This window comes from Thalia democratica, chromosome 4, assembly GCF_965202585.1.
Source record: "Thalia democratica chromosome 4, ktThaDemo2.hap1.1, whole genome shotgun sequence".
Classification (NCBI taxonomy): domain Eukaryota; kingdom Metazoa; phylum Chordata; class Thaliacea; order Salpida; family Salpidae; genus Thalia; species Thalia democratica.
In genome coordinates, this window is record NC_139168.1 from 45,077,641 (window position 1) to 45,149,729 (window position 72,089).

Consider the following 72,089-nt stretch of genomic DNA (forward strand, 5'->3'; position numbering starts at 1 on the left):
TCCCGAGCCTCAGTTTAAAATAAAAATTCAAAATAGACCTGAGTCATCCTGAGTAACCAAAGTATGTGGCAACCCTGTATTCATCTTTTTTCCTCAACTTCATATTTATAACTGCATTAATATGATCAAAATTATCCTGGTAATTAATTAATATCTAGCTTTGGTATTAAATGACAAGCTAAACTTTAAGGCACATTTAAAGTGTCTTAAATGTAAACTTTTGATAAGTATTTTTATGATATCAAACTTGAGTTATTATTTTTATGGAATACTTTTGGAATAATGTATTACAGTGTGTTTTATTTGCATATTCAGTAATGTATGTGCTTGGGGTGGTGATGCTAGTTGTCATTTGAAGCCAATTTTTTTTTGCAAAAATAATAATTATTTGAAGACTTTTTTACACAATTTTGCATTAAGTCAGGGGTGGGCAAGCTGGAGTCTGCAAATAATAAAATTGTAACCTGTGAGCCTGTTTGTATTTAAAAAAGTTATGGCCTATATAATATAAAACTGGTATGGAACATGCACATTTGGCGTTTAAAAAAAAACTATTTAAAACTACACTAGATATTTTGAGGTTTGAAATAGAGAGCAAAAAAGGTCCTAGGTTATTTTCACTGTAAAATAAAAAAACTTAAACTAGATATTCCAGGGTCTAGAATTAAAAAAAAAACTTACACTAGTTGTTCTGAAGTTTTATAGATCAGGGGAAAAAAAGACTTGGGTAATATATGAGATATTCAAAGTTTAGGTACAGATGACAAATACACGGAGTCACAAAGCAAAACTATTTATTAAGCTTTACCTTTTCTAATTAAGAGTTTTTATAGTTCAAAGTTTTTTCTTTAAAGCATTGTTTTCCAGTAAATAAATATTTTCTACTTTATTTTAAAATTTAGGTTTTTTACTAAACTGAACTCCAAAAGTGTCTCTTCAGGCAAAGTGACGCTTGTGCATTTCCCATACTAGCCTCAAAACTTAGAATATATATTTCTGGTCTTTTATGAAGATTAAAAAACTACAACTGTGTCCTGAAAATATTTTGTTTTAAAAATTTGGTCCATGACCACCAAATGCTTGCTAACCCTGCATTAAGAGCATATGACTTAAAAAGCAAACCATAGTTATTTTAAAATTTATTGAAACCAACATACTTTTTTGTTATTGGACAAGTCTAATATTACAGACTTTATATAGTTTATTGTATTTTTTATGTTAAATATTCTTTAGTTAATAAGTTTGATACATTCTTTATATTATTTTTGCTTCTAGATAATATATTTAATAAATTTCAAAAAAAATTAGAATCCAGTTAATATATTTAGTATGAAAAAAAATGAATAACTCAAAATCTTTACAATCCAAAAGTTTGAGAATATCAAGTCATCAAAAATCTTCACACTCATTTACGGATCCTAATAAAATGACAGAAACACCAGAATGGGTACATGTCAGACAAAGAGCTCAAAAAGCTAAACATTTTTTTGAGCAGATTGGTCTTACAAATGGTGATTTGCCAAGAAACTCTGATAACAAGTCACTACCATATATTGATGAAAACATACCAAGAGGTATGTCTACAGGAACTAAATGGGGAGCCAGATGGAAAAAACCTCCTTCTAGTCCTGTGGTGTCACCTTCTTCAAATAATAGTTTTACTTATAGTTTTCCACACCAACGTTCCTGTAGCTGGAACGATATGATTTTAAATAATTCTAAACAACCTAATAAAAACCTTTCAGATAGTTGTCAAAATACTTCTACAAGAACTGGTCAACAAACAAGTAGAGAATCTTCTTCTAAATTAGACCAAACAAATGTATCAACACCAAAAATGGTCAACAGAATGGATACAAAAGAAAATGAATCTAAAGAAAAATTAGATTTTCATAAGTCAAAAAATAATGGAATAAATGATCAAATAGCAAAAAAAATATTAAGAGCAACAGAAAAAAGTTCCATAAGCCAAACAAAAACGAGCAAGCCCAAACTAGCAACTAAAAGTAATAGTTATGATTTATTACTAGTTGCAAATCACCAAAAACCTTTTGTAGCAAACACTTCTAGTAGTTCTGACTCTAATATGAATAAAAAAAGTTTATCAATGGACAGACCAAAAACACTAAAAGTCATTGATAAAAATCTAACATCTTTAAGCAATTTAGCTGCCAATAACTCTTACTCATCTTCATATGAAAATGTTACTGCTGCTGAGTATGCTGAAGCTGTAGATAGAAGAAATAAAAAAGATAAGTCCTCTTATAGTTTACCATCAAGCACAAAACACAAAATAAAAGTAAGCTTTATAATTTCATTTGGGTTTAAATAATCTATAATACCAAAAAGCTATATGTATATAACTATTTACAGGGTTGCCACAAATCCTGGAAAAACCTAGAATTTTACGGATTAGCCTAAAAAAACTTGGAAAAACCTAGGATTTTAAATAATTTTTACATGTTAAGTAGTAAGATTTTAATTTGACATTAAAAACCTATCAAATAGATAAAAAAATTGTCATCATCAAATTTTTTTTATTTAAAAACTTATTTAAAGTAAGTTTGCAGTATCTTTTCAGTATTGTTATCATACTTAACACATATTTTAACCCTAAAGTTAATTAACGTTAAACTAAAAATAGACCAAAAAACGTGTACTTTCTAAAACCTTGAAGAAATTTTTCAAACATGAGTGGCAACCCTGTATTTACCTTTACTTAAGAATTTTGTTGACTTTTTATATATGATAAACAATCTAAGTTTTTTTTTTCTGAGATCAAGTGTAAACTTGTATTAAACCAAAGTAAAAATATTTCTCCAAAATTTTTTTATTAGTTTTGTATTATAATTATTTATTATTAAAAAGTAATTCATCAAAATTAGTTAAACAAAATAACTTAATTTTAAATTTTAGTCAAAGTAGCTTTTGTATTATATTTAAAAAATAAGAACACTGTTATAACAATTAGTTTGCAAATAGCATTTTTTAAAATTAAGTAATTAGTTTAGAATGTAAAAAATATTAAACAATTTTAATTAATTATAGCTTTCAAATCTTCTAAAGTACTTATATAAATGAACTTTTATATTAGTTTTTTTATTAAATTTCCAAATCTGTTTGTCAGAAAATGTTTTATACTTGATAAAGTTAACTTTTATGAAAAATATTTAATTTGTGCTAAATTTTTTAAAATCTGTAATATAATGTTTTAAACGTAAATAATCTGCTAATTAATTTAGATACGAATTTTATTTAACTTTGAAGAAAAAGTGATTTAATTACAAATTTATAACTTTTGAAAAATTTCCTTACCACTTATATTTAAAGGTTTAGTTATATTACCTCACAGCATCACAAGTAATCAGTTTAAATATATATTTTTTGGTTTAATTTTTTTTCCGTTCTAATTTTTAACTTGTAAACAGTTATTACAGAAATAAGCTTATTTAGTTTTTTAATAATAAATAATAATAGTAGTGTATATTGCATTTTTAATTTAAAGGATTTTTTTATTGATTTAAGCTTAAAAACAACTTTTAAAAATAGTTTTTTGGAATGGTTTTTGTTGAAATTATTGATTAAAATAAAATGATTTTGAAATTATTTATTTGATAACTTGTTAGATGAACAAATAAAATTTTAAATTTAAAGTGTGTTTCTATAATAACAATAAAGTATTGTTACTTGAATTTTAAATTATGATAGACTTTTTCTTTAATTATTTCAAAATTTCAAGTACATAAGCGCAGATAGTCTGTTTTGTAATTTTATTTGTACAATATTATATCTTGGAATAAAAAAATAATTAATTTTTTTTAAATGATATATATAACTTTTTAAATAGATTAAGTATAAGCAAATTTAGAAAAAAATATTTTATACTTTTTTTTTAATTACTAAAAATGTTTTGAAAATAAGTTTGTATTTTGTTCATCAGAGACAGTGAAATTTTGTTGTATCTAAAACTTATTGCTTGCCTTTAATAGATCAAGTTGGTGTTTTTTTTCAATTTGTCTTATACAAGTGTTGTAATTAACTGATTTAATAATAAAAAAATTAGCCATTTTTGAGAAGTACATTAAGATTTTAATCTAATATGTTCAAGTTTTATTAATTTTATTGAAGTATTTATTATGTGTTTCCATGACTCAAAGTCTACTTTTACAGAAAAAAGAGTATTCGGCCGCCAGTAACTCTCGTTCCATAGATGAAAAAGCTTCTAAAAGACCTGTTGATGCAAGTGAAATAAGAGATCACTTAGAAATAATTAAACAGAGAGAGGAAACAAATGGTATCAGTGAAACTGATGGTATATTAGGTGAATATATTTCTTGTTTGTTTTTAAAACTCAAAATGTATATTTTTTAATATTTAAAATTTCGAGAAGAATTATTCATTGTTCAGTAAGGTCTCAAAGTATAATATTTTAGAATATTTAATTAATATTTATTTTTAATTCTAGTGTGCTGAACTAAATTTATAACATGTAATAAATTGTTTTTTATGTGTAAAACTTTGTTAGATTTAGATAAATAGTTTACTATTTAAACTTTGAATTAATAAAAAAATCTTAAAAAATATTTTTATTTTATCTTCATTGTAAACAAGATTTAAACTAGGCTTGTAAGAGAACATTTAAGATTTAAGTAAAATTGAAACTTACCCAAATTTTGAATATATAAGACTTAATTTTTAATATAAATTAAGAATAAGTTGACAAGAAATTGTATTAAAATGTATACAGTTCTATACATAACTTAGATTTTGATTGACAGGATTCCATCAAGAAAGAAACTTGCAGAATTTTGCTCATTATGACTGTCAAAGTATGACTTTCAATTTTAATCGTGTACTACAAACTATGCAGGATCTAAAAAGAAAAAGTACAGACAGTGGTGCTAGCAAAGCTAATTCAGGTACAAGTAATTACCTGATAACCATAAATCTCTTTTGAAGGTAACATGAAATAACTTTGCACCTAAAACATTACATAAAACTGACAATGTCTAAGACATTGGTTTAAAATAAAAGTTTAGGTTTAGTTTGACTGTTATTTAAAATAAAATTAAAATGTGTAAATATTGGATATCACTTTGTTGCACTGTAGCAACTACTTTCAACTTGGCTACTAGTTCGATTTTAAATAAAGTTAAACTTAGGTCATGGATTTTGTAAAATACTTTTTTAATTATCATATGTTGTATTCATTAAGACAACATTAGAAAAGCTTATGATTTAGCTCATCAATTAGTTGGTTATTTATTCGAAATAAATGTTATACTTTTTAATTTAAAATTGTTATATATAAATTATGTAGAAGTCAACACTCCTTCTGAAAACATCAAAGAAATAGATACTGTAAACGCAAGAAACCAAAGAAATATTGCTAATGATCTTGTAGATTGGTCAGTTTTTTAACTGTATACTGAATTTTGTAGTTTTTTTTCATTGTTCATAGTTTTTTGAAAATAAGTTATTGATTTGTAAAATTTTTTTTTGACAACATATTTTTATTTAAAGTGTTATTTAGCAACAAAATTTAAGATTTTAGATATAACTTTAAATTATAACTTAATATTTTTCTTTTGTATTACCTTACATAATTTTTTTTTTTGACTTCATGTAAAATTTTTATTTATAAAAAATGAACTAAATTTTTCAAATAATTTTTTACTTGACTTTAAAAATAAACAAACAATAGTAAAATATGATTTTCAAAACTTTTTTTTATTGTTGTGTTTATTTTGGTTTAATAATCAATTTTTTATCTAGTTTCGATTTTATATCAAGGTGCTGAGATTTTAAGCTCATATATTATTCAAAAGTCGAAAACCGTCCGTTGCAATGCTTTATATGCGATGCACGACGATCAATTTGAAAAAATTGTTGAAATATTTTCAATTTACTTTCTCTTTTGCTGTAAGCTTATATGGTAACAACGATCTAATTAATTATACAACATGTAAACTCCCGCCGTAAAGCCATATAAAGTTGACTTGTTTAACTTATCATAATTATGTTCGTTTTTTGAAAAAAAAATCAAAATAATTTTGTATATTTGTTATTGAAATGTTTTTGCCTGTTAGTTTAAATCTGTAATTTTTAATTTTTGCCTATTTTTTTAACTAATTTAGTGTAAATTAGGTGTTCTGTGTGTTACTCAAGGTTTTATCATGAGTTAATATAGTCATAATAAAACTTAAATGATTGAATACAAACAGTTGCAAACACTTTGTCAATGAAGTTGGTGGTGAAAGAGAAAGGGAAGTTTTCACGTCAAACGTCGGCACCAACGCGTCCCATTTGTCAGATGTCACTGTTCAGGTGTGTAATTAATATTTAATGAGTAATTAAAGTTTTTGCTACAGCTTAAATATATATTTTACTGGTCAATACTTCTTTTTTTTAATACAATCATAAATTAATTAATTTTCTGTTCAAAACTTATTTATTTTCCACTACGATAGATTTACTGTTTTTAAACTTTAGGTCCATGTAAGTATAGTTTTTCTTTTTTTAACAAACTAATTTTTTTTTATAGAAAATTGTACTATTTATAAAATATTGTTGTTATTTTGGTTTTAGTTTAAATTATAAATTTATTTTTTTTAATAAATAATTTATTGGAAAAAAATTTAATTAAAACGAAAGTTGTATAAAGATCAAGTAAATTAAAAAAAAAAAACTTAGTAATGAAACGGTGACTAAAATACCATATAATAAGTTAAACCACACAGCTATATGTAGTATTTTTTAGTTTTTGTTTTTTATCTTAAAACGGTGCTATACTTTAATGTTTTTTTATTGGAACTACTAAGTTTTATAAAACTGAAATATATTCACGCAACATTTAGACCAAATTTGTTGTTAGTTTAGTACTACATTGTATGCAGAATAAATAAATTGAAATAAATATATATTAGTAAAATTTAATTGTTAAAGTAACCTAACTTTCATGAAATTTTATCATTGTAATAATAACTGGTTTACAGTTTCTATTTTCAATAGTAACTTGTTTTGTTTATATCTTTTAAATGTTAAAAATAAAATAAAATAAACATATTTTTCTGTCTTAAAACTTCAATTGAGATATTTACATTTTTTGTATTTTCTTATAATTTTATATGTAGTTAGTTTATAATATAATTGATTTAAAAAAAACTAAAACATTCTATGCAGACATAACCAATAAACATGTATATATTAAAAGCGCTCAAAATAGTTTGTTCTAGACCTTGTATCAAAAAAAACGAGTCGTAAACAACTTGATACAGTTTAATGTATTGTCTTGGACGCATAGTCGTTTTTTATCATCAAAATTTTAATTATATATTATTAAATCTTTATTTCAGTTGTTTGTTCATGCTTCTATTGATGTTTAATATAAATTTGCATGAACCACCCTTCAAGTGTTTCTGACATGTTGCTAAAATTTATGCTAAAATATATATAATTGAACTATTCTGACGTAGTACAAAATACAGTATCACAAAATATATATATATACGTATTTAAGTATACATTGAAAAAGTAAGCAACTTGCTTCTAAGTGTTATGTTCTTCAAGCATAGAAGGTAAGACAAAATAATTGAAATGTAAATACTCCATATCATGTTCAGGTTGGTACTCACAACGGAGAAACTTCAACAGCACACGCGCGAAACCTTCTGACCAACCACGACTACCTGAATATTGTGGAAGTTGCCAACACCGACATCCCCCTGCCACCAAGACCTCCTACTCAGCTTTCCTATGGTATTGAAAATGTTGATCAGGGTGCTAACTACTATCGAAAGTATTTTGCTGAAAAAGGTAATTTTTGTCCATAAAAGTATGAAATACTATTAAACTTTTATACTTAAAGTACTACAAAAATGAACAGATAAAAAACTTTTATACTATAATTTAGCATTTATGAAATAAATAAATGTTGCTTCTTAGTATTTTTACAATCTTTTTAAACAGCATCATGCTTTTACCAATTATCCATAAACCATCTTCTAACAATTGTGTTTTTTATATAATTTGAAAGTTTTCTCTTTTTGAAACATCATATAAAATAGTTTTTGATATTTTTTTTTCTTTACAATATAAATCTCATATATAAGAGCAATTAGTGTAAATCAACTATAAAATTTAGTACTAAATTTTAATTTTTAACGTAAAAAAAACACTTGAAGTTATAATTTTAATTTTTAACTTATAGTTATAATGGTTTACGTTAGATGTTTTGTTAAATAAATACTAAATTAATGATTTAAAGTCCTTGCCTTTTCTTTTATTGTATAAACTTATTTATTTACAAAATGAACTAAAAAAAGTATAATATTAGATATATACTTTTTTCAAACTTTACTTATTGTATATAATTTGTAATTTAACTAGGAATTACTGTATGGTACAAATTATTAATATACTTCTGTAAATAAAAAGAGCATCAGAATTTTATGATGACTGATGAAAAATATGGACCTATCATTATAAGTTTAAAACGGGAGAAAATAGATGAAAATCAAACCACTATATACCAATACCGTGTCATTGTTAGAACTACTGAGGTTTAAAGAATGTTTTAATAAATAATTTTAAAACTACTAAGGATTTTATATTTCTTAAATTATTTTTAATGGTTGTAGTCTATTTTATGTCTAATTAAAGTTTAAATTTTCAAAAGTAGTTACTCATGGTTTTATAATTTGATGAAACCTTTTTTTTTTGAATAATGTATGCAAAAAGAATATACTGATTAAGTAGTGTTCAGTCTATATTTATATTAGCGTAGTTAGTTTTCTTATTAAGTATATGTTTAATTTAAACAATAAAATCAGTTAGTTGTAAAATTAAAGTGCATTTTAGATAACAACCTTTTTCTGTAATTAAAAAAACTTTATGGGAATTATTTTTTAATGTATTTAATATAACTTTGAAATCTTAATTATTTTTTTTTTTTGGCGCTTAAATTGCTTATTATTGTAATTGTTTTATGTATTGAAATAATTATTGAAAAGTTAGATTTTTGGTAGTATTCATTAATTTGGAAAGATTATTATTAAAATATACACTAAAAATTATAAGCATGAACAGTGAGTTATTTTTTTAGTTTAAAAATTAAAACATTTTTGTATAAATTTAAGGTTATTAGAAATATTGCTTCTTTATCTAATTAAAATAATAAAATCAATTCTTAATAAACAACATATTACAAAATAAATGCTTTCATAATTTAAACAAAATTAGAATTAAATAGATAATATTTTAGTACTATAGTATCGTAAAATTTAAAGCAGGATATAAATATTTGTATCTTATTAGATAATATCATGGAAAACATGAGTTATTTGTACTATTGTTTTAAAAGTTATGAAAGTATGTATTTTGTAAAATACAGGATATACACGCATTAGTAAAAATATTTTCAAGTTTGCATCATACAAAGTATATGCTTAAAAACCGTACATTTCTTGATATGAAACTCTTTAAACTAATAATTATATTTAATTAGTAAAAACTGCCTCAAACGTGTTTGTTATTTCTCTTATGAATAAATTGTTTAATCATATACAAGCTTTTTGACAAATTTATGCATAAAAACAATAAAAGTTTTTCACAAAACTTGTAATTGAGTTAAAATATTTATTTTTACTTAAACATTTTAACAGTTAGTAGTTTTACGGGGTTCAATATTGGAAGAAGCAGTTCAAAGTAAGCGAAGCAATCACTTAAGTGGCAGAAGTTGCACTCATAAGGACGTTCTGCAGCACATTTGTCCCTTCCTCAACTTTTCTGAACTGAGATTGGCTGATCAAAATCAAAAACTAGTTGATGCACTCATTAATATTGACGAGCAGAGAGTGAGTTTTTAGCTTATGTTGTTCATTTACGATTACAACCTTAAAAAACTAGTTTAGTTATTTTGTGTAAGTTCATTATACTTTTGTCTTTTACCGCCTTAAAAAATATTTTTGTTTTGTGTTTTTTTAAAGACGTAAGGTTATATGTATAAGTTCATTAGTCTACATTAAAGATGTTATTTATCTGCTAAACTAGCTGGACATATATCATAAACTTGATTTAAAACTCTACCTAAACTTGTAAGTTTTTTTTTTGAGTTGTTTCAATAATTTTCTTTTATTTTAAATGTTCAAACAAAATTATCAATTTATGCAAGGCACATTGATAGCTGCATTTCCGCCCATATGCTTCATGCATGAGTGGTTACGAGGTGCAGCTAACTGCTACACTGTTTTTGAATAAAAATATTGTGACTATTGCGGTCAATTAATAATATAAAAGCGGTTTATCAGCAATCAGTTTAGTTTTATAAAGTGGTTAATGATTATGCTTAGTCAATTAAAATTCTGACACTTTATATATTTTGTAGTTTTTAAAGAAGTTTTGCTTAATTTATTTCATTAGATAACGTGCTGTAAAAAAGTTAAAAGCGTTTTTAGTATATTTCTTCTAATTTTTTTAGTTCTCTAATTTTATTATTTGTATATAAATGTGTTAAAATTTTCTATATGTTTTATAAACCATTAAAAAAACTTTATAGGTCTATTATTAATAAAAATCAATATTTATTTGCTTAATTCTTATCTTATGCTATGAATGTTTTTTAACATTCTAAACTAATTCAGATAAACAATACACACAAAATTGGCGTGTTGTATAGCAATTCTGGTCAAACGACGGAAGAACAAATGTACAACAATGAATTTGGTAGCCCAGCATTTGATGAGTTTTTAGAAGTTTTAGGCCATAAAGTTAATTTACTTGGATTTGATAAAGAAAATTTTAGGGGAGGACTTGATATCAGAAGTAAATATTTTTATCAAATTTATAAAAAGTTTTCTTTGTTTACAAACATTTTTAATAGAATAGAAACTTATATATAGTTAAAAAATGGAAACATTTATGAAAAATACCCTTTTATTCACAACAAAAACAATGCCTTATATAGAAACAGTTGTTCTTGATACATCTTAATTTCTATATGATTGATGTCAAGGTCACGTTTACTAGTTAGAAAAATTTTTACAAGGTCTATGAAGTGACAGATAAAAGTATTTTATTATATTTTTCAAATAACAAGTTATGTATTATTTTTAATTTATTTAAAATATTTTTAAAATACTATTATAAAGTACATAATTAGGAAAATATATTTTAAATGTGAACTATTTTAAAGTAAAATAAATATAAGGCTTAAGTTACTTGAATTATTGTGACACGTAGTTATAAGCTTTTAAAATGTATTTAAGCTTTTCATGAAATGTTGTTTGGCTGTTAATTTTTCAAAAAAACAGTAAATAGTTATTTAGCTTACTTTAATATTCAGAGTTTTATAGTGAAATAAAGACTTATAGTTTATACTTTCTCTTAAAAGTGAGCGATTATTTTTATTGAGTTATAAGTTATTTTTAAAGTTTTTAGTGTTTACTGAATTTTTACACGCTTAAAAAACATACAGACGTTACTTTTCATGCCAATAGTTGAGTAAAAATAAATATATGTTTAAGAATAGTTAAACTTTGGGATTACTTATTTTGTATAAAAGATGAAAATAATCAAAAAAATATGTACTATTATATAATTTATTAAAAAGTTAGATACTTTTTTAAGTTTTTTTATGTACTACGTGTTTAAAATAAATGTGTGTATTAAATTACTACGTAATCTAATTTGTAAACTTAAAAGCCCAAATCTAGTTTATGCGCACATTAAGCAAATCAAACAGTTCTGAATTATTATTTATTACTTCCTTTAGTAGCTTATTCTACTTTTAGACTTATGTTTGTTTTCAATAAGATTTAATTAAACCTCACTTATTGATACAATATAAATATTAAGTATACTTCATATTCATTTTTTTGTTGTTGTTCCGTTTGTTAGGTAAAATGTATTTATTAAACAAAATATGAGTTTGTAAAGTTCAAATATTTTAAAGCTTTGCTGTATCTTCAAATTCAATAACAAGTGAATACAGCCATTTTTTAATCATTTCCAATATTCACAGCGGGATCGTCAGGAGAACAGTCAGTTTATACTCGTTGGAACAATTATCAGATAATGTACCACGTTTCAACAATGCTACCGTTTGATTCGACTAATCCTCAGCAGGTATAACTGAATAAAGATCTTCTACTTTCATTTTCATTTTAAGTTTTCCTAAACTATTAATAATAAGTTAAGTTTAATTAATTTTTGGGTTTGAGTAAAAATACTTATTGTTTGTAAGATAACAAATTAGTTTCAACTTTGACTAAAATTAAAATTTTATAATCTGACCTTTTTAATGTATTAGTTGCCGAGGAAGCGCCATATTGGAAATGATATAGTGACAATCGTCTTTCAAGAACCTGGCAGTTCTGCGTTCTCACCTGAATCTTTCAGAAGTCAATTCCAGCATATTTTCATTGTTGTTAGAGTTGTAAACCCATGTTCAGATGATACTTGTTACAGGTAATTGATAAATTAGTTTTGTATACCAGTTGTTCTTACGGATTGCACAGAAATTTTAGTAAAGTGCAACAGTGCTTTATAAATGACGTTTATTTAGTTTTTTCTATTGAAATAAGTTTTGACTTAAATTAATAGATTTTGACACGTTGTTTATACATTAGACACTCAAAACATAAAAACAAGTGTGTTTTTCAAAATAGTTTATATATTTTGTAACCTAATGTGCACAGATTTTTTTATTCACCAACTTGCTGTGCAAAGCTTTTGAACATGTTTAGAACCATTTATATATATTTTAGATAGTTTTTTTTTTTATGATTGAGAAATGTTTTTAAATTAAGTTGGTTTTGCTGATAAATTATTAATTCAAAAAAATATGTTGATAGATGTACTTTGATTTATTAAACTATTTATTTGCTATTGTATTTGAATAAAAGAAAAACATAAATAGTGATCAATTATTACAAATATATTTTCTTAAAAGTATCTTATTTACACAATTTTTATAAATTTTATATATTTAGTATTAATTCTTTGAAAAATTAATGTCAACTTTTTTGTATCCAATTCACAAGTTGAAAACTGTTTAACTTTTTGTCTTACTTATTAAAAAAATATATGTATTGTCATATTATAGCTACGTCATATAAATAGTGACTCATGTTCTTACCTAGAATATTTTTTTTTGCGTAATTTATTAAAGGGAGTTTGTTTTATCTAAAAAACTTTAAAAAAACTTGAAAATATTTGGTATTATGCAAGATATATTTCAGTTGATTAAAACAGTGGTCTTCAACCTTTTTACAAGCTGTGCACACTAAACTACTAAAAAATAAATTTTGTACTACTAGACTTAAAAAGTTATTATTATTTTTAAAACACAATATTTTTTTAATATTTTTGGTTTTTTAAATATAAATAAAGCATTTAGAACTGCTTATTTACGTTTAATTTAGCTACTTTAATAGATAAAGACAGAACAACCGTCAATTTAAACTATTTTTTAACTTTAGAACTTTTTTCTATAAACACTTGAATAATTTCTATGCACCCCGTGGAAACCACTGAGTTTGACTACATCTTAATTTAAAGGACTATATGAATAAGATTGTTTTATGAAAATAGTACTTATAAAAATTTTAAAGTCAGTGCATTTAAGTTTTTGACCATGATTGTTTAGTCAATTCTAAAAGTTGAAACGATTAAGGGCAACATAAAAAAATGTTTGACAGGGTCGCAGTAACCCGCGCCCAGAGTATTCCTAGGTTTGGACCTCCAATTCCCCCTGAAAAGTTCATGTTTCGAAAGTCTGCCGCTTTTAGAGAATTTCTTCTTACAAAAGTTGTCAATGCTGAAAACGTGGCTTATGAAAATGGAAAATTTAAGGTTTAGCTGTTAGGTTTTGTTTGGCCAATACTTGAAATATTATTTATTTATTTTTTTGTTATATTTTGTTTATTTTTAATGATAATATGAATAAGAGCAAAAGTAAATCTTCTAAAATATTTTGTTTATTTTTAAGATACGCCCTTAACTTTATTTTTCGTTTATCAAGCTAACTGTGAACATTAAAAAAGATTAAAAAAAGTAACTGATTAACTTAAACAAGAGAAATTTTTTGTTTTGATGATTCATTTATAAATGTATCAGAATAATCTGTTGCGGTTCATTTAATATGATTTTGGTATTTGTTTAATATTTGTGAAAGTTGAACTTGTACATAAATTTCAATTATAAATTCAGCAATTACTAATACTTGATATATTTACAACACTTCTTACTAAAAGTGTCTAGTTTTTGTAACTTATTATATAAGTTTATAACTATTTTTTACATGTGCTTGGTTTGCAATCAGTTCTTAACATAACGTAGTCTAAAACGATGTCGTTTAAGCCTAATGTAAGTTTTTATCAAAACCTTTTTTGAGAAAACAGTGCTTTATTAAGAATTTAAATATTTAAATTTGTTTAGTTTTAGGGTTGTTGGTTGATATGAGATTTGCTAAAAATTCAAAATGGTATAAAACCTAGAAAAATACAAAGCTTTCTTAAACTTTGACTAAAAAAAGTGGTCCGATTTTTTCTTTAAATAGTTTAGAAATAGGTTTAGTTTTTTAGCTTATTAGTAAGCAATAGTGAAATTTAAGTGGATGGCTGCAAGTTAGAAATGTACAATTGTATTCAAATACTTATTGTAAAATAAATCTTTGTTTGAATTATATTTTTTTTGAGCTATTTTTTTGTAACTCATGTTTATTTGTGCTTTTATAAATAACAAATATTTTGTAAGGGTTGTTTATTTTTATATACAATAATAAATTTAGAATTTTTGATAAAAGCTTTGTATAGGTTTGATTGTTAAAGAAACTATTAGAGGTATCTACTTTGTCAACAGAAAACAAATACACTTTTTATTTTTTCAAAAGTTTACTTCAAAAACTAAGTTTCTCTCAAAGAACTCGTCAGTGCTTAAAATAAACTTAAAATTTTTGAAAAATTTTTATTCAAAAAACTATCAAATATCTCAAAAACTTTCAGTTTGTTTTAAGCACTGACGAGCTCTTCGGGCGAAACTTCGTTTTCCAAATAAACTTTTGAAAAAATAAACTTAAAATGCATTATATGTAAATATATGCAATTTTATTCTAAACATCAAAAATTTGTCAATTATGAGTTTATAATCACATTTTAACACGATTCAAATATTTTTATTAAGAATTTTTTTATTAAATATATACACTAATTATCTAATCACAAAAATTCAAGTAAATGTTGTTAGAATATTAAAAGCACGTATTAGAACTGAAAAATCAACATGGGTTGTTTAAATATGTTAAAAGTTACTTTTAGTCCTTGATCAGGACCAAGTTATTTAATTAAGGTTTAATTTTATTAGTTTGTGAGTTTCAGTAAACAACAAGTTCTAAGTTATGTACAACTTTAGATTACTGTAAAACAATTAAAATTTGTTTCAATAAGTTTACCTATAACTGCAGTTTTTTATTATATAATAGTTGCTGCTCTGTTATTATATTGATTGTCCAGAAATCCTAGACACATGACCTATATATAGAGAGCTACTGTAATTTTTATTTATAATGACAGCTATCGAGAAATAATTAAAAAAAAAAAATTTTTTCGTATGCCGTGCATTTCAATTCCAATATGAATTAATTTTCCTTTATATTTCTGCTGATTTTATTCTGATTTTTTTTTATGCATAGTATAATTTAAATCCGTTGAGCTTGTACACTTTTTTCGATATTTTTTGATTTATAATTTTATTTTCTTTAGGTTTTGTTACTCCTTGCTGTTTAAATTATCACACAAGCAAGTGGAATAGTTTATAAACAAACGCATTAAGAACTTTAACTTTTGTACAAATTGTAGAAGTTTAAAAGGTGTACAATTAAGTCAATTCTAATTATATAACTAAATTTAATAATCCAGTTACTTTACTTTTTTAGCAGTACTTTATATTGTTATGAGTAGATAAAGTTGAAATATTTAAGATTAATTTCAATAAAACTTTCACAATTTCCTTGAAGTTTTTTGATAGGCTTTGCCTTGTTTTCACTTGTTTGTAATCCTTCAGCTGGTTTTTAGCTTCAGAAGTCGAAATAAGTTTAAGTAAAAATTTAAAATTAATAACTTATATTAGAAATTAGGTTTAAAACATTGTTTTTCCTAAATGAAATTGAAAATTGTTTTATAAATATTCAACACAAACAATACAATTGAAATGTAAGTACAGCTTAAAGTGTAAACATGCTTTTGATTCAAATTAAGTGTTTATTTACAAAATAAACTGCTTTAAAAATGACATTATTTTTCAGTCACTCGCAATGACTACTCGGCAGCAGTACTTAGAGGACGCCATCAGGACATATCAGAAATCTGTTTCTTCGAGTAGTTACCACGACAACAAGTTCACCAGCAAATTTGCTGCACTTTCCACTCGCAGACACCGTCACAATGAGAAGTCTAAATTCCACGTAAATAGCAGACTTTCTCTACCAATAACTGTTAGTTGTGGTGCCCTGACCTGGCCGGTTACTGCTACGGACTTTAAGTAAGTATTTTTTTTTAAATGAAACATAATAAAATTTTCTTATAATCGAAAGTTTAATCAAAACATAAACAGCTGTATTACTTTTGTTAAAAATAAAATAAAAAGAAAAAACTGCGTAAAACCAGTTATCACATATTTTTACTATAGTTTAAATATTCAGCGGAACGCAAAAAGTTTCTTGTATTCTCGGAATCAGCAACAGTGTGCTTTCTTTGATAGAGATAAACAACAACAAGCTGATTTTCAGTATTCCCTGCCTTTCAATTCTAGGATGGCTGCTACCCGTGCATAATAGCTCTCTGGATGAAAATTCACAAGTCCGCGACTTGAGCGTTTACTTCGGAAGGGGAGAGAAGATTACCTTTCAATCAGAAAATGATCAAGCTCGGCTAGAAGTTGTTCAGAGGTAGTTAATAATATATTACATTTATTCTGCTCTTTTTCTATCATTAACAATAACTGTTGTGTTTTCCTCTTATATATACAAAGTTTAGTATCAGTGGCGACAAATGGTGATGTCATAGGGGAATAGCATAAACTAACCTAAACACCGTGATGTTTTCTACTTACGTGTTAATTTTTTTTTGCAGTTTCATTATAAGTGCTTATTGTACTATAAGATGTAGTAATATTTGAATTAGCTAAAATTCATCCGTACTCTTTTATAACATCATCACGAGTCGCCTTTGTTTAGTTCAACATTACTTTTGAAATTGTGCCTTTATAATATAAGACCTTTTTATAAATTATGCATTTAATAGTTTAACAACTAAGAAAATGAAAAAAACTTTTATAAAAAATGCAGGTTAGGAAAGTTTACACGAGGTACTGAAGCTAAAACGCTCAAGTGGAGAGGTGGAAAAACCTTGGAAGAAATGGGAGTCAGCGTCAATTATGAAGGAATAATAACCGACATACAGGAAGAAAAATATCAAAGCGGTCCGCTAAATTCTGTTCCGATAAGAGGAAGAATATTAGAGGTAAGCTTGTTTTATTTGTTATAAGCACTTTATTAAAACTATTTTGTTTATTGTTATTTACAGTGCTGCTAAAAAACCTGGAATCCTGTAAAAACCCAGAATTTGACAATTTAGGCAAAAAAAACCTTATTAAACCTGGAATTTGAGAAATATTGTATAAAACCTGGAATTTCAAAAAAAATTGGAAAAATTTGAAATTTTAAACTATTTTTACATGTTAAGTAATGAAATTATGGTTGGATACGTAAAACCTATCATATAAAAAATAAATTTGTATTTTTTTTCCAAAAAACACATTTATATTAGCTTTACTATTTATTTTTTATGTTATTATACTACTTAAGACAGTACTTTGCCTTAAATTTAATTTATACTAAAAATGGACCAAAAAATTGTTCTTCATTTTTAAAAACTTGAAGAAATTTAGAAAAAAAAGAAAAAAAAATCAAAAAACGTTTAGTAACCTTGTATGTATACTATAAAATTGTTTGCTCAATACTCCTAAGATATAATTTGAGTTAGTTATTTTGCAAACACAACAGTATTTATGAATACTTCTTAAAACTAATAAAAAATAACCTTATTCTAGTTTTTTGAATAAATTGATAAATTCAAACTTTATGTTATTTTATTTCTTAACTATATTAGTCATTATATAAGTATTAAGTTTTTTAATATTTAGTTGTAAATAAATACAACATTAATTTAAAAATTTCTCAACTCATTTAGACTAACAACGTTTCTTTATGCTTTAATATTTGCTTATAATACTACAACTCTGTAAAAATTTGCTATTTATAGCACAGAAAAATGTCGTTATTTTAAATAATTTGAATACTTTTAAATATTTATCGCTATACTCCGATGAACTTGTTTCGTCTAAATTTTTTTTAGACAAAAGTTATTAGCACTTAATACTTTTCTCAATAAATACATTTGTAAATATTTTTTAGAATAAGATCTTGAAGTTACTTTTAGATCAATTACAAAGAATTAGAACAATCAAAAAAAAACAAAAAAAAGTTTTTGTTGACGTTGCAAAACTTTTTTAAATGTATTATTAGTTATTAAAAAAGAATTACTTAGGTTTAAAAATACTAATATTGTTTCATAAATCTTGAGTATAAATTGAATTTAAGTTAAGTAATCAAATTATGTCAAGAATATAGCTTTACTATTCAAAATACTCAATATAATTTTATTTACGTATATTTAAATTGTTTTCATTTTGACTGTTATTTATAGTTAATCATTAAAATTTTTCTGTTTCTAAGATAAATGCTACTTATGCTATATCGCAGTAACCTACTTTTTGGAAACCTACTTACTAACAGTTGGTTTTCTACCAGACAGTTATTCAGTAGTTAAAACAGCTGTGTTTAAAGTCTTTTTTTATTAGTTACCTATTTAAAGTGATAAGACATTAAATCCTAGTTGCCGTCGAAATAAAATAAATTAATAAGCAAATTATTAAATTTGTAAGCAAAGCCCATCAGAAAATCAAATAAATTTCTATACACTTTTTTTTGTTAGACTGACGAAATTTAAAAACAGTTGGTTTTGTTCCAGTAGCTACTAATATAAAATAAAAAAATCTAAAATATAAATTAAAAAGTAACAAGAAATACTTAATAAAGTTAGATATTATTCTATATATATTCTAAATAACTATTACAATAATTAAAAAAAAAACTGTTTTTAAATATGTTATTCAACGAATATACTTACGAGTTATAAATTCAGATATCTCAAACATCTGTTGCTACATTAACAATAGAAGATATTAAAGAAATATTACAAAGTACTTCTCATATATACTGTGTTTCTATCGGTCCGAATTTGGACAAAACTCCTAGGAAGTACGTTGTTTTCAATTACTTTTTAACGGTTTTTTAGTAATAACCTACGTAAAAAGTAGAACTTAAACATTTAGTTAGTTTTTTTAATAGTTTTTAGCTGTTATGTACTATTATATATATCTATTAAAATTTTTTTAGCTATAGTCTAATCTATATAGAATTTGATTACTTTGACCTATGTTTTAGATACTGTTTTTTATAAAATTGATATAATGTAATAGTTAATTTGATAGTTGTAATTGTAAGTGATGTTAGTTTTAATGATTACATTAAGAAAAACAAATTATTTTTTAAGTTGGGGTTAAATAAGTTTATTTTGGTGTTTTAAAACCGCGTGAAAACAAGAAACACTATTTTTGTGTTAATTAAAATGTATAAGATGAAATAGGTGAAAAATTTAACTAAACTTTCCTATGAATAAGTATATATCAGGGTTGCCACTCGGTCAGGAAAAGTCAGGAAATCAGGAAAAGTCAGGAAAAATTTTAAAGAATGACAAAAGTCAGGAAAAAATGGGGGGTTTTGCAAAAAAGTCAGGAAAAGTCAAGAAATTTCATAAAATTAATAAAAAAAGTCAGATTTTGTCAGTTTAAATTTACAAAATTTCTTGTTTTCCAAAAGCCTTCAAATGGTAAAAATTAATTAAAAGTCCTTTTAAGTCAGAAAAAAATTCCAAAATTTTCCTAGAAATTTACAAAAATTTGTAATTTATTTCCAATGCCTTTATCTGGTATAAATTAGTAAAATATCCTTTATAAAATTGCAAAAATTTTCTGTTAACATATTGAACAAGTACCCCACTTGAACAAGCAGATTTTGTAAGCTTTTTAGTATTGATGATCTGTAGCAAGGACACTTTCATAGTGAAACTATGATATATAAACAAAAGTTTATCTAGCATAATTTTAGAATCAAAGTGTTTTATCAAATTATACATTTAAAAAAAACAGTATTTGATTAAGTTCTTTATTGTTTTAAGGTTTTAATTGTAAAAGTTCGTTATTGTTTTAAGGTTTTAGTTGTGAAAGTTCCTTATTGAATTAAGGTGTTAAATGTAAAAGTTCCTTATATGTCGTTTTGTTATTTAGATAAATTTATGCTAGGAAATTCTAAAAATTTGTGTTCTTTATTGTTTTAAGGTTTCAACTGTAAAAATTTGTTATTGTTTTAAGATTTTAGTATTGAATGTTTGTTATTAATTCAAGGTTTTAATTATAAAAGTTCCCTATATGTCGTTTGTTTATCTAGATACATTTATGCTAGGAAATGCTAAAAAATTGTGTCTTTTTTCAGACAAGCTGTGTTTATAAGGTAATAATACAAGTATTTTGCTGATAGAGCTGTTTATTACAAACATTAATCATACCAGATGGTTCAAGTTATGTACTGGAAGTTTGATGATAGAATTCAGCAAAAAATTTGTTTTTAACCTGTATTAAAATAAGATTGAAAGCTTAATATAGTTTTAAGTTTTAGATTATGTATTTTAGAATAAGTTTAATTCAAGAGTTTGTTTTGGAAAAGTCAGGAAAATTTTGGTAAAATTTCAGGAAAAAGTCAGGAAAAGTCAGGAAATTTTTCTCAGCTCGATCAGTGGCAACCATGATATATACACTTATATCATATAATTTTTCTGATGCAATTGTATCCCGATCCTATTGAATAGGATAGTTCATTCTTCCGTCATTAAATTAACCAGTTTAAATATAGACACAATAAATTTGCATAAACATTTAAAAATATTTAAAACAGCAGTTAGAAAAGTGTTGAAAATTTAGAAAAAAACTTAAACTAGATTAAGGTTTAATTTCGAATATTTATGTCTTATTTTATTATTTAATAATTAACTGATGAACATTTTAATAGAAAAAAAAACGTATTGTTTGAGAATGATATTTATTGTAATCTATACTTCCTTGTAAAAAGCCTCTTAAATTTAATTTTTACTTTGCATTAGAAGTGCATACCTTTCATACAAAAGATTTCAATTCAAAGCAAAATACAAACTATATTTTTTGATTAAATCTTTAATAAATATCATGACTGTGCATTTTCATGTCGTACACATTAAATCTGTATTAAAAAATGTATACTTTGATTTAAATGTTATTTTAAATTTTAATAGTATAGTTATTTGTCTTAACTAAAAAATATTGCTCAACTTAACAAGGTCTTTTTTTCGCAAATGAAACCTGGTAGTGAATAAAATACTTAATTTGCACTAGTATTATTATTTAAATTTAAATAAAAAATTATTAATAACTTCATAGATGTAGCATGGAGCTGTATCATCTGTTTCCAATTCCAGATATTACCGAAATAGAAACGAAGCCTAATGACAAAATAGAGTTAGTATTGTGATGTCACTTATGGTCTTGTAAGAGTTGCACACTTGGTAAATTAACGCTTATTTAAAGCTTTTCTGCTGTGTGTTTGCTTGGCTTAACCTGAAAATAACTACAAATAAAAACAAAACCAAAAACTTATACTTAGCTTTCAAACAGTATAAATTATATTTTATGCTTATATGATATATTATTGCTTCATATTATCAAGTCTTTTTTAAATAAAAAGTACCTTTAAACCTTTATTATTTACCATAAAAGCAACAGTCTTTTTCAGTTAAAACATATCGTTACCTTTACACTTTAAAAAAACTAAATACAAAATAAAATGTTATACCTTTTAAAAGCTTATCTTTTGTTTTAACAGTTTTATTTATTAAAATACTTGTTGTTTTATTTACTACTCAATTAAGATTGACTATATAAGTTTTATACTGAACATTTTAAAAATATACGTTTTTTGAATAGAATTACTTATATACCGTACACTTAAAAAATATATTCAAACTATAAAAAATTTATTTGTTTAATACTTGACGAAAATTTTTAAAATAATTCTTCGAACTTTACTCAAAATAGTAATCTCATTTTAGACTAGTTTATTAGTATTAGCTTTTGATAGAATAGCTCAAATAACACTTGCATGGGAGTTTTGCGTGTGTTTTTGCACAAAAGTACTGTGTTTTAATCATACATAATAAATAAAGCCTTTCTTTCTTTTATTTAATATTGAATTTACGATGAACGTCAATACTAAAAACCGTTTTTATTATTTTTATTTAAACCTTAGTTTTTGTATTTTAAACTAAATTAGGTTTGTAGTTATTTTGTACGAATAAATTTGTAGATCAAGTTTTTTTAATTGTCGATATTTTTTTGCTCAATAAAATGTTTCGTAATTTAGTTTTGCTTATTTTCAGTTTTTAAATCTAATCAGTAAATGATTATTTGAATTATTTTAGTAAACGTTTTGAAACACAGACATAAATATTCAAATAATTATTTAAAAGTTAATGTGATATTAATTTACGCATGCTTTTACAATTTCCATAAAGTAGTGCTAGTTGGCAGTAAAATTATATTGAAATAGCTTAAACTTAATTATTACCAAACGTAGAATATATATGTGCTGAGGAAGTTTAGTTTGTTTCAATAAAAAAAAATAATGTAGGCAGCATAATGCATGATTGTTTTAATAATTTAATTAATAACACTTGGTATATAATTACTACATTACAAAAGCATACTGATTGCTTTCAATTACATATTTAAATTTAGTTTTTTGTCCACTTTTTGTAAGTTTTCGAAATGACCTTTTAAGTTAGTTAACTTTAATCGATATTTGTTTTAAGTCCATCCGGTCTTTTTAGTTTTACTGAATCAAATATTATAGATTTTGCTACTACAATACTAACTGTTACAAATGATACTTTAGCACAGAGATCAGCTAACTACTAATGAATAGAAATCTCTGACATTAATCAAAATTGAGATTTTTTGTAACAACGATTAAAAAAGGGTCTTAATTTGATTTAAGAAAGCAGTAGTGCTTATAAAATGTTGGTTTCATTACAATTTTTTTTTATTGTATAACTAGGCAGTCTGTGAAAGCCTTTTTCAAACAAACTTGATTGGCAAAATACTTTTCTGACAAACCTGACTTGTTTTTATTATAATAAGCTGCTATAGTAATAAAGTAATTGAAAAACACCACCAAGGTCAGGGTTTTCAAAACTCATTTTCTTAAACGCCCCATTAGCAGATACTTAAATAGTAATCGCCTTTTTTATTAGATATCGCTCCCATACTAATTAATTGCTCATTACTTTTTCGCCGTCTCACTAACTAAGGCCCCTGATAGCCAAAGTTTCTCCTTAAGGATATTGATCACATAAGGAATCCCTTTAGGCTCATTTTCAAGCAATATAAATTATTTTTTTAGTAGCATACAAACTTAAAAAACTCAACACATGTAGCCATTTTATCTTAACATTGTCTTTATTAAATTTAGAATATATATAGAGTTTTAATTAGAACTAAATATACACTATTTGTAGTACGAATACAAAAGGTTGCCACAAAGTCAGGAAAAACGAAAAAAAAAAAACAGAAGTCTGGAAAAGTTTAGAAATTTGATATAAACATGCTTATGATAAGAAAGTTTATCATCAATAAAAACTGCATTTTGCTGATGTCATTTTCTAACAATAAATTTCATCTGCAATTCATCTTTTTACAGGGTCTAGTTGACTTTTTGGAATAAACTAAAATCTTTCAAGTTTTTTGTTTTCCATTTTTGAACCCGTTTTAAATTATAACTTATTAGACTTAGATTTAAAAAAGTCAGGAATTTTTTTCAGCTTGATCTGTGGCAACCCTAAATGCATTTTTTGTGTGTGAATATTACTATTACTAAATTAATTAAGTTAAATTAGTTATATTTATTTAATTGTTTTTGTAAGTATAGATATTTAAATGCGTAATATAACTAACTTTAGATTTCGTCACAAAAATAAAATTGATGTTTTTTTATTCAGAATAATGTCTAATTTTAGAAGTTATTTTTCTATTAACTAATTTTAAGATATTCAAATTATGACATTTTATCTTCATAATAAGAAACTGTTTGAACACATTCCACTATAAACGGCGTAAACATATATATTATTTTCCTATGATACACAAAAATTACAGTTACAAGGTAGATAAAAGATTGTCAAACGTTCATGTTGTAATTATGTTTTTATTAATTAGTTATAAGTAAAGATTAATATACCTATTGTTTAAGTAAAACTCTAACTATTAAGTGTAAAAAAAAACTATGTTTTTAAGAGAAGTAATGAATTATCGAAATAATTTATAATCATCATAGGTAATATATTATTCTTTTTGAATTACTTATAACAACACAAAGATTTAATCATACCACTTCGATTATCAGACAACAAGCTTTCGGTAGACTGAGATCGAGGTTTTGTTCTTATTGAAACTCGTCAGTCAGTTGCAACCGAAAAAACTTGAAGTCATAATCTACAAATAAAACCCGTGTCTCAGTTTAATGAAAGCTTGAGATTCGATGATTGAAATGGAACATTAATGACAAAACATTAAATTTTACTTGAGCTTGTTTCACGGCACATGAAAGTCTAGCCAGTTTAGCCTTATAGACTTTTGCTAATTGTTTGTTTGATCCAACATAAATATATTAGTCAATGTTTTTGCATAAGTTTTAAGTACAAAAAAAAAAGTTAAAAAATACGGTTCTCCTAAAGTCCTGTTTTTAAGAGTTAGAGTGTATCTTTTAATTTATTTTAGGAAGGCAAACAATAAGCACACTAGTAAGCTTTAAAAGTTTATAAGTTTAATGCTTGTCGCTACAAATCAAAAAAATATTCATATTAATAAAACTAGTTTGACGTGAACACTATGTAATATATTTTTAGCTAGCATCACAGTAATAACAAGAAAGTTTATTTTTCATTCTAGCATCGTTGAATGTACTTTTCTAAAACTGATTGATTCTTCCTAGTAACTTAAAAAAATTTACATTCTACTTTATATTTAATCTTTTAACAATTATAACACTGAAGGTACTCCCAATGCTGTTATGTAGTAGATTTACAATTCTTATTTATATTTCTGAATAAAGTTGTTTCGATATTCCCAACTTTTCGCCCTACATTTGTATAAATTTATGAAATAATCACAACTGGTTTAAAATAGAAATTAATAAGTTCATTTGATTTTTTAATGTAAAATCAATGCTCAAATGTTTCGGTCAAAGGACCCAGTGTATAGAAAGGCTTTTTGGTCATCAAGCTACACACAAAATATTTAATTTGTCTATTTTGTCTTAAAAAATAAATAAAAAATAACAATTTTTAGCATTTATAACTTGTAATTAAAAAAAATATATATAAGATGAACAATAGCCATGTTAAAAAGACTAAACAAAATATATTTTACTCAATATAACTACTCATAAAAAATATATAAATAGTATTTTAGTTGTAGAATAAATGCTTCTTAGAACAATGTTACTAAAACTTATTGACTTGTTTTAAATTGTTTAAAATGCATAATATACCTATAAGTATATTTTAGACTACAACAGGATAAACTACATAAACAAAATAGTACACTAGATTAGTTTACTACGTTAATATCTTATACAAAGAAAATAAATACACAACTAGCTAACATATTACCATTTTCTTAACAGTATTTTAAATAGGTAATTTAACATTTTTTTAATTTTAAAAATAATTATACCAAACACTTACGTATATAAAATATATACCGGAATACGTATATAAAAGAAATACCATTCTATTTAGCTGAATATAGTTAAAATATAATAGTTCTTGCTACAGTCTAGACTAGATAAATATCACTAGAACCCTGTCAATATACTTAGAAGGGACTGTTCTTAATTGTAGTTATTATTGGTATAATCTTTAAACTTATAAGAGTAGTATTCATTGTAACATATTTATATTTTAACCATGTAAAAAGTCTCTCAGATTGATCTGGTACCTTACAAAATGAGCCTGACCTTATAAGCTATTAGGCATATTAGTCCACAGTTTACTACCCTGATACACTATAGGTTTATGCCCATGTCTGTTACTATTTGGTAAGATTTTTTTTTTTTTTAAATGGTTGTGTACTTTATCTACATTTTAAGAACAACACTTAAAACTAAATGTTAAAAAAATATATGCAAATGTATACATAAAAACATCTAGCTCATACTTAAACAAAATTTCAATACTTAATAATCGTTTTATTCTTTCTAGCTTTTCTACAATTTCATCATACTTTTTGTAATAATAACATTTAAGAGCTTTGTTTATAACTATATTGAACTCAATAAGTCTAGTTTTATTTCATTTGCCCGAGAGTCCGAAAAGTCCATTTCTTTTGTGGCTCATAAAGACTAAGTAAAATATTAAATACAAATATTTTTCATTCAAAAAAAGTCTTGTTTTATATAGATTTGTTGTTACTAGTTGTTTTTGATAACTTTGTTTTTATTTTTCTTTATGTTATTTTCATCGTTATTATTATGGGACACGTTCAAAATCCACCCAGTCAAATTTGAGAACCACTTACCGATCGAGGGTAAGGGTTAGGGGTAACAGTGATAGTGAAAGATAAATTTTAAAATGAAAAAAAATATGTAAAATAAATTTATAAAAAAAAAAAAAAAATTGGTGGATCTTGATAGTATACCATTATTATTAATCAAAATACCCAAGTATTTTTAAGTCTTTACTTTTTTTTATAATTGTTATACCTATTTTTGTATTAATATTTAATTTTTAAAAAAATCGAAATGAAAAAGCATGTATCTTGTTTTGTCAGAATTTAATATTTAAGTTTGTTTACAGTCTAGAATTTTGCTATGTTTGTTTTGTTTAAAAGTTGTATATATTATTTTTTCATTTTAAGCTGGTGTTGTTCTGTAAGTCATTATTATGTTTTAGAAAGAATAGAGGTCCTCCAAAATTCACAAACGGTTTTTTTTTAGTTAGATACGATATCAACAACAATCTTATTTTTCCCTTTGTACCATAACATTCTAATTTATATAATAAATTTATCTATCCACACTATAAAAGGCTAGAACTAGTAAAGCTGCACATACAGCTCTTCCAAATAAAGACATAATTTTTTCAACAAATTCAGACAAATCTTAGGTAGCATTAAAATGTTAATCTAGTTGTTAAAAGTTTAAGAAGAACTATTTATTTTTTCCAACAATTTTTTCTAAAATACTTTTTTCTTGTTACAACATTTTAGTCATCGTATAAAACTAAATAGAAATGATTTAGATTTTTAATTAAGAATTGTAGTTTTGTAGACAATCTACATAGTTTTTTATTGTTTTATTAGCTAAATTTTTAGCCTGATAATAGTATATTTCATTTTTAACAGTTACTAAAAAATACTTACATTTAGGGAAGTATTTACATCGAAATACATTTAGAAATTGAAGAATTTTTTTAAAACTTTTAACCTTGGTATTAGCAAATCACCAACTTTAATTTTTTTAATTGGTTTAAACCCGATTTGAAATATTAACTTAAGTATTTTTTAAAATATTTGCATCACATAATAACTATTGCTTATAATTTTTTTTAGCACTTCTTCTATGCTTTCAACAACAGATTTAAAATTCTGTAAAAAAATGATTTTAAATTTTTTAGTATAAATTTATCTTAAAATATATTCCAAGTAATATTAATGAAAAATAAAGTTAATTAAAGGGTAATTTTTTTCATATTCAGTGCTATGCTGCATGTTATTATAAATCTATTGTATAACACAAAATTGCTAAAAACTTAACTCTGGCAAAATTCTAGCAATTTAAAATGCTATAGTTTCTTAAATTTAGATCGTCAAGAGTCTAGTTATAACAAATAAAGGTCAAAAAGTAGAAGTTTTGAAACAGTTAAATGTAATGAAACTACACTTATAACTACTTTGCTTTTAAAAAAGTTCCGAGGAGGTTCTAGAATAAATTAAAAATATTTTGTTCTAGCAAACATGATATTACAACCTAAAATTTTTCTTTAGAACTTGGAGTTGAAAAATTCAATTGATAAAGAAGTATCTTTATAAATAAGTTTTGTAAACACACCTTGTTTAATTTTGTAACAGTTTAAGAACTTGCCATAAAAGCATTTTTATAAAAAAAATCTCAACTTAAACAATTTTCAGCAATCATCAAAAAAAAGTGAAACGAAAACACAAGAAAAAAAGTTCAGGTAGAGTTTGCTTTTGTATAGTACTAGTATATTTTAGTTATGCGTATAACAAAACACAACATTTTTTAAAGCAGAAAGTTGTGAAAAAAAAATCGAAAGTATAAGAAAGCACAACAATACAAACAGAGCACCAGTATCAAAAAATCATGTAAGATTAATTTTGTAAACAGTTTAAAATATTTTTTAACAATTTACCTTTACAGTTCAACAATATTAAAAATTAAATTAAGTTTAAAAACTTTTATATGATTTAACAAGATAACTTTACTAAACAGATGCTTTCGGCATTGATTTACTATGGTATCAAAAATGACTCAAGTTGTACAAACACAATGTCCAGTACAAAGTCTAAAAGAAGTTTAGACTCAAATAACTCTATTACAAAAAGTATGTTTTAACTGTCCAATCAAATTTTTGCAACAAAGATTAAAATAATTATATCTAAAGCTATATCATTCTTATATAATAAGTTTAGGTAAAAAGTTTTACTTTTAAGATTTTAAAAAACTTTATAGATGCTATTTTAAAGTTTAGTCTTGTTTTCAACTTGTTTAGAAAGTTTTGTAAAATAAAAGTAATTTTCGTAATATTTTTAGTAGAAATAGTAATAAAATAAATATATCAGCAAATTCTCAACATACACGGTATAAAAATAATTCAGAAATAAATTCAAGCAACATCAACAACAACTCTATAGTACTGACAAAACATATAGAGTATTCAAAAAGGTATATATACATTATTTATTTTAGTTAAAAGTTTGTTACTTTTGAAATAAAGATATTTGTTATACAGATTTTAATGATCAGAAAAACTGTAATATAGTTGGTAAATTCTAAAAGTTCAAACTTATGTACACTCTATTTTTGAGATAAATCTACTTTAAATAAAAAAAAAGTATTTTTATTTAATCAATTGCTAAAATGTATTTGAAAGTTGTCTTATAAATTTTATACTTTAGTTAACCTATAAGTTACATAAAATAATACTTTTTAACTGTGTAAATTTTCATGATACTTTATTATTTTTGTAAAAATTTATATACTTACTTTTAATACGCTAAATGATTTATAAGTTTATTAGTTTACTTGATTTACAACTAAAAACAAATAAAAACATAATTTAATTAAAAAAACTGTTAACTTTTAAACAATTTAAATTTAGTGAAATAAGTTTTTCCAGCGCTTAAGTTTGTTAAAAAAATAACTAATACAGAAAAGATAATGCTCGAAAAAACATAATGAATGAAATTTCAAAACAAGTTATTAAGCCTATCAAAACCACTGATGACTTTCAATCCTCAAAAACACAGATTTCAGCAAAGGAAGATGCTTTAGAAAATACTACAAAGTCCATTGGTTTACTTTTTTTTAAATATAAAAAACAAAAGTATAATTTTTAATAAACATGTTAATTATAATCCTTATATTATACAGAAACTCCTGCAAGACAAACTCAGAAAAATTTAACTGCTAATATTATAAAGATAAAAACGAGGTAATTTTATTTTTTTCTATTTTACTTTATACTTAACACAAATATTTATTTACTATCATAAATAAAGATAATTTTTTCAAATTGCTATTTTAATTAAAGCTTAAAAGTTTACATGGATACGTCTTTAAAGAATTTATAAACAAAAGAAATAGCTTATATTATCATTAAACAATAACTAAGACAATACTTTCTTTGCCCTGGACAAGACGTAAAAGGTATCCGTGGTGTGCGACTCAATAACCAAAAGGTTCTTCGTTCTTCAGATCCTAGAATCAAATAGTTTGAGCGTCTTTTTTTTGTTCAATAAACCATGATTGTATACTTTAAATTAAATATTGTAAGTAAAACTTTCTACGAAGAAAGTTTTAATTTTTTTTAAAGGAAAATTTTTAGTGCAAAATATTGTGAAGTGAAATTTTTTTTAAACTAATCTGTTTAAAGTAGATGACACTTACTCTTATGTTTTTATAAGTTTTTTTATTCTTGTTTATTTTAATTTTTATATACAGAACTAAAACAAAAGAGCCTACAAAAAAAGTAAAAAGTATAGAGTCAGTGACAAAAAAACAAAAAGAAAAAACTGACAGAAGTCAACAAGTAATTACTTCTCCAACTTTCGGAGTAACACTTCTCAAAAGTGGTAATGCTGCCAAAGATAAAAGGTTTTTTATTGGATACTAAAAGAAGGTTACTATTTCTTTTATAACTCTAAAACTTATCTGAAAATTTTAAACAGAAGAACAAATGAAATGACTGATACCAAATCGAGTTCAAACGGAAACTGTTATTACTATGTTTCAAATGTATCAAAGCATAAGCTGGACACTAATCGTAATCGGGTGAGTTAAAGAATTACACTATTTAAAAAAAGATTACTAAAAAATGTATGAACAGCTTTTTTCCGGTGCATAACTTGTTTGAAAAATATATATGTTTATCAATACATTATATTAAAAATACTAAAAGATTAAATTAAAGTTATATATGTATTTTTCTTTGGTTTTTTTAGATATTTTTAGGTTTATAAAAAAAAAATTCTGTAGTACTGCATCATCCAAAAATGTTAAAATTAGGTAATAAAAAATTCTAGCCAATCTATGTTTAAATATTTTTATACCATTTACTTCCCTTTGATAAAACATTATTCACTAAATTTTAGCAAAAAGTAGTCTATAGAAGAGCAGCAACAACAAACATAGTTTCTAAAAAGAGTAACAATTATAATTTGCAATTAACACCAACAAGTGAATGTGCCTCTGGTTTAAACGAAAACAACGAACTTAAGTTTGTTTTATTAAATTTAAGGTTTAATCTAAGTAGGAGTTAGAGTTAAAAAAAATATCAATTCTAAATAACAATAAAATTGCATTCGTCACAAAAGTTTTTTATATGCGAAAATTCTATTTAGCGCAGTCAAAAGTTTTTAATTAAATTTATTATAAGTTTTAATAAAATACGTAATTCTTTAATTTACTATTTAAAATGTGAATAAAAACTGTTTACAGAAGTGCTAACAGGCATAAAAACCCAAGTAAAATAGTAAGGGCAAATTCAGAAGAATGTATTTTGTCTCCTAAGCAGTTATTAGAAACAAATAAGTAAGTTTAGTTTTATTTAAAAAAACATAAAATATTCGCAAAACAAGCTGTGCAAATAAAAGTTTGGTTTTTATTGCTAAATTTAAAGATGTTTAAGTTAAACATCCTATTACTTTTTAAGTTTTTAAACGAACATATTTTTATTAGTAATAGTTTAGTTTAGTTTTTCAATTATTTATAACGTTTGTGATACTAAGCTCTATGTTTAATTATGTCAGTAATTATGTAATAAACAACTATAAAAGTCTACTTTAATACTATTTATTATTTTCGCTTTTTACTTATTAATTTCTAAATTTGTAGATTATTTTTTCATATAAAAATTAATGTAAGAGCCTATCTAAAGTAAATATAGAGTAAGTAACAAAACTAAAAGTACAAAAGCTTTATGCTAATATAATATTTAAAAGTTAAAAAAAAAGTTTATAAATAAATAACAGTCTACAAAACGTTTTGTTCGCCTAAATAATAAATGCAGAAGAACTAATACTGAAAAAATATATGGTTAAACTCTATAAAAGTCCAAGCTATGATACTTAGTTTCTGTTTTATTTTAAAAATAGGCTTAAAGTACGTTTTTCTATTAATTTTCAGTAAAATCTTCAAAATTTATTGTTATTTTATTAACATATGCAATATTATCTAGCAGCTCCTGGAAAGGAAAAACAGAACCTTGTAAGTGAATATCTCCTTATTTTCTTTTTGGTTTACAAATAAATAAGGATACATTTTATTTTATTTATTACTAAACTTTTTTTCAACACTTGGGATGTTTAGCTAAAAAATATGTATAAACAGATTCAATAGAGAAGTTTCGTAACTTTCCTATACCTTCAGAACCAAACTGGAAGGGAATACTGCAAGCTGCAAGTGAAGCTGAAAGTATGTTTTACTGTTATATAAATAAAGAGATACTTTTATTAGCAATAACTTTATATTTTATATAATGATTAAATACTTTATAGCTGTAGAAAATTCAAAACTAAGATGTAAAACTGTTTTAATTTTTAAAAAAGTCTAAACGACTTTTTTAACACAGAAAAACTTTTTTTTCTACCTAAAAGTATTAATTAAAAATATGTTCTATTGTAATTTAAATAACTATATGACTTAGTTTGCTAAACCATTAATTTTTATCAAAGTGTTCAAACTTATTTTTAATTTGTTTAATTACAAAATGATATAGGGCTTAAAAATATCCTAAAACTATTCTACGACAAAAAAAAAGTCACTAGTTTAAATATACACCATTTCCTTCTTAAAGTGTCCTTAATCGAACTGACTTGAAGAGCTAGTTGCTAAGTCAAAAAGAAAAGCTCTTTTTCAGACAGCACAGTTTCATAAAGTAATGTAAATAATTATAATGTTTCTTTGAAAATATTTAATTCAGTATGCAAAAAAAAAAACATCAAGCATTAGCAGACTTTTATGTATTTAATAAGTACAAAATTTCTTACACGTACAAATTAAAGAGATATTTTAAAGTCTGTTTTAAATTTTACTAATTTAAAGGCTTCTTAAAGACAAAATGAAAATAAACTAACTGACTCTTTTTATGACGGTGATATAATTCAAAACTACCAACAGTTCTTCAATAAGAGATTTTTTTAGTTTTAGTTGGTGAGTTTTATTTAGCTAAAGTTGTATCATTTGACCAATAATTCAATGTTAAGAAATTATACTGGTTTTATTTATTACTTTTTACTAAGACTTTAAATTGCATTAATAATTAAACTCTCAAAGGAAATTACCTTATTAAAAGAAAAATGTGTTAGACTATAAAATGTGAAAATATAAAAAATACCCCAGGGACTAAGTAGTAAATAGTATTAAAATAGACTTAGTCCATTTAATTTTTCTTTTTAAATGACATAATACCATCTGTTCTCTATTATTTGAACTTTGATCAATTTTGTTTAACAGTATTTTTCATAATTATTTTATAAGAACTTGAAAAAAGTACTTTAAAGATAAATCCGATAAAAAGTATAAGTTAAATAAACATTATTTTTTGAGAAAGTAATAAACATGTATTTTTTTTATTAGAAGTTTATTACAATAAAATGTTTATCCCTATTAAGATTTTCGGATAAAGCAAGACTAAAAATAAAACAAACATAAAAGAAGATATCTAAGTTTAATTTTAGTTTACAAATTACATATGGTGGGTTGTATTAAAAAATAATAAAAAACTAAAAAACTACATCAGAAAATTTAACAACAGTTTAAAAAACACTTTATAAACTATAATATCATAAGGAATTTAAGTATCATTAAGTTTAAGTTATCAGCGATTAATTTTATGAAATCTTGCATTTATATGTATAGTTTTAGTTTTATTGTTATTTTAGTTTTTTAATTTTTCGTCTAATTTTTTCTGTGAGACATTATCTAGCTATTCATGCTTGGCATGCACTAAGTCAAAAACTTTATATTAAAGATGCATTGGGCTAAAGTTGCAGCTACTGAATTCTAAGAAACTTCTACTGATTTTTTACTCGAACGATAAATAATATGGTTGCGTGAAATATAAAGTTTCAGAAGCAACTTCAGAAGCATTGTGCTTTAAACCACGCTAGTCATATCTTTGACTAGTGCTCCCTATTAGTGTACTAATTCTTGACTTAAACAATTTTCTTCTCTAAATAAGTTGTCAGTTTTTTAGTGCATCTTGGTATTTATATGACTACATATTGAGAAAAGTTTATTTTACATTGACTTACGACGTAGCTTGAAAGTTTGGTTTTCTATATTTTGCACATACATCTTTGCAAAGGTCTACTTAAAAAAATATTTTTTTTAAGTAATATTGTTGAACAAAAACGAAAAACTAAGATGCTCAAAAAAATTGGTATAAGGAACTTTATTAATGAAAAGAGCTCATCAAGTCGCTTACCACAAAACATAAGATTGAACTATATACTTATTTTTAAGCAAAGTGTATTTAACTTTTGTTAGCATCGTTTTGCGTTGAAATTAAAACATAAAAACAAAGTTTTTTATCAAGGCCCTGAAAATTAGTGAAGCCCTTTTTAATCTTAATTAGTTATTTAATATTGTAATAATTAATAACAATTGTGCTAAAATTACTTTAATCATTTGATGTCTTAGTCCGTTTTTTAAATTGTATTGCAAACAACTTAAATAAAAGTATGCTAAAAAAGTATTTAAGCTCTTCTATAAAAACACTTAAAGTAAAAGTTTGACAACTATAACTATTTTTTTGACAGAATTAGAACCGTCAGCCAACTACTTTGTTTAAATGTGAAGTACCGAAATAACTGACCAGCGTTAGTCTTTGGTTGTATTATTTTATTTAAAAAGTATTTTTATTTAGAATTTATTTTTTAGATAGTTTTGTTAATAAAAGCATAATTTTTTATAAACAGTTTTTATCTTCTAAATTTTAAACAAAAATGGTAAGTAGGAGTTTTTTATCAAAAAGTATTTTTTGAAATGACGTTGATTGATATTTTGCACTAACTTTTTTTGAATATAGTTATTAAACAAAACTTTCTTTAATAACTAATTTAATAGTTAAAATTTAATACTTAAAGACAAAAATACGACAAAATGCAAATATTAACATCAGGGTGGCCAAAAAATCTATTTTCCTTGAAAAATACGTAACTTTTAGTTTTAGACAAAAAATATGGAACTTTATGTTTTTTTGAAAAGCCATGGTAAAAAATTTTATTTAAGACAAAAGTTATAGAAAGACTTATGCATTTTTTTAATCATTTGAATTCTGCAATAACTGACTTGACTTTTTTTATATAGAACAAAATTTTTTTTTTACTAACTGTTAATTATTAAATTAACTACAACATTCAGCAATGAATAAAAAATATCTAAAAACATAAGCAATTTTTACTAAACTAAGCTAAGTATAAAATTATGATAATGCTTTGAATCTATTTGTTTCATATGTACTGGACAAGACGTTAAAAGGTATCTAAATGGTGTGCGACTCGATAACCGAAAAATATTTCGTACACCAGGTCCAAGGACCAAATATTTTGAGCGCTTTTTTGTGCTCTAAAAATCCCGAAAGGTATTAGTAAATCTGGAAAAAAACTTTAAAAGAACGTTGGTCATTCTGAGAAGTAAATGAAAATATAATTGGTTTTTGTATTAATTCGCCTCAATATGACTTCTACTTGCTTAAATATTTGTATTTTTTCCTATATTTGTAAATATATAAAGTATAAATAAAAAAATCAAGGTATGACTGACTGACCACAAATATATAAATCAAGTGTTTTTGTTTTAAACTAAATAAAACCCGATGATAATTAAAAAAAATTATTGACAGATAAAGACCTCACTTTAACTCTTCAAACTGAAGCGAAATCAATCATTTGTAAAAACATTAGTTAAAGTTTTTCGTAGTTTTATCAAAGTTTTTAGTAGTATCAGCTTAAAAAAATATTAAGCTTAGAAATTTGAATTGATTTCGTATGCTCCTTTTTATAGGTTTTATAGATAATATTTTTTCATCTACAACATTATTTATTATTTTTAGTCTTTAGTATATTTTTGTAATAGTGTTTAAATTTTTTGTTATTAAATATAAATTTATATCAATCTTTAGATACCGTGTTTTATATGCAAAAAGCTACAAACAAGTTTCAAGACTCAAATGCACTATTAGATATTTGTTTTTTACTACGACTGTTTTCAAATTGATCACATTCTTTACGAGCTTTTAACTTGAATTTATTATATTTTTTAAGTTGTTGAAATCTTCAATTCTTATACATAAAATGCATTAATAACTTGCTTTGAACTGAAAAATGATTTTTTTAGTATATGATAATTCCTTGGAGTAAAGACTAAACTTTACATTTACTTTACCGTTTTCATTTGCTTAAATTATTTAATGTGAGTATTTTCATTCTGCTATACTAATTAACGTGTTTTTTATTTCTTTTTTTTTTTTATATAGCTGCTTTTTACACTGACTTTATAAAATTGAGAAAACGAGTTTAAAAGTAATTCAGATAATCTGTATATTTTATATTAAAAGTCTTTAGCAGTTTTAGTTAGAGTTTTTTACTTGCCATATTTATGTGTACTGTGATCAAAATTAGAGTCTTCGTCCCCCTACATACCATTTTACTACTTTTATTTAGAAAATAAATATATTTAAAAAAATTAGTTGTTAATAATGTTTGATAATTAAAAATCCAAACGAAACAAGTTCTTTAAAATATAAAATCACCTTTCTCGTAAAGTACTCAATTTCTTAAAAACCAACAATTTTTTTCTAAGTTATTACACAGGTCTACTGAGTTTTTATGAATGTAAGATACTAAATTTACCGTCTTTATATAGAAATACATTAATATTTTTAATAAAACTGTGCTACTTATAGCATAGGGAATTTCTTTACTTTTACAATTTAAGTACTTTTGAAATTGATGTTGAAAACAAAAACGTTCATTCTTAAAACAGCTGATATTTAAACCTAAACATAAACTTCATATTTTTAAACTAAATACATTAAGAAAAAATAGAAACTTTTTACAACTGTAAGTTTATAAATTCGTTTGTTTTTTAGATTTAAATTATTAGTTTGATTTTATCTTATACTATTTAATGTAAAAGATAAACTAGGAAAAATCTGCTGGCTTATTTAAAATACTTTTAAATGTCATTAATAGAAAAGTGAAAAAATAGTAGTTTTATATTTAACTACTTCTTTTAAAAATATAAAAAATGTTATTTTGTTAAACTATATCTTTATATGTTAAGTAAGATACGCTAGTTTTTTAGATATTCTATTTGATAAAATTAAAATATTAGTATTACAAAATTTAATAAAAAGAACATAACGGTTGGCTTAGAGTTTTTACTAAGTTCAACTATGTTCAGTTGTTTTAAACTTTTCAGTAACGCCTATAATTTTTAAGTCTTTATTTTTAAAATTTTATAAGAAAAGTTATGAAAAATTATTAAAATACAGTTTTAGTACGAGAAAAACTTCTTGCAGAAGTTTTAAGTAATTTTACGCAACTAGTTTTTATAAAACGACAACTTAATATATTACTTTTGATGGCTTTAAATAACATCCCTAAAATAAAACGATTACAATTAAAAACTTTTTTTTAAGTCTATTCTTACTAAAACAATTCAAAAGTAAAATTAGCTAATAACTTTATTGGAAATGTTTAATATAAAAAAAAAGATAATAAATAAACTGAAAATGACAGTTTATTAAACTTTATTAAAAGCAAATCTCTATTTCTAAAAGTTTCATCATACATACTTTTTCAGAAAAAAAGCTTTTTTTATTTTCTTTTACTTATAAAAGTTAGTCATAGAACTAAAAATTAAGCAAAAGATAAAGTAAAAGCTTATGTACTACAGTTTAATTTCTTTTGAATTTGTTAATGTTTTATAAATAAATAAAATATTTTTGAAAATATTATATTTTTTAACTTCTGTTCTAAATAAATGCATTTTTTTAAAAGAAATGTTTTTATATTATAAGAAAGCTTTATAACACTTATAACTTACGTCCTTTCCTATTAATTCTAGTTATTTATTGTTGCAGTATTTACTTTAGCTGGCTATAAGATTTACTTCATTATAATTATTTTTTATAAACTTTATACGTCCTGGACAAGACGTTAAAAAGTATCCGTGGTGTGCGACTCGATAACTGAAAGGTTTTTTCGTGCACCAGGTCCTATGACCAAATATTTTGAGCGTATTTTTTGTAGTTCAATAAACTACATTATAACATTTGAAAACCATTTTAGTACTTCTGTATACAGAAGAGTTACTAACTTTGTAGTATTACTAACATACTTAAAAGAAATAAATAACTTTCCACTTATCTAAATTTAGTTATCTAAGATAATTTCGAAATACTTAATTTACATTCATTAAAAAAAAAAATTGTTTACTCACAGTTTTGTTATAAATTCTGTTTTAAGAAAAGCTTAGAAAACTAGACTTTGATTATTAAAAGCCAATTTTTACAAAAATGCATCATTATTTCTGTGTTGAAAATAAATATATTAACCATGAGATTTTAGATAGTTATTTTTAACTGAAAAAAAAAACATACTTTATTTTTTTCTGTTGAATAACCATTGCATAAAATAAAATATTAGCTTAGTCTAGTTTCCTAAGCTTTTCTTAAAACAGAATTTATAAGATCAAGTCAAAAATCAAAGCTTATTTTAAGAAGTAATTTAATACAAATAAAATTCTCAATTTTTCTCTACTAGTCTTTAAGACTCTACTTACATTTTTATTTTGTATTGTAACATAAAATTTTTGTCTTTAACATAAAAACAATAGGTTTTTCTGCTAGATAATTTAAATAAAATAAACTTAATAAAACACGAAACATTTTTAAAAACTGCTACCCTCAAAATAAGATTTGATTTTTAGAAGCACATTGAAGGATTTTTTTTTAACTTTTTAAAGCTCCTTTGTTTCATTCTTTAAAGGTACAATTAGAGCTCGGGCTTTAGTCGAAAAACTAAAAATAGTATTCAAACAATAGGTGTACGTTTTTTCGACCAGAGTTGTTATATTTTAATTTTTTTCTTAGTCTAGCGGTCTTAATACTATGGCTTCTTAAAAATAATTTGCAAACGTTTTAGTATTGAAAATTGAATACAAAAAAAAACTTATCTTTAGAATTAAAAGATACTTTATTATAACAACTCTGATTTCAATACAGATTCGTATATGGCTACTAGACTGTGTTTATACAAAGCCTATGCTTCTAACTAGTGATCTACTGGATCCAAGATTCGGAACCTGAACCGCCCGGAACCGGCCATCTTTTGCTTAGAACCGGACCCGGCCGGATCTTAAATTAAAAAAAGATCTGGAACGAGAGTGGCCGGATCCTAGTTGAAATTTGGTCGGCTCCGGATCCAGTTAGTCTGGAAAGACTTTGTTTTCCGCGATCAGCTTCTTTCAGTTTTATATAATTAGATTATTGTGGTTTAATATTTAGTATATATAAAATTAGTCAAGCGAAACAGACTAACTAAACTTAACTTAATCAATCATTTGTTGTAAAAATGCAGGTACAAACAGTAGTTTATAACAAAAGTATTAAGTTCTCTATTTGTTTATGACCATTATTTTATCTACTTTTGATGAAAATTTAAAAAAGTTTTTGAGTAGAAAATATTTTGTTACTTTTATTATAATAAATTTAGGGCGATATAACTTGGTTCTTCTTTTAAATAAGTAAATAGAAACAGGGTTTACACACGGTCAGGGTACTAAGGATAACTCGGGATAGTTTTATAATTTTAGGAGTTTTAAAATTTCAGATAATATATTTTCTAGATTTTAATTTAAATAAGATTTAGTTTAATTTAATTTCTTGAAATTCAATTTTTTATAACATATTTTTTATAAAAACTTAAGTTTTAATAATTTTTAAAAGTTAGAAAAACATTTTAAAGCATTTGATAAAACTCAGGATGACTCAGTACAGTTTCATTGGCATAAATAGTGGCAACCCTGTAGAAATATAAGACTAATCATAACATATTTAATATAATTAGTTTATAACAGTTAAATAGTTTATTTCTCCTTAGTTATAAATGTCAATTGCATGGTAGATTTTTCAACGTAAGTGAGGAAGACCCTTGTTATGCAATTTTCAGTCGTTGCTATAAACTCATTAAAAGAGGTAATGCTAGTTCGTACAGCACTTATTCTTTACTAAATCATTTAAATTCAAAATATCAGAGAGAAAATTCAGAGTCTAGAAAATCATTATCATCATCATCCATTAAAGCAGTCAGCGATAGTTCGTCTTCAACTCCAAAACAAAAGAAGCTAACAGCAATGAACCAAGCTAGTATTGAGATTTATCGCCCTGGAATTTATAATGGAAAATAAACGATCAAAAATCAATCAAATTTCATTAGAAAATTATGAACATGATTGCTAAGGACGACCAACCATTTTGATTTAGCAGCGATCAAAGTTCCATAGGTCTGTTAGCTGTTTTAGAGCCATGTTATTTGATTCCGAGCACTAAATACTTCACTGATACAATGCATCCTACCACTTATGAAAGTTTGAAGATAAAAATACAAACTGAGTTATCAGAAGCTTCGTTTTTGCCATTTACAAGTGACATATGGGCAAATTCAAAGATAAAGACATCATATCTTTCTTTAACAGCGCATTGGTTAAATAAAAGCTTTGAGTACAAACACCGAGCTTTGCACTTTAAGGAAATATAAGGTTTTTACACTGGCTTTAATAGTTGTGAAAACATAAAGGAGATGCTGGAAAATTGAGGTATTAATATGAATCGCATTCACGGTTTTCTGTACAACAATGCATTTAGCATGAAGGCTGGTATGCTGGTGTTAGAATCATTTTTAGCACCCTATTTCATTCACACGCTTCAACTGATAATTAAATACTAACTGTTTTTAGAATGCAACATAAGTGTGCTAATAACCAAGGCCCGTTCAACTGTTGGCTACTTTAACCATTCTTCTACAGCGTGCGAGAAAACAAAAAAAAAACAGGTTACTTTAGGTTCATCAATGTCAATGCAAAAAGCCTTGTTACTTATGCAAGATGTTGAAACAAGGTCGAACTCAACCTACCTAGTGCTAACAAGATTAAAAAAAAATAAAAAATAAATGTTTAAAACTACATGGCTAAAAACAAATTTACGCCCGAAAATATTCTTACAGCTGATGAATGGAAACTTGTTAGCCTCCTAAATGAACTGCTCGAACATTTATATTTAGTAACGTAGAAGTGTAGTAAAAACAATGCATTGATGTCTAGTGTAATCCCAAATGCAGCAGTACTAAAAAAGTTCTTTAATCATAAAGCTAATAGTCCACCAGGTCTAGATAAAAGTAGTTCAACAACCTTGACAACCTTAGCAGAAAATGTAGAAGAGGCTTTCGAAAGAAGGTTTTATATTATTGATAACAGCACACGAATAAACATTCATGATAACGATTTGTTTCTACTTACAAAAAATGTTTATCCAAGGTATCGACTTGACTTTTTCCTTGCTAATCTCAAACAGACGGTTGTAAGGCTACTGAAATCACATGTAAAAACTCATAGTTGTCGTGAGACTGGTCAAAACAGGTCAAGTTCCTCTAGTACCGCCTAATAAAGTATTGTAACATTTAATTCAATTTTCTTTTACGTCGTACAAGTACAAAATTCAAAATTAGTCGTATAAGTAGTTAAAAATTTAAAATTTAAACTTAAATTTCGTATAGATAGATTTTTTTCCAATGTTCTTTTTCCTAGTGTTCAAATAAAACATTTAGACGATATCATTTTTTGTTTTTTTAATATCTGTATTAAACAATTTTTACTAATTGATGGTATTATAAGAATAAAATTCTATAAGGTTATTCTGTATTGAAACTGCATAAAACTTAAAACATTTAGGCTCCAAATTCGGAAACGGAACCTGCCGGATCTTAAATTAAAAAATAGATCGGAACTGGAACCGGCCGGATCTTAGTTTGAAAAGTTAGATCTGGAATTGAATCCAGCCGGATCTTAAGTTAGAAAAAATATCCGGAACCGGCCGGATCTTAAATAGTGTATCCGGTAGATAACTACTTCTAACTTATTTACACTAGTCGCATTCTATCGAGCATAGGAAATCATAGTTTTAAAATGAGTTTTTTTAAATGTTTGTTTTTTATAAGAGCATATTTTTTTAATTATCAGTAAGAAACAGAATAGTGGATTTTTTGCTTTAAGATATTTTATTTTACTGTTACTCTTCTTGCAGCAACGTTTCTATAAATACGAATGTATATTTTTTTGATAAAATAAGAATTGGTTAAACTAAAAAAATATCTTATAATAGTTATACAGTTTAGTTTTTTTTTGGAATTATTTATTTTTTTACATAATTGAAAAGTATAGTTTCTCTTAATCTAAATGTTATTAAAATGTTATACAACTTAGTAGAATACATTTACTCACCTTTTTTAAACCAATTTCTTTAACGATTGTTTAAATATTTTGAATAAATTACTTTCACGTGTGTTTATTAGTACTCGATAATGTTATAACAAGTTGCACATCACTTGTCAATTGCATTATATAACAGTAAAAACATTAAAAAACTTGTAGCGTTTTACAACTACTAATTGTTTATTGGTAGATTAAATTTTTCAAAATGAATTTAATCATATGGCGTAAGCTTATTAACTTCCTTTTTTAAGTTGATAATTTTTTCTAACCAGTTTTGTTTAATATAAGACAACGATTTAAAGGTGATAAACTATAATTTACTTGAAAGGTAATTTGTTAAAAAAACTTATGCAATCATTAAATGCTTTAAAATTGTAATAAATTAAAAATCTTAATTTTAATAAATTAAATAAACTTGCAGTTAATGCTATCGAAAATCGTGAAAATAGTCCAACATTTTTTTATTTTTCCTTTAGATTAAAATCATATCATAGACAAATAAAGAAACTAGTCAATTTCACAAAACAGCAAGTCATGATATATCTGTCCGAAATTAACCAAACCAATACCCACGAGCAAACTATTTTTTTTACCTCGCATTTACTTTCTAGCATAGCTTAAATGAACAAAGTGTTTGTTTTTTTGTTTTCTGTAGTTTTCATACAGCAAAACAATTTCAGATCATGTAAGGAATATTATTGAGATTTTTTGTATACTTAATTAAGTACAATAAAAGGAATATGTTATTTATACATGGAACAACTTAATTTTAGCCATAGTTGTTTAAAAGAGATATAGCTTTACTTATGTTTTTTTACAGTTCAGATATGTCTTTTTATATGTTTTATTTTTTTAGAAATTAAATGCTGTTTACCATATATTAATTTTGTTTTAATACTTATCTTTTAACATTCACAAACGAAATACTAAATTTATAAATTTTCTAGAGCACTAAAAGGTTTTTTACACTAGTTTGTAACTTTGTAAACGAATAACTAACTGGTCATTATTTACGAAAAACAGAAAAATTTCAACTTTTTTTGTTTACCTTTACACCAACTTTTTTAGCATGCATAAAGAGCCAAAAAAACATTTATTAAGAAAAAAATGTATAGAAAATGCGAACTTTTTTTTACTGGAATTTATAGTTTCTTCATTTCTTTTCTCTGTGTTTATATTTATAAAAATGCTTTGTAAGATTTTTTAATCCCCTTAGATATGAAAATTTCTGGAGATAGAAGACAAGCAGTTTTAAATTAGAAACGAATGTATCGATTTATTTACAGAAATTGATGCAAAGCATTATGTTTAGAGTTTTTACATGCTTACCAGATTTGTTTCGTACTGTAAAAAATTATTTAATCTTAATATAAAAACTTCTTAGAATATAAGTATTTTATATTCTTCTAAAATAGTTTAGTTTGAAAACATAAAAAGATTAAAACATGTGTTTGTTAACGTGCGTAGCTAATTTATTATTAATGTCGACGTAACACACAAGAACAAAGAAAAAGTTTCACTTTACTGAATGAAACATTTTAGATGTTTGTATTCGTGCTTAACTTCCCTAATATTTGTTGCACATCTTACTAGCTTAGTAGGTGCTTATTCACGCATGACTCAGTTGTTTTAATTTTGTATCTTGAAAATGAAGATTTTGTATAAATATTCACTTTTTATTATTACTTAGCTTATATTTAGCGGTTTTATGAAACTTCCTTGAACTTAGTTTCTTAAAAAGTCTTATTAAAGCAGCTTAAAATAAAAAAGAAAATCAGAATTATAGAACTCTTTTTTTAAACAGACATGAAAATTATGACAGTATTTACTGTACTTTGAGTATACTTATTATAGATTATTACATACTTTAGTATGATTCTTATCTATTTCTTTTCATTAAGCTATAGTGTTATGTAAATATTTACTTCTACCTACGTCAATAAAATTTGTTTTTATTAACCCATTAGGTGTATAATCGATTAGTACTATTGACAATATAAAATAGCTAAATATTCAAGACGTACCACATACTTTAAATAATTATTACCTAAAATTACAAATACAAATTACCCTAAAAGAGTCTCAGCTAGATAGAATTAGTTTTACTCTTACTTTACAGTGTATTTTATGTTTTTAGCATTCTACTGCTTAAAGTTTATGTTTAAACGTTTACATTTGTTTTTAATTTTTTAAAGTTAGAAAGTAGCTATTCAATATCTATAAGTTTTGTATTACTAATAATTAATTATATCTAGCGAGACTATTTTGATAAGTATAAGATCTAGTAGTTTACTTTAGCTTTGTCGGTTTTGTTTAAAAGTACTATAACCATGGTAAAAATATTCAAACTGTTATATGCTAAACTACGCAAAATAAAGAAATTAGATTAAAAAGAAACACTTTTTATTGAATATTACTTAAAAAATAAAATTATTGTCAATATAAAAAGCACTTATAACGAGATTAGAACTACTAAAAATAGTGTACGTAAACACATAGTTTTAAACATATTTTTACTTAAAAAATTTAAAGTTTATTATTTATGCCTTTTTTAACCATAAGATTAAATTATGCTTTTATTAATGAGAATTTTTTTTTTAGATTTATTTTTGTAAGCATTTAAATGTTAATTAAATATTACAAGGTGATTATAAACTTCTTGATTTTGTACAGCAACATTCAAGTTCATGCTATAAGTGAGTTTTAAAAATGTTTATTACGTTTATTTATATAGACACTATTTTTTTATTTAGAATAAAATAGTTAAAGTTTATATAACTTTCGTACCAATGCTTAATTCAAAAACAGAATGAAAAATTATCTTACCAATGTATAATGGAAGTAAGATAAGCAAAAAATATCTATATGTATTTAGGAAACAAAACACACTTAAAAATATTAAGCAGTCTTGTAAAAAAGTAAATATTTTTACTTAGTTTTAAAAAGAAGCGAATTTGTGTTTACCACTTTGTTGATAAAAGCTATTTAAAAACGTTGGCATAAAAATATTTTTTTCTAACAATATCAAAATATAAATTTTACACAAGTAATTATCTAGTTGACAAGAAGTTACAAATATCATACTTCTAATTAAATTAAATTCAGACTTTCTTTATTCTATACTTCTTAAGTTAACTGTACACTATGTTTGATTTGAAAAACAATCATTTAGTTCAATGTTTTGTTTTATAAAGCAACTTAACAAAGCTTAAACCCGTAACAATATTAAAACATTATTCTTTTTTTTTTTTTTAATTTTAAGAACAGTAGTTTTAAAAAAATATTTGTTTATATACTTTAATATATCTTATAATATAGTTTTAGATAGAACTATTGTTAGTTAATCAAAACAAAAAGATGATAGGCGTCAATAAACTTTGTCTTTAAGTATCTTTAACTATCAATAATAATGAATAAGAACAAAGTAAGCTTAAATTATCGACTTTTAACAGTGAATTGATTTATTTAGTAAGGTTTAGATTAAAGAAAAAGTACTGTACAAAGTACATATATTTATGCTAAACTTTTTCTTAACTTTAAATTATATTTTGATTTCGTTTAAATACCACATGTTAATTAAATATACTTTTTATAGTTTAAAAATCAGAATTATGTTTTTGGTAAATATTAGAAAAATAAAAATGACAAAAGATAAAAAAGTTATTGTAAAAGTAAAAAATTAATAAAAATCGTAACAGACCCTAAACAATTTGTATTACTAAGTACCAGATATAATATGATATAGCTTTAAATGCTTATGTTCTAAAAAAGCACAGCCCGTCAGAAAATCTAAAATAATGTTTTTGCATTTGTTTGTGATGTTTAATATTTTTCAGACTAGCGGTCAATAAAACTTGATCGGCTCTACGGATTGAAAAAACATTAAATTACTTGCAAAATTATGTTTTAGTTAAAATATTTTTAGATTTTTTTTTTCAAAGTATGCAAAGTTGAGTAAAATATGCATTAATTATATGTATAATAAAGTATTTGCGTACAAAAAAACTATTTTATCTTACCACATTTACAAAAAACTACAATGTGTTAGATTTGTAAACTATTAATAAATGAAATTATAATCTTTATATAAATGTTTTTATTAAATACTTTTTGGGTAGAATTAAGTTTTATAAAATTTATATAAAATAATTTACAGCTTCAAAGTTGTGTTATGGAACAAACAATGGTTTAACTAAAGGAAGAGGTCTCAGATCAGGATTTGAAAATTGTACTATTTTTATAGGGAATCTAGAAGCTACGTTTTTAGGTGAAAAAGATTACAACTTATTCCAGGTTCTTTTAAATATGTTTATTGAAACGAATGAACCTAAAGTGTAGAAAATGTTAATTATGTTATACTTATAAAAGTATATGTTAAGGAACCTTTAACTTTAAGCATATAAAAAAAGAATGATTAATAATTTAAACTTTCTAAAATTTTAAAGATTTTAAAAAATCTTATTAAAATCAACGTAAACTAAAATAATTAACATTGCAATTGATTGACATTTACATACTCAATGACTTAAACATAAACGTTAAAAGCGTATAAAAAAGCTATACTATAAATTAGATAACTAACCAAAATACGGCACAATACAAGTTTAAAAAAATAGAACTAGATTCTCTTATATGAAATAAATTAAATATAAATTAAGTAAAAAGTTAACTTTTAAAATTAATGAAAACGATATTTACTCTTTTTAAATCCATTGCTTTCAATGCTGACTATGGAAAGCACAGTCTACTATAAGTACCATTTCCTTCAGAGAGTACCTCATCATTTTATCCTTTATTTTCGTTAAGATAGTTTTTGTGGTGTCTAAAAAAGCAACCAGATAAAATTCTAAAATTTTCTAAATGATAAATTAGTAGGACAAAAATGATTGTATAACAAAAATTATCTTTTTGGTATAAACACAAATTAACAAAAGCGCAATCAATTTTTACAAAAATCTTTACTTAAACTTATTAAAACTTTACTTATTTAAAACTAAAAATTTATATATTATTATGTAAACGGTTTGATTTATAAAATTGCAAGTTATAAAGTTAAAGTATGACTTCATTATAACTAGTGTATTTTTTAAATCCTACATAAATAGGTTTTTTATTCGTTTTTATTTGACTATCTTAATATTTAAAGAACTACAAATAAATAGTTGTTACAGTAACATTAAAACATAAACTCTAATTAAAAAATGCAAATTATTTTAAAAAGTCAATGGTAAAAGAAATTTTTGCCTCAATATAAATATATACTTTTAAAATTATGGTTAAGATACTTTATACAGACCACTATTTTTTTAAATTTGACTACAAAAAAGTTTTCTTTATATCAGTACATACCGTTATATACTTGTCAGAGTCGGCTCTACTCAATATTCCTAGGGGTAGTACTAACCTTTAAAAATTAAAAAAAACTATTTTAGAGTTATTGAAGCAACTTCTTCAATAAAATGTTTTACTTAAAGAATTTGTGACTGGTTTGTTTATAGTTTTTAGCTTAAACTTTTTTTAATCTTCATAAATAAATGTTTTTTTACCATTTTTTCAACTTATTTCTGAGTGATACTTTTCTAAGTTTTTTAACTAAACATTAGTACAGTAATCTTCTTTTAGGGTACGCGCTTTAGAGCCATATTGTTTTGTATTCAAAATGCAATTTTATATTTAGACTGGCATTTATTACATACACACTTCCTGATAGCAAGCTTTTTTTTGGTCGTGTGTTCATAGTGCTATTTAAGAGAAAGGTCACTTATACAACTAAACAACTTTATGTTTGTTATGTAATGCTGTGTAAAATTTTACAGAATGTCAAAGAAGTTACCGGCTACGTTCTTCTTATGGCAGATAATCCATCAAAGCTGAACTTAACTTCTCTAACACTCATTAGAGGAGAATCACTGCTTTCTGGAAAATATTCTCTTTACTTTATTAGCCGTGATCCTCAAAAAGCATCTTATTTTAAGTAAGATTTCTGTATTTTTTTTTATAACATAGCTACTTGTTGAACTTTAGAAAAGTAAAATAGTAAATATATTGAATACTTATAAAACAAATCTTACAAGTTTTAGTAGTTCTTAAATTAAATAACAGTATCATCTTATCTATTTACTTTAAATTTTTTTTTTCTTTATTCAAAAAGGCTTCCAAACTTGTTGGAAATTAGAAGAGGAAGTGTGTACTTTTCGAACCCTGCCGGAATTAAGTTTTTACGAACTATAGAATGGAATGATTTTTTTCTTAATTCCACCATTCAAAAAGCAGTGTATACAAAACGCTTAAGCAATATTAGAAAAGGTGACTTGTACGTTTATAATTTAAAAATTAGTCAATGTAATTTGACTATAAGTGATAAACGTACTTGTTTTGCTTAAAAGAAAGGTTTCATTTTGCAACAATATACGTATTACTAATAATTTGTTATTATTAAGTTAATGTTAAATATTTATTTCGATACGTAAAACCTTTTAAACTATAATTTAGGTTAGTAAGTTAATTATTCTAGTTTAATTTTAAACTGACAACTCATATAATTTTAATAAGATTTTAAGATTATGTATTTTTTTAATGTTTATCAATTTGTGTCAACTTAATCTTTTTTTTATATACAGGGAGGTGTCATGCCGACTGTCCACGTAAGTTTGGGTGTTGGGGTCCTGAAAAAAAAGATTGTCAAAAAAGCTGTAAGTTTTATTTTAATTTTATTTTAAATTTAAAGTAACTTAGTTTTGTTATCTAAAAAATTTTAGTTTTTGTTTAGATTTAAATTAAAATAAAATTTTTAGAAAATCTAAATTCAATAATTTTCCTAAAGTAAAAAAAAAGTTGTTTATAGAAGTCTGTTTATTAGGACAACCAACATTTTATTCTTTGTAATTTTTGTTCCACATTTATTTTAGATTTTAAAGTTTTATAATTTTTAAATGAATTAAAAATAATAAATAAGTTTATTTTTATTTTTCATCTTTCATAGTTATTAGAGTTTTGTCAAATGTATTTCAACTAGAGTTTAAAAAACAAAATAGTTCCGAATATTAGTAACTATTGCAATTTAAAAACTTAGACTGTCATTTTATAAAACATTTGTTAAAGGTTTCTAAGATTATTATAATACTAAAGTTTCTGTACTTAAAAGTTTTTTAAGTTGTATATCACAAAACAAAAAAAAAATTATAAGGTTTTTATTCCTCGTACAGTGACTTCAAAACGGTTCAAACTAGTAATCTTCCAAATATAGAATTCTCAAAAGATTTTTTTTTAAATTTCTAATGTTTAAGCTTATGTGAAAATCAAAATACAACGTTAAGCTACTAAAAGCTGCAAAAAAAATTGCAAGGGACTGAAGTGCTGGGGACAAAATGAGTGCTGTCACCCACAATGTGCGGGTGGTTGCGTAGGTGGAAGGCAAGATCAGTGCATAGTAAGTCTTATTATGTTTGTAACAATGAGTTAAAAATAACTTACATATCTATTTTGCGTATGTGTTAAAATCTTTGTTCTAATATGTTTTGAAATTTATATTAAACTAGGCTTGCAAAAATGTAGTAGTCGAAGGCACCTGTAGAGAGTCTTGCGAAATTTTGACACAAAACCTAGATGCTCGTGATCATACTAGCCAAGTTCATGAATATTACAGACTATCACACCAGTGTCTAAAACAATGTCCAGGTTTAGCTTTTTTATGCTAGTTTTCAGTTAAAACTAGATTAAAAGAAATACAACAATTTTATCTTAAAGTAATTGAAAACCAACAAAGGTATTCTATTTTAAACGAATAAAACAATTTTACATAGTTTTAACAGAATAGATAAAAGTAAACTTCATAAAACTGTTTTATTACTTTAATAAATTGAGTACTTTTAAAATTTTGTTGTTATATACTACAACAAACTTGTTTCGTTTAGTTTTTTTAGCAAGAATTATGAAAGCTAATATTTTTTTAACTTTATTTAAACAAATATTTATCACATTTCTTTGTAACATATTTTTGATTTAATATTAACAATTTAAGTGTTTGAAAGTATCAGTCTTTTTTTTTTTCAAAAATAAAATAAATTTGTTTTATATTTGTTAGTTTTAAGTTTTATATATGCTTCAATTAATTAAAGAGATTGTTAGTACTTATTCTGTTGTCTTATTTTGTGTTATTTAAGTGTGCTAACTAGAAAAAATATAAAGTTTTAATAAACGATGCTTTACTTTGATAAATTATAAGTTGTTTTTTTCAGATCGGTTTCTTATTCAAGGTGGTGAATGTGTTACAAAATGTAGTGAAAAATACGAAAAAAATCAACATGGTCGTTGTGAATATTGCGGATACAGTTGTAAAAAAAGTAAATTAAGTGATTAATCTCTTTTAAAAGATTTATTAGATATTTTTTTGTTTTAATTTTATTAAACCAAATTTATAACATATATTGTGAAGTGTCTGTTTTTATTATTGTACAGTATTTTAGGTAAGTTGAAATAACTCAAACACAAACATTTAAAGTTACATATTATTATTTCGTAATAGCCTTATTGCTATATCCAATAATCATGGATCGAGACTGTTTGTTTTCAAATAACTGTCATTTAAGATTTAATAGCAAGTATTTAGAGGTCAAAGTTTTTTTTTTTGCGTCTCTTTATTTTTTCTTCAGATGCAGAGTTTATAATTTTTCACCCTGCTTTAAAACGGCTTGAAGGTGCTTTTCCATTTATACTCGAGTATTCTTCCTTTTTCGCTTCGTCATTGACTGCTTCCACGTACCACAATAGAGTAAATACGGATGCTATTAAATATACCTGTTTTAAAAATTAACATTCTGAAATTTTAAATGTAATTAAGTTATTTTAATTACAAAAAAAGTCGTTTTTTTGGACTGTCTTTTTTATAACTTTGGCTTATTTTTTTTTATTCGTTATACATTAACATACTTGGGCATATTTCTTTAGTTTAGCATTTGTTTTTGAATTTTGTTTGAAGATTATTTGATATTATACTATAATTGTGGACGGGCCATTATGCACGAAGGCCATTTTTATACGAAGTCACTTTTGCACGAAGATCATTTTTGCGACAGAACTTAAAAAATAAAGTATAAATAAAAACAAAAAAGAATATTAATAAAAAAATAAAAGTACCAAAAAAGGGTAAGGGTTAGGGGTAAGAGTGATAGTTAAAAAAATTAAAAAAAAAAATAATAAATTAATGAAAAAAAATAGGGAAAAAAAAGTTACTGACCAAGGGTAAAGATTAGGGGTGGTAATGATAGTAAACAACAAGAAAAAATATTAATAATAACTAAAAAAATGTTTTAGAAAAACTTTAATTTTTAAACACCTGCAAAAGTGTCTTTGTAAAAAATTGACGCCTTGAAAAAGTGTCCCTTCCTGCATATTTGACACCTACCAACTATAATAATTTACTTGCTAATCGATATACAAGAATATGATTTAATGTAATTTTTATCTTTGAAGCTTCTAAAATATTTTTTAATTTTTATTTTGATAGTGTTTTGCTAATAATCACTAAGAATATAAAACAAATGAGAGCTTTATAAACATTTTTCTAATAAATTGATATGTTAGAAATCAAACAAAAAAAGATTTCAGTAAAATATTGTTAATATATTTTTTATTGGACAAAAAGAAAATAATTAATCCCTAATACAGTCACTTCTTGCGAATCTACGCACATTGTGTCCACAGCAAAAGTGCGTAACTAAACAAAAGAACGTTAATAACCAAGAGGTAGCAAAAATACCTACTGTTTTAGCTATTTTCTTATAAGGAATTTGATTAAATAGAGCATCGTAACTTTCCCTCTTTTTTTTTTTATTCAGAAGATATTTTTCTTTTAAGTTGTACATATATGTGAAAAGCTATTTAATAAAAAAAAACTATGTCTGTGTAAACTTTTTTTTTCTTCATTGTTTCTTGCGTATGTAAGATTAAACTTGCTTTGCATGGTATTAGAAAATGATCTTTCTTTTATATCATGCAGGACAAGTTAATTCGTAGGTTGGCAAGGAACAACTGAGCTAAAAATAAGATATTTATTAAGTTGAAATGAAACTTCATGCTATAAGTTTGGGAGAAATTTACCATTGTAACTTGTTTGATTTAAAAGTATAAGAGGGCCTCAGACACCTAAAATAGAAAAATCAAATAAATAAAATTCAATAGGCTCGTTGTGAAACGCACAGTCTTAAAATTTAAAAATATATATATTTAAAACCTATTTTTTTCTGTAAAAAAAATCAAATTTAAAGTTATAGTAATTCAATACATACAATAAATTTACATTATTAAATGTTTTCCAAATTAATATTTTCTTAGATTTTGATAACTCTAAAATGCGTAACTAAAACAAGTTCGTAGATTTGCGAGAGGTTACTGTATTGTAGATAGTAAATGCAAACGCAAAAAGTATCTGCCTTTTATTTAATGACGTGTACCCTTTGCAATAACACTTACAGTCAGAGTTGCATTTCGTTTTGACATTTTTCTAAAGTTTGTAAGAGAGTGGCTAGCTACAAGCTTTTGATTAAATAAAAAACAAAAAAAACACGCTTGAGTAAACAACTACAATCAATAAGCTTATACTTCTGACAAGCATGATCTCGATCCATGAATGTTTGAAGATCAAATAACAAATTTTACTACGTCTATATCTTAAAAAAAAATTAAATTTGATAATTTTTTAATAAGCAAAAATATTTTTTTAATAAGCAGTACACTTTTTCAAATAATTTATAAAATAGAATAAATCAATTAAAAAAGTTTTTAAATAAAGCAGATGAAATATCAAACGAGTTTATTTTTAAATCTATATATATATATATATATATATATAATTTATTCAAATGGCGATTTTAAAAATTCTGGAACATATGTTTCACAAAGCTTTAATTTTTCATAAAGCTTTGATCATCAGCCAGTTAAATTCAAAATACAAAGCACTGTACTAAACAAAGATACAAAAGTTATGCAAAAAAACAAAAAACAGTATGACGTAATATTGTACATTACAAATATTCAGTACAAAAATCGATCTACCTTCTAACTAATTAAACAACTAAAATTAACGAAAACAACAGTTAATTGACTATAAAATGCTTCAAAATTTGTTGTGTTTTAAAAGAAGCTTTTTTATATGTCGACAAGACGATTTCAACATTAACATTTCAACAAAAAAAAACCATTATCAAAGATATTTAACAAACATAATATGCGAATCAGTTATTCATGTATGGCGAATTTGGAGAGATTAATCAAGTCACATAATCAAAGGATTTTAAACAAAAGTAATTCAATCAAAAATCAGTGTAATTGCGCCGGTGGCTGTAAATACAATTTGAAGGGGGGCAATTGCCGGTCAGAGAACATTATTTACAAGGCAACAGTTAACTCTGACCTTGAAAAGAAGTTCTACATCGGCCTATGCTCCACTCAATTCAGATTTCGGTATGCCAACCATAAAAAATCCTTTAAAGGTGGTGTATACGAAAATGAAACTGAGCTTTCGAAGTATGTTTGCGGCCTTAAGCGCAAAAACATTGATTTTAAATTAACTTGGGAGGTGATAAAAAGAGCACAGCCAATAGCAGATGGTAACAACCCTGTTTGTAGGCTGTGCTTAAAAGAATCAACAGCCGTTATGTATGCGTTAAAAAAGGAAGGTTGTTTAAATAAGCGAAGCGAATTTATATCGTCTTGTCGACATATAAAAAAGCTTCTTTTAAAACACAACAAATTTTGAAGCATTTTATAGTCAATTAACTGTTGTTTTCGTTAATTTTAGTTGTTTAATTAGTTAGAAGGTAGATCGATTTTTGTACTGAATATTTGTAATGTACAATATTACGTCATACTGTTTTTTGTTTTTTTGCATAACTTTTGTATCTTTGTTTAGTACAGTGCTTTGTATTTTGAATTTAACTGGCTGATGATCAAAGCTTTATGAAAAATTAAAGCTTTGTGAAACATATGTTCCGGAATTTTTAAAATCGCCATTTGAATAAATTATTTAAAAGCCCTTCAAGTGGGCTCAGTTGAAAGTGTTTACGTTTAAACATTAACCTTATTTTTCTTTCTTATTTTCGAAATTTTAACTATGCCTTATGCATTTCGCCATACGCATAGTTTTGCATTTGTAATACAAATAGTGCAAATTTGTACGGAAAGTGCCAGAGAATATTGCAGGTTAAAACTTATGCTTTAAAATGTAAAAATCATATCAATGGTGTACCTTATGTACTCTTTTTCGTTTTAAGTTAAAACAAATTTATATTAAAAAAAATTATTTTTAGTTTTTTTTTTTTTTACATAAGTTTAATGAATACTAAATAAAATACTAAAAAAAGTTTTTTTTTACATAAATAATTTAAAAAAAGTTGAACAACACAAATTTTAATATTTTTCAGTTTTAAAGGGGTGGGCTACGTTTTTCAATAAACTGTCCGGATCCGGAAATATTTAGTCTTTTGCGGGCCGGAGCATTTTCAATTAGTTATTTTCCGGATCCAGTCGAATAATGAATTTTTAGATTCGAATCCGACTAGATACTAATTTTAAGTCGAGATCCAGATCCGGTCGGATTCTAATTAAAATATGAGCTTCGGATCCGGCCGGAATCTAGTTATATTGATACAGTGGATCACTTTTTTGAATCCTTAAAATTCACAAATTTTTCTCAAGTCTGACTACTTAAGATATATATTGAGACATGTCAGATGATAAAACAATGTTATAAATATAATTGACATTGTAATTGACAAAGGTAAGTATGTAAAACATCGTACTTAAAAAACACTTTGCTTGGGGTAATTTGAGAAAACGATATTCCAACTAAGTTAGAACAACACAAAGTATTAGGCAAAATGGTAAGTTATTAGAAGACTTTAATTTACAAAGTCATTTTTAGCATGTTTTTGAAGTCAAATTGATACAGTTTTGATTTGTAAAAATATGATGCAAAGTTTTATAGAAACTTTGTAATACTGACCCTTCGCGGGTCTGCCACTTCGCTTGCGGGCCGGTAATTTTCATTTGCGGGCCGGATACGGCCCGCGGGCCGTACGTTGCCCACCCCTAGTTTAAAACATCATAAACCTTATTTTAGAAGTTTTAACATTAGATTTTAACAATGTAAACAAATAAAATTCTAAAAATTATGTATTAAACCTAAAATCTTTTGAAAAAGCCCGAAGCTATACTGTTCGCGAATCTATGCGGGGACGAAGTTACGTTATGTTACTACATAATAAGGTTTAATCGTATCAACTAAAAAAATTGTGTTTTTGTCTAGTGTACAATCTTTGTTTAAGTATAATAATATTGTTTATTGAACGGCAAAATTTAGCGCTAAAAATTTGGTCCTTTTGGTTATCGAGTCGTACACCAAAAACCTTTAACTTCTAATAAACAGTTATTTGATCTATTTTTATTGGTAATGATTAACTTTTAACGTATGGTTTTTGTGAAATTTACAATAATATCAAATTAATAAGAAAAATAGTCATTTCATGCTTATTTTTGTCAACTAGATATTTTCAACTTTGATATCAGTTTAATTTAGTTTTTCTTAAACGAATTGAACAGAATTTTGATATGCTGTACTACTTATAGCAATGACAATTAGCGCTTAAATGAAATAAAAACATATCATTTTATATGTTATGAACTATTATTGATCTCCAAAAAAAAATATAGGTTTAAGCTAAATGGTTTAATACATTTCATAAGTAATAAAACAACGTTGATAAGTTCAAAAAATAAACTTCAATTAAATAAACAAGCAAAGTTTTGTAAAAAACTCTGCTAGGTTAGCATAAAGTTTTTAAATATTTACACAACAATCTTAGAACTACTTATTACAACTGTAAATAGTTAATGCGGATAAAATTCCGAACATTTTCAATAAATTATAAATTCAGTTACCTATAGACTTGAAAATGAGCAAATTTTTTTCTATAGATTATTGTAACCCTATCAAAGATAGTAAAGGACAAGTAAATTCAACAAACATCAAAGAGTTTGAAAACTGTACCGAAGTAAAAGGAAACATTCAGTTTTTTGTTGAATCATTTAATACAAAGCTGTAAGTTGAATTTTTATTTATTATTAATACTAAAGATTTTGTTAAAATATACAAAAAATACCATATTAGTATAGATATTGAAACTGTTACCCTCAATTTTCGTTCATTCAAAAACTATTTCGCTAGTGGTAAAATTAAAACTATAAAAAAAACTTGTCATTTATAAAGTGTTTAAATAGCAATAAAAATCTAGTTTTCTGTCTAACTTATTTAATCTTTTAAACATTATGTTTCATTTAGAGTCAACAAAACCAAAAACTAAAAGTTGAAATAAAAATTGTATATCACTTTTTAAATACAGTTTTCTATAATAATTTAAAGTTCTAATATTAGCAGATACCTTGCAAACAGAAAATCGTTCCTTATAAATGTAAAAAATCATTTTTCTACAATAACTAACAAATAACTATATTTTTATTAATATTTTCCATCTACCTAGTGTGCATATATTTTTCTTCAGTGGTCTACCGTGCACAATTTAGGAAAAAATTATGAAAAACGGTCTTAGACATCACAAATATGTTTACTTATCTTTACAATTTACAACTAAGTTAAAGTACTTTTATTAAGTATATTTGCCTCATGAAGAAACTTAAGTTGTAATAAAGTACTTATAAAATAAAATCTTAAAATTTATTTTTATAAGCTACTGTTTTTAAACATTATCTTTTATAAAACTGAAATCCTGAGATAAGCAGACAATAAAGTTGTTCATACATCGTGAAATAAGTGATAAGTTAAGTCATATTAAAACTATTCTAAGCAATTCTGTTATATTTATGTATGTCATTTTTTTTTGGATTTCATATAATAAATAAAACAGTAGTATTTTAAGTACATTTGTTTGTTTACATTTCAGTTCAGCTAAAAACAACTTAAACCTGCTAAAGGTGTTTTAAAGTTAAACTGTTTTTTGTTTATACATCTAACTTTTAATGCTTTTTTCAACACTATTTGAATAAACAAATAAATTACCTAAAAGGAAAACTAAATATTTTTTTTTTACTTCATAGCTTTTACGCTTAAACTATGTACAGTTTTAATAAATGGTTAAATACAAACATCGTTTTTTATTTATTTTATAAATATATTTTTTTGTACATTGTTGTAACATAAAAGTTTTAGATTAAATTCTTTTTTTCTTTTTTTTTAAGAGTGGTTTTTCAAAAATACGTAGTCTTTTTAAGAATTTATATATAGCAAAAAGTAAGAGTCAACTAAGTTTATGTATATTTTTTACTATAATTTTTTTAATGTTTCCTATAATAGTTTTTTTAACGCTAAATACAAAAGTTAACAATCAATATAGATTGCTTAAATTGAGTTTTTAATGTTTTTTAATATTCAAGTAATGAAACCAGTAACACAAAAGTTTTTGTTTTTTTAAATATAAATTGTTATAAACTGAATATCTTGAGATTTACTTTTCAGGAAAAATATCTCTTTAGAGGAACTAAAACACTACTTTCAAAGTGTTGAGATAATTACTGGTAAGTTAAGAATTTACTACCTATATATTTTGTATACATAAGTATTTGAATTCAAAATACATTTTAAATCACTAAACTACTGTAAAATTAAGTAGAGACTTTTTTTCAATATAAGTTAATTAATTGTAGAAAAAATCTTTTTACAAAAGCAGTTATCAAAATTTTAAATGTTGATTAAGAACATTCTTTGATAAAGTATAACGATAAAAGTTTATAAGTAGTTAACGGCGATTAACATCTTATTGTATTAATTCCATACATTTACTCATAAAAGAATAATTTTAAGAATTATTGTAAACAAAGTCTTTTCTACATAACTTTCAACTTAACTGAAATTATTAACATATAAAATTTGTTTAAAAATAATCGTTTAGACTTAAACTGTATAACAAAATTAAAACTTATAATTCTTTTTTTTAATGGTACAGTTAGTAAAAAATCACTTTAAAACAGAAAAAATTGATAATAAACTATAATTTTAAAAAACTTTTCCGCAAAAGAACAAATAAGTTATTTTTTTTATTAAGATTTTAAAGTTCAGAGCCTTCTTGATAGGTTTTTTTTGTTTCAATATTCCGCTACATTATCTAAAAATAAACTAACAAAATAGTTGTAATAATCTAAAAAGATTCAAACAAAATATTTTTTTTTTAAGTGATGTTTGCTATAGAAATTTTAGTCAATAACTGGTTACATTTACTGAGTGTTTTATTTAATAAATGCTACAACAAACTCAGAACTGTATTCTATAAGCATCCTAGTTCGCAAGTTACAGATTTAGTTTATATAGCAGTAGTTGTTTAAATATTTTCATTATTAAGCTACGGTATAATTGAGCTTCACAAGATGCTCAACTAATTTTTTTAAAACAATAAATATTAGAGTTGTAGTTAAACTACAAAATATCGCCTACCCATGCAATTAATTTGGTAAAGATATGAAACAGAATACTTAGCGATTAAATAAAAGGGTTAATTAATAAGTAGAATTGTGTCACTTCATATTAGTATAATACTATCATACTTAAATCCAGAGTCAGGCAAAATCTACAGAAATTAAAAACACAACAGTAAAGCTTGTGTTTCAACAAACCCTAATGTTGTTTTAACATCAAAAAAGTTTAAAGATATTATACTTTGAAAATATTAAAGTTGTACTGTAAACATTTTTTATTTCAACAAATACAATATGAGCCAACTCTCGAACTATAGAGCGATTTTTTCAAAGTGTGTACCTGTGCTAACTTATTTTAAAGAATTACTGCTCTTAAAGACTAAATTAAGGAACATATCTAACAAATTGAAGAATTATTATTACCAAAAAATACTAGTGCATTAAATTACGCAAAAACATTAGTTAGATGTTTTAGTTGTGCAGAACAATAACTTGAATCAAGAATGTATAGTTTAGTTTTAATTGATAAGGCTTGTTTTTTTTAATGTCTACAGTATTTTCTATTTGGTACAAACTTTGTTTTATTTTATATCGTTTTATATAGTAATAAAAAATTCCACGAATACAATACAAAAGCAATATCAAACTGTTTGCAAATTAAAACTTTTAAAAATTAATTGCTTTATTATTAAACACCATAACAAATACTAATAAAAAATTATTTTTAGAACTAAATATAACTTAAATACTTCTGTCTCTAAACTATCTTTTTTTTAGTTTTAAATAACTAATTATTTCGTCCAACAGGATTTCTAACAATTTACAGCTGGCATCCTAATGCAACAAGCTTTGATGCTTTTGAAAACTTACAAGAAGTCCAAGGACGGAGCCAGCGCGAAGTTTACTCAATTGAAATAGTTGATAGTTTTAAGAAGAACATTTCAGAAATGTCACACGTATGTAACTACTATGTCAATAAAAATAAATTCAATATCATCTATAGTTTAAAACGTATTTTGCAACTAATACTGTTCACAGAAGTACAAGTAATAACTTAAGGCTAAATAAAGTTTATAATTTAATTTAGATAAAATCTCTCGGACTAAAATCTTTAAAGAGTGTTAAGAATGGAAAAGTTGTTATTAGAAATTTAAAAAATCTGTGTTACTACAAGTTAGACTGGAATAAGATAACTCATGGAAAACAAAATACTTCAAACGTTGTGAGAAATCTATCTGAGCAACAGTGTGAGTACTTTTGGCATTACTAATTCAACTACTTTTGGCGTTTTTATTCTAGTCTTTAATGCAAGATTTTTTCATATTTAAATCTTTGCTCGATTATGAGCAAAAAAGTATTTAAATCTCAATTTACTGTTAAAAACTTTTATTTCACAACAAACTACAACACTTTTGCATAACTTTTTATTTAAAGCAACAAAGATTTTTTTGGAAACTAGTTCATTTATAAGGAGAACTAAGTCATTTTACGCTATAAATCAACAGGCAACTGCACAAAAGATTGTACGTTTTGTGCGGGACCCAAAAAAGAAGATTGCACTGCTTGTAAATTGTTCAAGTATGATAATAACTGTGTTGATACTTGTCCACGTACAAAGTCTCTGTACAACAAAGTTACATACAACGACAAAAACAAAAGTAAAACTTTAATAATAAAAATACAATTCGTTAGCTTTCTTTTTTATATTAACTCATCTTTTATATTGAGTTTCCTACAATCAGTAAGTTTAAATCCTAGTGAAGTAGTTTAACTTTTTTGCTACTTTTTAAAAGTTTTATCTTTAAAGATATTTTTCACATTTATAAAGTCTTTTATTAGAAAGAACCACTCTTAAAATAAGATGACTAAAAAGATAACTAAAAAATATATTCAAAAGTAAATGTATAACTTTAGTTAAAGTTCGTTTTTTATGTAAATTTTAGAATTTGTATTATTGTATGTTTTTTAGGGAAAACGGTAAATTTTAATCATTGAAGACTTAACTAACTATATTTGTTTGTACTTTAAAAAGGTATTAAAAACTAATTAAAAAAGTGTTATGCTGTTTATCTAGAGACCTTACTATTGTTTTATTTAATATGAAAATATCACAAATGTGTTGAATGAACAAACCGATATTAGTTTCTATTTAGCTTATATTTAAAACTTTGTGATATGAACTACTATAAAAACTCATAAAAACCTAAGTATAAAAGCTAAATATTTTTTTAGATGTTTCATACACTTGTGGTTTATGTCATGAGTATTGTGCAGAGTGTAGTGGACCAGGTTTAAAAAACTGTACTAAGTGCAAACTTAAAGATACAGTAAGTAATGTGTGTGTAAAAAGTTGTCCACATTCAACATTTATTGACGAAAACCTTTGCAAACCAAAGTAATGACTGTACTTTATTTAACTATAAATGTACTAATGATGAAATCGAAACTACATTATATTTTTAAGTAGATTACTTTCTCAAAACCTAAGATAGCTAATAAGTAGTCATTTCTCTTGTTTCTTTTAGCTCAAAATGAAGAAGCTTTATTACTTTTAGTTTTCTGTCTATCAGAACTTATTTAATTTTCTACAAATCGGTTTATTACTACTAAAAAATATACGTGTTCACTTACACATGGCAACATTTAATTACATCGTTGATTTTTACTTAATTCTTAATATTAGTATACTTTATCTCGACTTAAAACTAAAAAACAAAATTTAGTTTAAAAATTTTAACTAACCTTATTTATTTAATTTGAAAACTTTTAATTTGGATGATGTCTTCGGAACTGTCTTAATATAGCTAATTGCGTTTTACTCTGATGAAGTAAAATTTATAAAAATATATAAAATGTAAACAGCATTAAATATTGTGCTTAAAAACTAATTTATAAAAAAATAATTATATTTCCTTTCAACATACTGAGATTATTTTAAACTTATAGTTTCTAACTACAAACAAAACCATAGAAAAAAAGCACTTTTGGTTTGTAACATAACATTTTACTTCTTCAAAATTAATGTTTTAAGATTTTAATTTTTCTATAGATTTTTTACCTAAATACAAATCTACAGTAACTTTAGTTTTACACAACAAAAATTTAACTAGTTTTCAATCATATAAGTATATAAGTCTCATACATAAATAAGCTTTGTAAAAACAGGATATAGTACATAAATTAGTAAATAACAAAAACTAAGAAACTATTTATAAGATCTAAGTATGCTTTAGAATTTGTATAACTAATTAAAGAACTAAATAACTGTCAATATTACCATCATAGATCAAACTAAAAATTCAATTTAAAACTAAGCTAACTAATAAAATTATTATAACAGATTGTAAACCTAATGTTTATCACATGAACTACAATTCAACAACGCAGTTTATTTAAAAACGTTTTTATACTACTTTGTTTTATTTAATTTTTAAAAGCTTATATATTTCACCACTGCACTTAATGTTCATTTATTTAGTCATATTACGTTCTATCTTTATTTATTTTGTTTTACACCATTGTGACAAGTTATAATTTTTTATTTTTTTCAAACAGAAAGAAAGCAATCTTTTTCATGTTGATTATCGGATTACTTATACTTCTAGTTTTTTCGATGTTATTTTTGACTTTATATATAAAAAAGTGGAAAAAGAGCAAAAAAGTATGTTAAAGTTTTAATTTTAAGTCGTTACACATAAACCCAGGGGTAAGCATGTTTTTGATAGTCGCGGGCCGAATTTCCGTAATAAAAATCATCGCGGGTCGCAGTTATAGTTTTAATTACAACATGATCTTTTGTTTTACTCTCGTTACAAACCCCGCTATTTGCTTGTCAGTTTACATTTCATTACATACCAAAGAATATCTAGTGAAACTTTTTAATTTTTTTAGTGGGCAGTATTTTTCTCTCGGGGGCTGCAGTTTGCTTCTAAATAAATATTTAAGTAATTGCATAACAAAACTCTTTTTAAAATATAACAGTTTGTTTGTTATTTTTTATATCACAATAATAACAGTTTTGTTACATTGTATAAACTTATAAACTTTAAAAATATTTGGCTATACTTATTTTGATTGCAAACTATTTGACTGGATATAAAAACAAGAAACTATATAAAGATGCCTGTTATTTTTAACCCTAAGAAAATTTTATTATTTTTAGTTGTATCATGTTTTTTTTTTTTGTTTTCGAACATTCTTGTTTATAAGAATTCAGTATAGTTTTTTATGTGCTTTTCTATTAAAAAACATAGATAAATTTATTTGTCATATATTATGTGTTAGACATATAGTTCCTTGTTATGTCTACAAAAAAAGCTATCTTTAATTGCTCATAATATCTTTTATTTCTGAGCTCATAAGTATGTAATGTGTTTAAAACGGTTACATTACAATTAAAATTCCTACAGTGTAAACTCTTAATAAAATTTTTAAGTGGTCACATCTCAAAAAGTAATATATAAGTTTTTGAAAAAGTTTAAAAAAACGCTCATGTAGGTCTAACTAAATAGTAAGATTATGATGATTAAAAAGATCTAAAAAAAAACATTTAAAAAAACAGAACATTTATCACTACTAAAACTTATTATATTTTGTAATTTTTAAAAAATTTTTTAACCATTTCTTAAAAATTTCATAAATTTTCAAAAAATAAAACCATGTAATTCTAATTGATAAAATTATAATGATAAAACATTTTTGTTTTCTTATAATTAGTAATTTAATAATTTATCAAGTATATAATATACAATAACTCAAAATTATTAAAATTTGAACAGTCGCCCACCCTACTTAAACATATGAAAGGATTTATATAATCTCTATTAAGACGTTAAATATCCAAGTAGTGTACGACTCGCCAACAGAAAGATTTTTCTGTACAACAGGTCTTAGGACAAAACTTTTTGAGCTTTTTTTTGTCGTCAATAAACAATATATCACAATATTTTTAAAACCAAAAAAAAACATCTTTGAAAGTCATCTGAACCAAAACTTGGACATTTTTGGGTAATGAGGAGACAAGCTAAAGACTTGTTAAACTACATGTTTTGATTATATCACTTCAATCATCAGACAAAAACTGTCGGTAGACTAAGATATAGGTTTTGTTTATGAAACTAGTAAAGTTATCGAAGCTGAAGAAAACTTTAGTCTGATGATCGAAATTATAAAATAAAAAAGTAGAAATTGTATTAAATATTAAACTTTGAATATAGGCTTACAGAGCATAAAATTCCAGACTTTAGTTCTGTTGATGTACGCCGGTGTTTTATTTTTGTTCTCAGCATAAACGACCGAGATGTCAAGCTAGTGAACAAATAATTGCACGGAAGTTAGACATGCTGACGTCACGAACCATACCAGCAAAAAAAAGTTTCATGATAAAAGATCATAACTATTTGTAGAGTACATACAACCGCTTTCTTTGTTTAAACGGTTATAACTAAACAATTTTAATTTTCAATTAAAACAAAACCCTAGTATTAGTCTACCGAGAGCTTTGGTCTAATGATCAAAACTTGTCAACACCAACTTAATTACTTCTAGTATCAAAATTTCCAGTTATTTTTTTTAGCATGTTTATACATATAGCACTTGGTTATGTACAAACTAATTTATCTTAATTTATTTAATATTTGACTATCAATTGTTTTTTTAAACTAAAACTATATATTTTTTTACTGTAAAATGTTTTATGCTTCAGCTTTTAAAACATGTATATAAACTAAACTGTTTTTTTTATCACTATCATACTACAAAAATTTTAACTTTAAATTGAAAACATTAGTATTGAAATTAGTAAAATTTTATTGTAAATTTATTTTTTTCTCTTAGTATTTATTTTTAGTTTAAAGTTAGTTCATAAACAACTACAAATTTGTTTTATATATATCTGTAACGTTTACTTTTTGTAGATTCACAATATCAAAACAAAATTTGTTTTATTTTTATAATAACTCTTTGATAAATTATTTAAACAGCCGAAGCTCTATAATTTCGATGACCCAGCTGCACCATTGGTACCATTGAGTCCAGATAGTGGCTTATCGCCAAACCAAGGAAATTTACGAATTGTTAAAGTAAATAAAATTTTAGTGTAAACAAAACTTGTTACTGCAAACAAAACTAAACAAAATTACAGTGAGGATACTTATTAAAATATTGCTGTAACCATTTTCAACGGATATAACAAAACATATAAACTTCAATTAGTTTAAAAGTATACTTGTTACTTTAATTAAGCTTATGTCATTTAAATATAGCTGTTTTATTTATTTAAATACTGTTTTCGGTTTTGTAAGTCTTATACAGTAATAATATATTTGTTTACTAAAAAAATTATTGGCCTTAGTCTTGTAAACTATTGAGTAGTTTTTAGGACACGGAATTAAAAATAGGAAGCATACTGGGTTCTGGTGCATTTGGAACTGTTTACAAAGGTACCAAACAGTTTAATACAATCAAAAAATTAATACGTTTAGGTTCTATTATTTACACAACTATCTTAAAGTAAATTTAGTAACCGTCATAAGTCATAAATAAGTTTTCACAAAAAAATTACTATTTGAAAACTTTGCCATTGTTTTAAAAGTTGTTGCTTGAACAATATAATAATCAACAAACTACTAATTTACTTTAGGTTTCTATATTCCTGAAGTTTCAGAAAACACAAGAAAAGTAAAAGTACCAGTTGCAATTAAAGTGCTAAAAAATTCCTCTGAAAATGAAACAGATAGTGAATTGCTAAAGGTTAAGATTAACATAATTTGTTATAGCTTTTAAAAATGAAATATAAATATTTCTTATCTTTTACTTGTGAAATATGAAAGCTAACTAGTAACTAATAATTCTAGTTATTATGTCTACTATTCAAAAGTAAAATTTCCTTATATAACTATATGTTGTAAGTTTTGTATTTACTATAAGTAAGCTAAATTTAATCAAAAAAATATTAAACTATTTTATTGAGTAGGTTAGCCCAACTCTATTCTTTCAGGAAGCTTTGCTAATGGCATCTTGTAGTCACCATAACCTGGTCAAATTGCTAGGTATCTGTATGTCTACACAAATACTTTTGTTATCTCAACTTATGCCTCTAGGAAACTTGCTTAACTATGTGAAAGAGAACAAAAGTTATATTAGAAGCAAAAATATTTTAAACTGGTGTCTACAAATCTCGCAAGTAAAAAAGCTCGTTTTATAAACCTTTAGCTTTTTCTTACATTAAAATAAGTATGTTGTAATACTTTTACTTAGTATCCAAAATATATTAATTAATTATAATTTCTTTTTTAACTCAATAATAATAATTTATTTTTAATTGTGTCGGGCTTAACAAAACAAGTTAATGATCACATACATAATGATAAAACTTTATACCTGACACTAAGTATTAACGAGCCATTTGAGATAAGTTAGTTCTGCTTTGAGTAAACGTTAATGTATTTTTTCACTTTTATTTGTATAAAATTTTAAGTTCAATAAGTATTTAAAGTGCATTAAAGTTAAACTAAGTAAATATTAATGTATTATAAACTAGTTTTAAACAAATATATTTTAAATTTATACATTTCATTTAAAGTACTTTACCATTTATGCTAATCGATAACTTTGACTACTGATTGCTTTTACAGAATAAAATGATAAAAATGTATGAAATGTACCAGTATTTCAAAATTTAGAACTTTTTTGTATTTAACAAAATCTGTAAACAGCATATTACGTTAGAATTAATTCTTAAAATTTAAACGGTAGTTAAAAATATTCAATTTTCTTTTTCATTTTTTTACCAATTATTTTATAGTAAGTTGAAAAGTTTAAATTTAAAATTCTAATAAAGAAAACTTATGATAGTTTTGTCTTAAAAAATAAATCATTTTAATAAGATCAATAAGTTTAAAGTCAAAATGATACTAAATAAAATGTTTTTACTAACTTTTTTACTTTTAAATTAGTTTTATAAATATGTAAAGTTATGAAATTTATTTTAATTTTCAAACTGTCACAATCATATAACTTTTACGTAAAATACAACGTATTCATAAGTTTTAAAACAATACATTTTTGTATTAATACTCATTTCTTTGGTTTTATAGGGAATGCAATACTTATCAGAAGAAAAGCATTTAGTTCATAGAGACTTAGCTGCAAGGAATGTGCTAGTAAAATCTCCTACCCATGTTCGTATAACAGATTTTGGGCTGGCAAAGCTGCTTGATGTAAACAAAACATTTTACAAGTAAAAATCTTAATTTATAATACTTATATTTTTAATTTTTTTGAATGTCTGTTTTCTTTTTTTATAGGAGTTCTAAAAATTACTTATCTTTGCTTTGAAGTTATGTTTGAATTGAAAATAAAACTACAACTCTTAAAGTTTTGGTTTTAAGTATACGTTTTAAATACTTAAAATAAATATGACCTAATTATTGATTATATTATGTTTGATTCTGCAGTAATTTATTTCATAAGATTTTCAAATATTATTCATTAACCAGTAGATTGGATTAACTATTGTGTCTCAGTTTAGTTTTTATACGTCGACCAAAAACTTATAAAATTTTGCTAAATTTTGTTTTTTTTTTGTATTGTTTTTTTTTCAGGTCAGAAGGTGGAAAATTGCCAATTAAGTGGCTTGCTCTAGAATCCATTGAGAAACAAATTTTTACACAGAAAAGCGATGTGTGGAGTTTCGGTATTTCTTTACTGTCCTTTTTTTAAGTTTTATAAACCCTTTGTAGTATTCAAAACTAAACATTTTTTTTTTTTAATATTAAATCTTTGTTATTTTAAAAACGTTTAACTCTTATTGATTGTATACGTATATAATGATTATTTTATTTTCTAATATGCAACAGATAGAAGAAAAAACTTATAAACTGTAGATATAAACTTTTTTTAAGGTGTTACAGTTTGGGAGCTACTAACTTTTGGGGAAAGGCCTTATGGTACTAAACAAGCAGCAAAAATACCTGAACTTTTGCGAAAGGGTTTGTTGGAAAAACTGAGCAATTTGTATCGATTTTCAAAAGTCTTTACTCTACTTTTTTAGATTAAGGACATAAACAACACCAATTACTTGTTGTATGACATGACTTTATGTTTTATAAAAATTTCCTCTTACAATTGAATTTTTTTCACATTTTTAAAGTTTTAAAAGTGCAATACTACATGTGAAATTGAAAATTTTTCAAGCTAACTTCAAGCGTAACTTTTCAAAAAATATTCAAAAAAAAGTTTGATATAATTAATATATAGATGAACAACATTCTTCTTTCAAACCAAAAATTAATGTTATATAATTAAAAGTATACATTCAAAAGGTAGTTTTACCAAAAAGTCTTTGTTTTTTGTAAAACTGACTAATAAAATTTATAAACCGATTCAAAATGTTTTTTAAGTTTATTTGTTTCTACGTAAAAACGATAAATAACTTCAAAACTGAAGTAACCTTGTCTATATAACAAAACTTTTAACACTACCTTCTAAACCCTTTACGTTCTTTTATAAATTGAAATAAGGCAAACTATAGTTCCATTTTAATCTAGATTCTAAAGCCTTTATATAAGACTTAAATAAGTTCGGAAAATATCGCTTTTCGAATTTATATAATGTTATATATATTTTTTTAAGTTATTAAAATATAGAAATAAGTTGCTTTAGAACAAAAAGTACTTTAAATACTGCATATTGGTTTTTTAAGCAACTTTACTACTATATACACTTAATAAAAAAACCTGAAACTTTTTAACCAAAAAAAAATTAAACAAATTGTAATTTAGGTGAAAGACTTTCTCAGCCAGACATAGCAACAGTTGATGTGTATATGTTAATGATCAGATGCTGGACAGTTAATCCTGAAATTCGACCGACTTTCCGACAGCTGTGTGAAGACCTAACTACTATGGCAAAAGAACCACATCGTTTCATCGTTATATCAAATGTGTTTTTTTTGCTTTTATAACAATTTTATTAACATAAAAAATCGCCTTTTATAGCAAAAGTGCATAAAACATCTAAATTCTAAACTGTTTCTTAAGCCTTTTGTAAAAAGAATAACTTTTTTTTTTAGCTGGACTTTATACTACTTTATATCTTAGTTATCAAGACTTTATATAGTTGTTAGTTCATTTTGACACCGGACAATAAAATATAAAATTTTTAGGAAAAAGAACCAGCATTTAATCTTCCGAGTTCATCTAATGTCGACTATTTTCAAGATCTTATAACTGAAACTGAACATGATGGCTTAGAAATAACAGAAGCTGAAGACTATCTTCTTCCTGGTAACTTCATAAGTTTATCAATTTTTGTGACTATTCAAAACTAAAATTGAAGTCGTACTACTCTTACGATAATTTGAACTAATTATCTATCATAGTAAATAAGCTTATTAATATAAGCTTTTCTTTATTAGAAACGCACAAAATTATAATGTCGCTATCAACGAAAGGTTTCTACTTATACACTTTTATTGGCCTGGATTACAACGCAACGTGCGCTTTAACTTGTATAGTAGATGCCCCCAAGATAACGCTTAAATTATAGTTGACTTAAATAAACTAATATGAACTACTTACTATTTACTAAATGTTTAATAAATCAGTTACTTATACTAATTTAAACTGAGTTCGAATTTGTGATAATGATTATATTTACAATGAATTTGCGAAACGAAAAGATGATAAAATACTGCACAACATTACACTAATAAACCAAATTATCAATTCTTTTAAAAGACGACAATACTCGAATAAAAGAAACTAAAAACTAAATGTTTAAACCAAACTCAAAAAAAGTTCTAAAGTCGAAATCAACCATTACAACAACAAGATTGAAACCATTAAAACTTTAATGCAGCGAAAAGCTGCACTGACTTCACACTGCTGCCATGCAGTAGAAACTAAAAGCCCTCTCTATTACTCGAGACTGTTGAATTTATACTCGCTTGAGAAAAAAGAAGAAAGTAAAAAAGAGACAATTACCGCGTAAGCGGTACAATAAGGTGAATATTTTCTGCGATCGATGCCTTATAACGAATCGTCACTTTTACATAAAAAGTATTCTGTATTAATGTAAAATATTATGAATTATATGTTTAGGTTTAAAACTAAGAGTATAGATTTTAAAGTATTGGTCGGTAGGCGCTAGTGGTCGCAGTAAATATTCAAAAATAAAAGTATTCTCAGGCCGCAGTTGTAGTTTTAACCAAAATTTCTAATATGAGTTTCGAATTTCCCATGAAATGAACCTAAGATTTTATTTCTCTTCATTTCAAATACCAGAATATCTAGTGTAAACTGCAAAAATTTTCTTCCCGAGCCAAATTTTTATGTTCGCCGTATTTAACCTTGTAACCTTGGCCGCGTTATAATTAAAATGAAAACATGTTAATGGGCCGCAGTTTGCCGACCCTTGGGTTAAAGCTAAAAAAAACTAAAATAAACCAATGAATTTTTAAGTTAGGAATATGTTTTGTAATAAATTCAGGAGGTAGAGACATGCTTGTCTGTGCAAAAAATCCACGTAACAAAAACATCGTGTTTTCAGAACACAGTTAAACTTTTTTTGTACTCTGTTTTTAATTTTTAATATATATATTCATTTTTTAAACAAAAACTTCGAAATATTCTATAAACAATATTTGCAGTCTATTTAAACACAGCAAAAATAGTTTTTTCTATAGAGGAATCTTGTAAGAAAACATAAAAATAATCATAATTTCTCTACGATGTGTAGAGACTATTTGTCTATAATCGATTTAAAATCAAGTAAGCGGTATCCGGGGTCAGAAAAAATGCCATTTATCTACTGTTTCAGATAGTTAAACAGTTTCAAATTCAATCAGAAAGGCTATATAAAAAGCTCAGAAACAAGTGTCAAATGAAACACAAACCAAACTATTTATTTACAAAGCTTTCATCATTTAATTGACATTTTCAATGTAATAAACGGCTGTTAAAAACAAAAATAAAAACACAAATAAAAACACAAAGTTTAAAAACATACGCAAAACTACTAAAAATAGATAAATTATTTATCTACACCAGGGTTTCCCAAAGTGGGCGATATCGCCCCCCTGGGGACGATTTTAGTATTTCGGGGGGCGATAATTAGTAAGGGGGCGAAAGGGTGGGCGATAACTAGTAAGGGGGCGAAAAGGGGGCGATTTTTTAATTTTGGGCTGTCATAAAATTTTTACTTTTTATATTGCTATTTTACTAATTTTAGCTTGCTATTAAATATTTGACCCTTAGGTAAAACTTAAACAAAAAAAGTTTATTTTGTTTATGTAAAATATAAAGAAAAAAAATCAAGTGCATATGACTCCTACTTTCAAGTAAATTACATTTTTCTAACATACATTTTCTTATTTAACAATTACATAGATCACAGACGATCGAAATCCCTCTCACCATTTTATAACCTGGTATATATGTTATTTGGGATCATAAATGGTTTGTAATAATATATGTTATACATTACTAAATTTCTAGGTAAACTGGCAACCCTGTATACTTTTATTTCCAATTGTCTTTTGAAAAGTCACTATGTTAGACTAAAAAATAAAACTATTCAGGGTTGCCAATTTACCTAGAAACCTGGAAAAACTTGGAATTTGACAATTTAGGCCAAAATTAAAACCTAAAAAATCTAGAATTTTTAATATCAACATATTAAGTAGTCAAGTTTCGATTTGACACAAAAAAGCTATCATATAGATAAAAATATGGATCCCTATAAAGCAGATCTTTTTAAAGTAAACGACTTACAGGAAACCTACTCAGACTTACAAACGGACCTTGAACTTAAATTAAATTTTTCTAAAGAACGATATGAAAGCTTTTAGACTCAACAAAAACTAAGGCAAAAGTATCCAATCATTTGAGAGGAATTTAGATTGTTGTTTATAGTTTTTTCTTATAGCTATGTTGTTGAGAAAGCTTTCAGTTCAGTTATCAACATCTTGAGCAAAAGATCTAATCTATATATTTGTAAAGGAGGCTTTATTTTACTGATTAAGAATCAAATTAGAAAAACTTGCAAAAAGTCATGA

General features: G+C 24.7%; 2 protein-coding genes across 6 annotated transcripts in view; both read left to right on the plus strand.

Moving 5' to 3' along the window:
* The first annotated feature begins 1,297 nt into the window (after positions 1-1,297).
* LOC145833852 (signal-induced proliferation-associated 1-like protein 1) lies at positions 1,298-36,287 on the plus strand. 5 transcript variants are annotated; one of them, XM_082941066.1, is made up of 31 exons: positions 1,298-2,299; positions 4,171-4,321; positions 4,779-4,919; positions 5,321-5,408; positions 6,225-6,327; positions 7,623-7,815; positions 8,437-8,561; positions 9,663-9,854; positions 10,641-10,821; positions 12,020-12,123; positions 12,308-12,465; positions 13,698-13,851; positions 16,301-16,536; positions 16,697-16,942; positions 17,342-17,516; positions 19,260-19,375; positions 21,646-21,723; positions 28,447-28,493; positions 28,565-28,641; positions 28,769-28,880; positions 29,119-29,221; positions 29,709-29,851; positions 29,930-29,990; positions 30,500-30,652; positions 30,727-30,829; positions 31,150-31,274; positions 31,496-31,588; positions 32,235-32,263; positions 32,387-32,470; positions 34,819-34,878; positions 35,904-36,287. In XM_082941066.1, exons 1-30 carry the CDS (start codon positions 1,340-1,342, stop codon positions 34,848-34,850), a joined length of 4,563 nt encoding a protein of 1,520 aa, XP_082797192.1. In that variant the 5' UTR covers positions 1,298-1,339; the 3' UTR covers positions 34,851-34,878; positions 35,904-36,287. The 5 variants fall into 5 exon arrangements, with proteins under 5 accessions (XP_082797192.1, XP_082797195.1, XP_082797196.1 ...); XM_082941069.1 differs by having other exon boundaries at positions 32,238-32,263; XM_082941070.1 differs by having other exon boundaries at positions 29,155-29,221.
* An 8,867-nt stretch (positions 36,288-45,154) lies between these two features.
* LOC145834199 (epidermal growth factor receptor-like) overlaps positions 45,155-72,089 on the plus strand; it is a 33,504-nt gene continuing 6,569 nt past the window's right edge. Inside the window, exons 1-24 of the mRNA XM_082941575.1 lie at positions 45,155-45,249; positions 46,710-46,846; positions 48,370-48,527; positions 48,705-48,859; positions 49,174-49,245; positions 49,870-49,982; positions 50,092-50,230; positions 50,791-50,895; positions 56,525-56,648; positions 58,080-58,138; positions 59,840-59,988; positions 60,120-60,279; positions 60,538-60,690; positions 61,265-61,427; positions 62,588-62,693; positions 65,014-65,112; positions 65,412-65,472; positions 65,673-65,782; positions 66,030-66,215; positions 67,129-67,271; positions 67,636-67,727; positions 67,936-68,022; positions 68,815-68,975; positions 69,198-69,318. Coding sequence (XP_082797701.1) covers positions 45,177-45,249; positions 46,710-46,846; positions 48,370-48,527; positions 48,705-48,859; positions 49,174-49,245; positions 49,870-49,982; positions 50,092-50,230; positions 50,791-50,895; positions 56,525-56,648; positions 58,080-58,138; positions 59,840-59,988; positions 60,120-60,279; positions 60,538-60,690; positions 61,265-61,427; positions 62,588-62,693; positions 65,014-65,112; positions 65,412-65,472; positions 65,673-65,782; positions 66,030-66,215; positions 67,129-67,271; positions 67,636-67,727; positions 67,936-68,022; positions 68,815-68,975; positions 69,198-69,318 — 2,926 coding nt within the window. The 5' untranslated portion in view covers positions 45,155-45,176. The remainder of the gene's footprint in view (positions 45,250-46,709; positions 46,847-48,369; positions 48,528-48,704; positions 48,860-49,173; positions 49,246-49,869; positions 49,983-50,091; positions 50,231-50,790; positions 50,896-56,524; positions 56,649-58,079; positions 58,139-59,839; positions 59,989-60,119; positions 60,280-60,537; positions 60,691-61,264; positions 61,428-62,587; positions 62,694-65,013; positions 65,113-65,411; positions 65,473-65,672; positions 65,783-66,029; positions 66,216-67,128; positions 67,272-67,635; positions 67,728-67,935; positions 68,023-68,814; positions 68,976-69,197; positions 69,319-72,089) is intronic.

Bases quoted from the DNA above. Each gene is read 5' to 3' on its own strand.
- LOC145833852 (XM_082941066.1), top strand. From the start codon at position 1,340: ATGAATAACTCAAAATCTTTACAATCCAAAAGTTTGAGAATATCAAGT. The intron at 8,562-9,662 runs GTTTAAAGAATG...ACATTTTAACAG, and splicing joins TCATTGTTAGAACTACTGAG to TTAGTAGTTTTACGGGGTTC. The intron at 10,822-12,019 runs GTAAATATTTTT...CAATATTCACAG, and splicing joins GGGAGGACTTGATATCAGAA to CGGGATCGTCAGGAGAACAG.